Source organism: Mustela erminea, chromosome 6 (assembly GCF_009829155.1).
Source record: "Mustela erminea isolate mMusErm1 chromosome 6, mMusErm1.Pri, whole genome shotgun sequence".
In the NCBI taxonomy this organism is placed as follows: Eukaryota; Metazoa; Chordata; class Mammalia; order Carnivora; family Mustelidae; genus Mustela; species Mustela erminea.
The window spans coordinates 90,747,369-90,819,457 of record NC_045619.1 but is presented as its reverse complement, the minus strand read 5'-3'; the positions used below and the strand labels follow the sequence as shown (position 1 = coordinate 90,819,457).

At 35.6% G+C, this 72,089-nt stretch overlaps 4 protein-coding genes and 1 pseudogene across 4 annotated transcripts; 1 reads left to right on the top strand and 4 right to left on the bottom strand.

Annotated features, from left to right (window-relative positions):
- Positions 1 to 9,085: 9,085 nt before the first annotated feature.
- LOC116592463 (olfactory receptor 6C74-like) lies at positions 9,086 to 10,024 on the bottom strand. Its single transcript, XM_032345656.1, has one exon. The coding sequence runs from the start codon at positions 10,022 to 10,024 to the stop codon at positions 9,086 to 9,088; it is 939 nt and encodes a 312-aa protein (XP_032201547.1).
- Positions 10,025 to 28,235: 18,211 nt separating this feature from the next.
- On the bottom strand, positions 28,236 to 29,174 carry LOC116592462 (olfactory receptor 6C74). Its single transcript, XM_032345655.1, has one exon. It carries the CDS (start codon positions 29,172 to 29,174, stop codon positions 28,236 to 28,238), a length of 939 nt encoding a protein of 312 aa, XP_032201546.1.
- A 22,771-nt stretch (positions 29,175 to 51,945) lies between these two features.
- LOC116592461 lies at positions 51,946 to 52,867 on the top strand (annotated as a pseudogene).
- Positions 52,868 to 62,359: 9,492 nt separating this feature from the next.
- Positions 62,360 to 63,298, bottom strand: LOC116592460 (olfactory receptor 2AP1-like). The gene has a single exon (XM_032345654.1). It carries the CDS (start codon positions 63,296 to 63,298, stop codon positions 62,360 to 62,362), a length of 939 nt encoding a protein of 312 aa, XP_032201545.1.
- Positions 63,299 to 64,758: 1,460 nt separating this feature from the next.
- Positions 64,759 to 65,576, bottom strand: LOC116593575 (tetraspanin-3-like). Its single transcript, XM_032347866.1, is given in 2 exon segments — positions 64,759 to 65,555; positions 65,558 to 65,576. Coding segments are annotated over 2 exon segments (816 nt in total).
- Between the last annotated feature and the right edge of the window lie 6,513 nt (positions 65,577 to 72,089).

Sequence of the window (72,089 nt, the reverse complement as noted above, 5' to 3'; positions counted from 1 at the left end):
TTCTATAGAAATGTTCTAGTCTGTTAAAAGGCTATTGGTATTACAGGGTGCCTGGGCGGCTCAGTGGGTTAAAGCCTCTGCCTTTGGCTCAGGTCATAATCTCAAAGTCCTGGGATGGAGCCCCACATTGGGCTCTCTGCTCAGCAGGGAGCCTGCTTACCCTTCTCTCTCTGCCTGCCTCTCTGCCTACTTGTAGTCTCTGTCAAATAAAAAAAAAAGCTATTGGTATTCTGATAAGGATTGCATTTTCATAGAGATTGAATCTATAGATTCCTGCATAAGCATTTCTTAAACACCCAATAACAAGTTGTTAATTTTTTAGCTCTTCAATGATAGTATTAATTCCAGTTATTTTACAGACTGTGTGCTAAATATATGTAGATCTTCTCAGGTCTCTTTCTACTCTCTTATGTTCATGGTCTTGGTCATTTGAACCTCCCTCTGATATGTTTGTGAATTTTTTATTGTATACTCAAACCATATTCACAAATGTTAATGGCATGGATGATGGTTTATTCCTACAAGGAGGATTTTATTATTTCTGGCACAAAGTAAAAGCAGACATCCTTGACCAAAACAAGGAATGAGATTATTCTAATCTCTGTTCCATGCTTTTTGAGAAATGGTAAATTCATTGTGCTTATTCTTAGGTGTAAGATTTCAGTGGTATTGACCCAGTCTCCTCCACATTGGGAAATCATAAATGTCAAATATTTGTCTGCAGAGACTAGGAGACAGCAGGAATTTCTTCTTGGATTCTTCAGTTATCTGTGGCTTTTGTACTCATGGTCTCAGGCTGCTATTGCTTGCCACCTAGGATTTATCAAATGTGATCAGAGAAAAAAACACTACAAAATGTCAGGTTCAAACTATGGAAAGAGCCTAGATGTCCATCAACAGATGAATGGATAAAGAAGATGTGATAACACACACACACACACACACACACACACACAAACACACACACACACAGGAATATTAAGCTGCTATCAAAAATGAAATTTTGTCATTTGCAACAACCTGGATGGAACTAGAGGCTATTATGCTAAGTGAAATAAGTCAATCAGAGAAAGGCAATTATCATATGATCTCACTGATATGAGGAATTTGAGAAACAAGACAAGATCATGGGGGGAGGGAGGGAAAAATAAAACAAGATGAAATAGGAGGGAGACAAATCATAAGAGTCTCTTAATCTCAGAAAACAAACTGAGGGTTGCTGGAGGGGATGGAGGTGGGAGTGATGGGGTGGTTGGGAGATGAACATTGGGGAGGGTATGTGCTATGGTGAGTGCTGTGAAATGTGTAAGACTGATGAGTCACAGACCTGTACCCCTGAAACAAATAATACATTATATGTTAATTTTTAAAAAAGCCAGCCTCATTAATCTTCAATTCCCTTCTATACAGGACTTTTTCTATCCAACATAAGCCCTGATTGGCATTGACAGATGTGGATTCCAATTTATTTCTCTCCAGCCTCATGTGAGAGAAGAGAGCAAATGTTTGCCATTTTTTGCTGGGAAATTTACCGTTCATGATATATTTACCATTCATTATATAAGAAAGAGCAAGGAGCTAATAGAAAAATTATAGAATGTATGGCATCCTCTCAGTCAATATAATTTTCTCAAAGACCACAGCTTCCCAAATCCTGGGTATTTTTGCTTTCTAATGACACAAATTGTTTTCTGTTCTTTTTTTTTTTTATGTTTTAGGGGTGGGTTCTTTTTCAATAAACTCATTTGAGAAAATTTTACCCAGTCGCTGCTAATGTAAATGTATTTTATTATTAGTATATTATTTAAAAATGTATTTATTTGTTTTTAATTTTTGTTACAGAATTATTTTGATATGCAATGTTATGTTAGTCTCAGGTGTACAATGTAGTATTTTGTCAGTTTTATATATTAGTCAAAGCTTACCATGATTATGTGTTGTCACCATCTGTCATCATACAATGTCATTACAATATAATTGACTATGTTCCGTATGCTGTACTTTTCATTTCTGTGACTTATTTATCAGTAGAAATTTGAACTTTTTTTTTCATTTTTAAAAAAAATTTTTCAATTTATTTATTTTCAGAAAAACAGTATCCATTATTTTTTCACCACACCCAGTGCTCCATGCAATCCGTGCCCTCTATAATACCCACAACCTGGTACCCCAACCTCCCACACCCCCGCCACTTCAAACCCCTCAGATTGTTTTTCAGAGTCCATAGTCTCTCATGATTCACCTCCCCTTCCAATTTACCCCAACTCCCTTCTCCTCTCTAACACCCCTTGACCTCCATGCTATTTGTTATGCTCCACAAATAAGTGAAACCATATGATAATTGACTCTCTCTGCTTGACTTATTTCACTCAGCATAATCTTCCAGTCCCATCCATGTTGCTACAAAAGTTGGGTATTCGTCCTTTCTGATGGAGGCATAATACTCCATAGTGTATATGGACCACATCTTCCTTATCCATTCGTCCATTGAAGGGCATCTTGGTTCTTTCCATAGTTTGGCGACCGTGGCCATTGCTGCTATAAACACTGGGGTACAGATGGCCCTACTTTTCACGACATCTGTATCTTTGGGGTAAATACCCAGGAGTGCAATTGCAGGGTCATAGGGAAGTTCTATTTTTAATTTCTTGAACTTTTTAATAATAACCTCATCTATTTTGCCCCGCACCCAAACCTCCCATACTACTGTCAAAAACAAAAACAAAAACAAAAACAAACCCAAAAACCATATTAAAAAAAAGAACATATCTTGGTGCAGGACTATTAATTAAAGTTCTGAATTTGTTTGTACTTCAATAGTTTTCTCTCTTATTTCCTTGTCTCATTATAGGCTCTAATCTAGGATACTATATTGCATCCTCTCACTACATCTTGGGATATTTCTGTCTTATCTTGCTGTTCATGTTCTTGTTGGTTTGAATGAGTACTTGCCATGCAATTTCAAAAGTGTTTCTCAATTTGGATTTGTCTCTCTCTTTTTCAAAGTAGATGAGGGTTCTGTATTTAGAAGAAGAATATAAGAGTGATAAAGCACTTTCTCATCACATCGTATGTGGGGTACATGATATCAACATTCCTTACAACTGTTAATATTTTCCTTAACAACCTGTATAAGGTTTTGCAGTTTGAAATAAAAATAGTTCTATTTTTCCTGTCTTCCTGGGAGCACATCAGTAAAATGGCCCACATCTCTGAAAGTAAGAAGGTTAAACTTCACTTCCTGGAAAAATCAGTATGTCTATATATTTTTAGAATTCCTCTATAAGGAGGAACTCTTCCTTCTCCTACATTTATTTATGTCAGTATGGACTCATGTCCATAAGTTTTAAATTTAGCCTTCTGAATTCTAGTCTAATAGTATATTAAGAGTATTCTTGGGGTGCCTCAGTCAGTTACGCATCTTTGGCTCATGTCATGAACCCATGGTCCTGGGATCAAGTTCCCTTCTGGGCTCCTTGCTCAGCATGGATCCTGCTTCTCCCTTTCCCTGCCATTCTCCCTGCTTGCACGCTCTCTCTCTCTCTTACAAATAAAGGATAAATAAAATCTTCAAAAAGAAGAGTATTATTTTCAAATATTCCAATAATTTAAAAACTTTTTTCCCATTTGTGCCATGGTTTGGAACATATATTTCAAAATATTCTGTGCACTGAAAAAAAATTTATAACACTTAAAGCAAATTATGAACCTATATTCTTAGTACATCCCTCTTTTCCCTTATACATTTTACTATACATTTCATTTTACTATTAATACCCAAGATATTACTACCATCATTGCTTCAGTCACTCATATTTTAGAGTAGTTCAGGTGAGAACACAGATTGTATTTTGTCTTCTTTTATTCTATTTTGGAAGCTCTTTTTTCTTCGAGAGATTTCAAGTTTTTAACTTCTATCATTTTGTTTTTGCTAGAAGAAAGTCCTTTAACAATCTTGTGAGAGGGAAGTCTGGGTAGCTCAGTGGGTTAAATATCTAATTTCAGCTCAGGTCATGATGCCAGGGTCTTGGGATGGAGTCCCATGTTGGACTCCTTGCTGAGCAGGGAGCCTGCTTCTCCTACCAGCAGCTTCCCCTGCTTTGTGCTTTTTTCTCTCTCTCTCTGACAAATTAATAAATAAAATATTAAAGAAAAATATTTCTTGTGAGATAGGTATATTGGCAGGTATATTCTTGTGAGATAGGTATATTCTCTCAGTTTTACTTTATCTGTGAAAGTTTTTATTTCACTTCCATTTCTGTTTGTACTTTAGATTGTCACCCAATCATCTTTCTGTTGGCATTGCTTCTGATGAGATCAGGCCTAATTTTTGTTTTAGTTTATATGTAAGTGATATACTTTTCCCCTCATTGCCTAAGATTATCTTTTGCCTTAGTTTTTCATCAGTTTAGAAATATATACACCTGGTTTGGGGTTTCTTTCTTGCTTGTGTTTTCTGAGCATCTTCAATCTATATTTTGGCATTTGTCAACAACTGGAACATTTGTAGCTGTTCTACACACACACACACACACACACACACACACAATTTGGAATTAGGTGTGATGCATCATTAGGGAAAGTGAGTAGAGTGCAAAGACAATGAAGAGAAGGGGCTCAGATGGAATTTGGAGAACTGGGGCTCCTGCTATTTAGGAATCAATCACAGGAGAAACCAGCAGAAGAAAAAAAATGAGGAAGGATTACCACCATGGTCAGAGAAGTCCACAAAATAATGTTTCATTTAACCAGGGCAAAAAAAAAATTATATTAAATAGAAAGCAGTGATCAACTGTGCCAAATATTGTTGAAATGTATTAAAATTACAAAACAAGACAAAAACAAAAACAAAAACAAAAACAAAACAAAACAAAACAAAAGATGGCTCCTGACTCTGGAAAGGTAGAGTTTGAAACAGTAAATTGATGGGTGGGTTACAGACCAGTGAGAAGTTTGAGGAGAAAACATGAAGTAAAAAAGTAGTGATGTCAGCAATAGCTAACTGTAGGCAAAGATTTATGCTTTCTAAGTTCAGATTGGAAAACAAGCAATGAGACATTTATTAAGAAAAGAATCTTTCAAGTATCCTGATCACAATGGAAAACTTAATTTAGCTTTCATTAAATAGTATCATAAAAGAAACATAAAAATAATAAGTAAATAAAATTTTAAAAGATGACATCTGTAACTAAAAATTTCACATTATAACTAACCAATGAAAAGAAATGAGTAGAAATTTGTTAGACAATCTGAATATTGTAATTATGCTACTTTTGGGGGAAAGAAACCTCAAGGATGAGAAATGTATTCTAAAATTTAGGAAATGAAATTTGAGATTTTCAGAAAAAGACGAGTCTATCTAACACTATTTTTTATGGGACAATTATCTGTACCCTTTCATACATTAATGTTCAGACAACTTAACCTTATATTACTTTTCAACTGAATAAAAATATTGGTGTTGTATTTATAATAGGAGATATGCAAAAAAAATTTATTCAGAGGATAAGGGATTCAACTGACTAAAATGTGAGATAGTTTCCTGAGACAAAGCATGGTAGCTTCCATAATTTTCTTTTGAGTTTCATATAAAGATCTCTTAATCATAGGGTTTTATTTAAATTTAGGAAGATTAATTTGATGAAAGAACAAAAACAAGACTGTGAGCATAAGAAGATGGAGAAATTCATACCTACTAGAATTTATTTTGGAAAAATTAAAACAGCTAATTTTATGAGCAAATCTACTAACAAATTAGAGTGATCTTTGTAAGATAGATGCCATTGAGGGTGCTAGGTGGCTCAGTCATTAAGTGCCTACCTTAGGTTCAGGTTATGATCCCAGTTAGGATGGAGTCCCACACAGGGCTCCCTGCTGGGTGGGGAGTCTACTTCTTCCTCTCCCTCTGCCTGCTGCTCCGCTGCTTCTGCTCTATCTCTGACTGTCAAATAAATAAATAAAATCATTTTATAAAAGATGCTATTGAATTACTAAAAAAATAATGTCTTGAGGATGAAGAGGCCCAGAAAATTGAATTATTTAGTCTTCTTTGAAAAAATAGGTAATGGTCTAAGAAAGATGATATTTTTAAAAAAAGATTTTACTTATTCATTTGACAGAGAGAGAGAGAGAGAAAGAGAACAATCATGGGGAGTGGCAGACAGAGGGAGAGGGAGAAACAGGTTCCCTGCTGAGCAGGGAGCTGGATGCAGGGCTTGATGAGGGGCTCAATGGGGGATTTGATGGGGAGTTTGTTGGGGGGCTTGATTCCAGGACTCCAGGATCATGACCTAAGCCAAAGGCAGATGCTTAACCAAATGAGCCACCCAGGCTCCCCAGAAAGGTGATATTTTAATTGAATACTTAGAGGGATCAGAACAGTTTACACATTTTGAGACAAGAAAATATTAGAAAGCACAAGAATGTGCGAATTCAATGAAAGTATAATGGCAAACAGAATGAAAGTGATACTACTAATACTCTTATAGTTATCACTCAGAACACTAATTTTGTGAAGAAAATAAATGCCAGACATCTATCAGACAGGTCCATAATATCTGGAGAATAAGCTAAAGATAAAAATTTAATATATAACAAGATCTTCAGTTGAAGTAATGAAAACTAACCTTCCTGAGTTTAAATTTTCACTAATCATTTTATCTGTGTACCTTCCAAAATGATCTTAGTCACTCTCAGCTTTCTTTTGGTACTATACATAATACTAATAATAATTATATTACAATATTTTTTCCATAATTATGTGATTTATATAGAACACCTAGCAGTGCATGCACTTAGTGGGTTGTCAACGAAATATAAATCTTATTTTTATATCATATTTGTTGTCCGGCCTACATCACTAGAGCAGCAAAACTGGAGTCATTTTTGGTAAAGCATATCAGCATTTTAGGTGGATGTTCTCTCAAGAAGTTAGCTGTGCCTGTATTTAAAATGCTGTATTACTTGTTAAAAACCAATTTAACAAGAACAGAAGCAAAAACAAAGCAAAATCCAGCAATAGTAAACTCTTTGGGCAATCAGGATTTGGAGGCCAAATGTTGCAGTTCTAGAGACATGGTATAAGGTGGTATTTCATAGACAAACGACAGAGAAGACAGTTGGTGCTACTGTCATCTGTCTGGGCTTGGGAATAAGTAGGAATGGAAAAGTCTTAGTTTAGAAATGCTAGACCCTTATTAAGATTTAGAGAATCTGTGATAAATAACTTGTAAGTGACAGATATCTTAAAATATGTAAAAGAAGCTTTTTCAGAATAGCTCCAAAAATAAACTAGTGGCTAAATTGAACAGAAGGTTTTTTTTTTTTCTTCTTTTTTTTTAATTCAAATTCAATTAGCTGACATGTAGTATGTCACTAGTTTCAGAGGTAGTCTTCAATAATTCATCAGTTGCATATAACACCCCGTGCTCTTCACATCATACGACCTCCTTAATGCCCATCATCCAATGATCCCATCCCAAGACAGTATATTTTAAGCAAATTCATTGTATTTGGCACATTAATAGGATCAAAATAATCAGAATATTGAGATGGCCTTAGTTTAGGTTGTTCTTGTACAGCGGACCCTTGTACAATACAGATTTGACATGTACTGTTCCACTTACATGTAAATTTTTTTGATAAATACATACAGTACTGTAAGCATATTTTTTATGATTTTCTTAATAACATTTTCTTTTCTCTAGCTTATTTTATTATTATAATAATACAAGATATAACATATATAATATATAAAATATGTGTTAATAAACTGGTTATGTTACCAGTAAGTCTTATTCTATCAGTAAGTCTTGACTACTTGTCAACAGTAGTCTATCAACAGTAAACTTTTTAGAGAGTAAGAAGTTATATGCAAATTTTATTTTGCAAGGAGCATTGCACAATCACTATGCTCTTCAGGGTCAACTGTATTAGACTGTCTTAATATGGATATACATATATGTATATGTATATGTACACAGATATGTACATGCACACATACATACATACATATACGCACATACATATATACATACTATGTGTGTATATGCATGTGTATATAAACACACACATATATATAATTACAACATTCTTGAAATCTTATTTGTGACCCAAATATCTTTTAAGATGCAGTTCATTCTACAAGCTTTATATAAACATATAATTGTTCCAGTTGATTATATATGTAGTCTTCCTCCTGCTTATATTTGATTCAGCTCCTTGAGATAACATTATTCAAACATTTCTTTCTAAATAACTAGTTCCTATAGAATGCACTTTAGCAAAAACAATCGCATTTTTTTTAAAGACTTTATTTATTTATTTGACAGACAGAGATCACAAGTAGGCAGAGAGGCAGGCCGAGAGAGAGAGGGGGAAGCAAGCTCCCTGCTGAGCAGAAAGCCCAATGTGGGGCTCGATCCCAGAACCCTGGGATCATGACCCGAGCCGAAGGCAGAGGCTTTAACCCACTGAGCCTCCCAGGTGCCCAAACAATCACATTTTTAATAGACAATTTCAAAGATGAGTACCACCACTGATGACTAATCTCTGTTAAAATTTTATTATAATTACTTTAAACATAATTATTGCAAACAAACTATTTTAAAAATATAAATGAATATAATTTTAAGTAAATTAAATACTCATTTAATTTACTTATTTAAATGAGTAAATAAACTCATTGTGTTTAAGAAAATAAGCCTGATCAAAAATAAAGATAGTAATAACCTTTGAATTGCGTGTTACAGTAAGCATAATTCAAATTAAACAACATTTTGTAGTCTTGAGTAACTAAGAATTAAAGACAAAAGAGATAGACTGAAAAATGCGGCTGGATTTCTTTTCTATATCTAGATGAAAAGGAAGTGAGATGAGAAAAAAAGATATATCTAATGAAGAATATAGGAATATTAACTTCTGGGGAGCAAAAGCTTTTGTGAATAAAACTTGAAAGAGATTAAGATGAGTATCATAGGGATAAAGGGGGGAAAAAGAGGAAACTATGTACTGAAAGCTACTAATGAATACACTGGTATTATATGAGACTTCTTCATTTTTTGCAGTATGTTACGGAACAGGATACTCATTTGTTTGGAAAAGAAACAGTTTTGTGTACCACATTCATGAAGGCTTTCTTCACCTGCTGGTTCCGCAAAGTGTAGATGAAAGGATTCAAAAGTGGAGCCACGGAAGTATTGAGCACTGCAATTCCCTTGGAAAAAGATGTTCTTTGTTTGACTGATGGTTTGACATACATGAAGATGCAGCTGCCATAAGAAAGGGATATCACAATCATGTGAGAAGAACATGTTGAAAAAGCTTTTTTCCTCTGATTAGCAGAAGGGATTTTTAGAATTGTTGAGGCAATACAGGTATATGATATTATCACCATCACCAATGTGACTATGAGTGTCACCAAAGCAGAGATGTATCCCATTGTCTCTAAGAGCTGTGTGTCTGAGCAGGAGATCTGCAGCAGGGGTGTAGTATCACAGTAGAAATGGTCAACAATGTTGGAGGCACAGAAGTCAAGATTTATGCCTAAGAGGAGAGGTGGAAAGATGACAAAAAACCCAGCAAGCCAACAACAGAAGACAAGTTGAATGCAGATCTTACTGTTCATGACGGTTGTGTAATGCAGGGGCTTACAGATGGCAACATAGCGGTCATAGGACATAGCAGCCAGCAAGTAAAATTCAGATGCACCAAGAAGGAAGGCAAAAAACACTTGAGTTGCACAACAATTAAAGGAAATGGTTTTGTCTCCAGTTGCCATAGTAACCAACAATTTAGGGATGCATGTAGTAGTATATGAAATTTCTAGGAAGGAAAAATTCCTAAGGAAAAAATACATGGGGGTCTTGAGGTAAGTATCCACCAGGGTGAGTGTGATGATGGTCAGATTGCCAGTGACACTCAGCAAGTAGGTGAGAAGCAAAAAGACAAATAACACAACTTTCAACTGTGGGTCATCAGTCAAACCTGCCAGAATGAACACTGTCACTTGTGTGTGGTTTCCCATTACTGTCCTCTACTTTTCCAGTTCTAAATAGGAAACACAAACAGAAAAACACTGACAATCCCAGTGGAAAAATAAGAGTGATTTAATTGTCTAAAATAAAGTTAGCAAGCAAATTTCAGATAGTGTAACAAAATGTTCATTCAGGCTTTGAAGAGGCTATGCCAGGAGAAACAATAGTTTGCATTTCCAGAGCATCTGGACAGATAATTTCAACTTTAATGCAGTTCTACTAGAGAATTACATATGTGATGATAGCAATTGTTGACTATTTTTATATAAGAGGAAATATTAGAGGGAAATTAGAGTGAGTTTTAAGCATGGAAAAATGCTTCTTCTCTCTTGATTTTTTCAAAGAGTTGAGATGGATCCCATTTCCTGCTTATTTAAGAGATTTTCATTCTAGAATTAAAGTGATTATTGTCATTAAAAGTACATCAGAAAGTGGTTTTCATAAAGTACACACACCCCTGATCATGTCAATAAACAGGCTTACTATAGCTTTACCATTTTACTCAGCTAATCAGATTCAAGTACCTGATTCTTCTGTCATTCCTTTCATGGCTAATGAAATACAATTTCAGAGAAGTGAATGTGAAATATCATGAATCATTTTATTTTCTGTCCTTAGTAGTATTTCCATCCCATCAATCTCTGTTATAATCCCTACTCTTCCCATGTTGTATTCTCAAACAAAATCAGTAGAAATAGTCTGGTAATTTTGGTGTGTGTAATAATAAAAAAAAAGTGCAGTTTTCCTCTAAAAGTTATGATTCTGAAAAATGAAAAAAATAAAAATGAGAGTAATGGATATATAAGTAGATAGAAATATATAAATATGGTTTCAGGAAATTACATGAGCAAGTAGAAAGATAAAGACAAAGCTTTATGGAAACCTAGAGATGCTATGGTTTTTAGAAATAGGATAGTGAAAGATGCCTGAATCAAAAACGCAGCAGGCCCTTGATTTTGGCTCAGGTCATGATTTCAGGATCCCAGATTAAGTCCCACTCCACGTTCAGGATAGAGTTTGCTTCTTTTACTCTCCCTCTGCCCTTTCCCCTGCTCTTTGTCTCTTTTTCTTTCTCAAACATATAAATAAACCTAAAAAAAAAAAGAAATAGAAGAGTGAGTTTATGGAAAAAATTAAAAGAAGTAAATTAACAAGTAAAAAGTAAAAGAAAATTAAAACAAATTAGTAATAATCTTAAAATTAGTGATATGCAAATTAATAAGGATTAGTAAATTACAATGATAAGAAAATGTTATCATATAATTTCTCCCCATCTGCTTCTATGCTTTACACTTACCATTTTATTCTTTGTCTAAAATACAGACTGAAAACTTGAACAGTTTGAAGTCAACAGGGACTAAAAGAGATTAGAGTATTGGGTAAGTTTCAAACACAGTGAATCACAAAGTAGGGTTTTGACAAAATTTTAGAAGACATGTATTTCCTTATTATAAGAATATTCAAATATTTGGCTAACAAGTAATTAAATAAATATTAACTAGAGATAAACTATGGTTATCACAACACATGGCATATATTAAGTGTGACAATCAGATTGTTCTGGTTTGCACAGCTATCAAATTGGAGATCAGGATTAAATTTGAAAGAGGACGGATTGCATGGAGCACGGGGTGTGGTGCAAAAATAATGAATACTGTTATGCTGGAAATAAAAATAAATAAATAAATAAATAAATAAAATTTAAAAAAAAAAAAAAAGAAAGAGGATTTTTTCCTAAGTTGTCCTCTGAAAAGTACAATTTCTACCAACAATTATAGGGCAACTTATAGTGCTTTTTTAAAAAAAATTAACGAGTCTAAGGAAGATTTCTTTCGTCAGTATGTTCATTAAAACACATAAAATAATTAAGGTTTAATAATGGGACTCAGATAGAAGATATTTTCTGTTTTGAGAATTTTTATATAATTATTTCCAATCTCTAAAACATACATTATTTCAAAGACATATAAATAAAAATAACCAAGAACAAATAAAATTTGTTTCCAGTTGTACCTAGAAGCATTTATAGGAGAATTCTCAGATAAAAAATAAGATCTGTTGTCAGTCATATTAATAATTGACTGAATAGAAGAAAGGACTGCTGTTTTTCCTCCACATTCCTTTTACATTCACATAATTGTAAAGCGATGAATTATAAATTTTTCTTCATTTACACAAATTACTCCAAAGGCAGCAACTGTAGGAATGCTTACTTCTAAAACACCTAAAGCACAGTTTTACTATATCAGGTTATTTCTTTGACTGACTTCAACAGATACACACACCAACCATCCCACCAACAGGCATTGTAAGAAAGTTAACAAGGTCACATTACAAAACTGTTAGAAGTCAGACCTACATTAGATATCGTGAATATTAATGAAATTTTTAAAAAGTAATATTTTTTAATACTTAATTTTCATTGTATTCTTTTTCTCATAATTTTTCTTAAGTCACAATATAAAGATTAGAAAAAGTAGGGTTAATACCATAATGGTAAAAATAAGAGAAAATGGGTTAAAGCACATCTAATGGAAATATGGCCTTTAAACTTTAGATATACCAATTCTTTTCATCTGTTTCAGTTTTAAGTCAGTTTGTCAAAACACTTAAAAATTAAACACTTTTGGGGGGAAGATATTAAACAGACTTTTTCCAGACAAAGTATCTCTGCTTTAACTCTTTTATCATCAGGCTGAACAAACCACCACACTGACATTCCATTCCTCTCTGAAAGAATCTCCCTTTATGCCACGATCTATGATTATTTTTGTTATCTATTCATAACTACTTTGTAAATGACCTTAGGGCTTTTTTCCAGATTTGTAGACTGGTATATTAAATTTCCCCATTACTATAATTTACTTATTTATGTATTGATGCTTTTCTTAGTATTATTCGCAGTGCTATATAAAATTCACTTGATCCCATTGAGTATTTATGCTTTCTGGGCCTTGAAGGAAAATATCTAAAGATTATGAGGAGTTCCCAGAAGATATGAGATCTAAGAACATCATTCCCAAAGGATTACAAGTTTACACATTGTATATGAGTTCTCCCCAGGCACTGAATAATTAAAAAAATAAATTATATATATTTTTTCAAGACTACTTTCAATTATGTCTCCAAAGCTTTCAGTATAAATGTCCCTAATCTGTGTTTGCCCTTCCACACAGATGTGTTTTGATATCACAAATATGTAGATAAGAAATTGTAAGTTTTAAAATAAAAGATTATTTTAGTCATAATATTAAGTGACAGTATTAGTTGAAGAATTAGCCAGTCATAGAAAAAATAGGTAAAATTTTATGTCCTATATTCTGTTTTGTTTCTATTCTGAATTTAGACTTTCATCCAAAAGTTTTTGCAAAATGATCTAGTAGATTTTAAACTGATATTTCATAAAATCCAAGCATTCTTCACTTCCTCTGTATGGAATGGAATATTTATCTATGACTATAGCTAGCCTTCCCTGCAAATTTTTGTGACTGTGTGAATAAATTAGAAGCAAAGGTTATAAGTGAAGATGTGCCATTTACATGGGTTATCCTTTGATGAGAGGTTTTCCCTTCTTATCCTCTTCACTCCCTCTCATTGTTGTGATACCAGCACATGGGAAAACAAGCCATTTGGAGCCATGAATATGAGCAACCATATTAGGAATACACTGGCTGTTCAACAAGAGGGAGTACACCCAGGTTCCTGACACCACTGTATTATCTTAGGAACACAGTGACTTCATGGAGGAGTTTCAACATACCAGACTGAACATTTAAATAAGATAAAAGTAGAGCTATTTAAAGTGCTATGATATTTGTCTTTCCTATACTCTACCAAATCTGTGATATTAATCAAAACCTGATATTTTACCTAGAGTCTAACAGGTGATCCATCATCATTTCATAGATACTGACAGAGATATAGCTTATTGGATCAGTGACAGAAAACTTTATTATTTATTACATAGCAAGAAGCAGGAATTTCATGTTCTCATCAGTTCCCTTTCTCTTCAGGGAAGGGCCCTAACGGTATTGTGTTACACAGTGCACCTACATCTAAAGCCGAGGAACCCCTAAATTAGTAAATTCTCAGTCTTTTAAAGAGAAAAAACCTGCTTAATTTTGCCCTACTAAGAGGTAGTTTCTTTTTTTTTATTATTATTATGTTCAGTTAGCAGTCAAAACTACAATGAGATACCACCTTCCACCAGTTAGAACGGCAAAAATTAACAGAACAAATGTTGATAAGGGGGGCGCCTGGGTGGCTCAGTGGGTTAAGCCGCTGCCTTTGGCTCAGGTCATGATCTCAGGGTCCAGGGATCGAGTCCCGCATCGGGCTCTCTGCTCAGCAGGGAGCCTGCTTCCCTCTCTCTCTCTGCCTGCCTCTCCATCTACTTGTGATTTCTCTCTGTCAAATAAATACATAAAATCATTTAAAAAAAATGTTGCTAAGGATGGAGAAATAGGAGCCCTCTTACACTGGTTAGTGGCAATGAAAACTGATACAGCCACTCTGGAAAACAGTAAGAAAATTCCTCAAAAAAGTTAAAAATAGAGCTATACTATGACCGAGCAATTGTACTACTAGGTATTTATCCCAAAGATACAGATATAGTAAAAATAAGGAACACATACACCTGAATGTTCATGGCAGCGATGTCTGCAATAGCTAAAATGTGGTAGGATCCCAGATGCCCTTCAACAGATGAATGGATAAAGAAGATGTGTTCACACATGGTCCTCTCAATTAATGCAGAAAAAGCATTTGACAAAATCCAGCATCCGTTCCTGATTAAAATACTTCAAAGTATAGGGATAGAGGGAACATTCCTGAACCTCATCAAATCTATCTATGAAAGACCCACAGCAAATATCCTCAATGGGAAAAAGCTTGCAGCCTTCCCGTTGAGATCAGGAACAAGACAAGGATGCCCACTCTCACCACTCTTGTTCAACATAGTATTAGAAGTCCTAGCAACAGCAATCAGACAACAAAGAGAAATAAAAGGTATCCAAATTGGTAATGAAGAAGTCAAACTCTCTCTCTTCGCAGATGACATGATTTTATATGGAAAACCAAAAAGACTCCCCTCCCAAACTACTAGAACTCATACAACAATTCTGCAATGTGGCAGGATACAAAGTCAATGTGCAGAAATCAGTGGCTTTCTTATACACTAACAATGAAAATACAGAAAGGGAAATTAGAGAATCGATTCTATTTACTATAGCACCAAGAACCATAAGATACAACCTAACCAAACAATAAGAAACAAGAACCATAAGGTACAACCTAACCAAACAATCAACCTAACCAAAGACGTAAAGGATCTGTACTGGAGGAACTACAGAACACTCATGAAAGAAATTGAAGAAGACACAAAAAGATGGAAGACCATTCCATGCTCTTGGATCAGAAGAATAAACATTGTTAAAATGTCTATACTGCCTAGAGAAATCTATACTTTTAATGCCATTCCGATCAAAATTCCACCAGTATTCTAAAGAGCTGGAGCAAATAATCCAGAAATTTGTATGGAATCAGAAGAGACCCTGAATCGCTAAGGAAATGTTGGGGGCATCACTTTACCTGATTTCAAGCTTTACTACAAAGCTATGATCACCAAGACAGCATAAAAACAGACACATAGACCAGTGGAACAGAGTAAAGAGCCCAGATATGGACCCTCAACTCTATGGTCAATTAATCTTAGACAAAACAGGAAAAAATATCCAGTGGAAAAAAGACAGTCTCTTCAATAAATCGTGCTGGGAAAACTGGACAGCTATAAGTAGAAGAATGAAACTCGATCATTCTCTTACACCGTACACAAAGATAAACTGAAAAATGGATATAAGACCTCAACGTGAGACAGGAATCCATCAGAATCCTAGAGGAGAACATAGGCAGTAACCTCTTTGATATCAGCCACAGCAACTTCTTTCAAGATATGTCTCCAAAGGCAAAGGAAACAAAAGTGAAAATAATCTTTTGGTACTTCATCAAAATCAAAAGCTTCTGCACAGCAAAGGAAACAGTCAACAAAACAAAGAGGCAACCCACGGAATGGGAGAAGATATTTGCAAATGACAGTACAGACAAAATGTTGATATCCAGGATCTATAATGAACTCCTCAAACTCAACACACATGAAACAGATAATCATATCAAAAAATGGGCAGAAGATATGAACAGACACTTCTCCAATCAAGACATACAAATGGCTATCAGACACATGAAAAAATGTTCATCATCACTAGCCCTCAGGGAGTTTCAAATTAAAACCACTTTGAGATATCACCTTACACCTGTTAGAATGGCCAAAATTAACAAAACAGGAAACAACATGTGTTGGAGAGAATGTGGAGAAAGGGGAACCCTCTTGCACTATTGGTGGGAATGCAAGTTGGTGCAGCCTCTTTGGAGAACAGTGTGGAGATTCCTCAAGAAATTCAAAATAGAACTTCCCTATGACCCTGCAATTGCACTACTGGGTATTTATCCCAAAGATACAGATGTCGTGAAAAGAAGGGCCATCTGTACCCCAATGTTTATAGCAGCAATGGCCACGGTCGCCAAACTGTGGAAAGAACCAAGATGCCCTTCAGCGGACGAATGGATAAGGAAGATGTGGTCCATATACACTATGGAGTATTATGCCTCCATCAGAAAGGATGAATACCCAACTTTTGTAGCAACATGGGCGGGACTGTAAAAAATTATGCTGAGTGAAATAAATCAAGCAGAGAGAGTCAATTATCATATGGTTTCACTTATTTGTGGAGCATAACAAATAGCATGGAGGACAAGGGTTGTTAGAGGGGAGAAGGGAGTTGGGGTAAATTGGAAGGGGAGGTGAATCATGAGAGACTATGGACTCTGAAAAACAATCTGAGGAGTTGAAATGACAGGGGGGTGGGAGGTTGGGGTTCCAGGTGTTGGGTATTATAGAGGGCACGGATTGCATGGAGCACTGGGTGTGGTGAAAAAATAATGACTACTGTTTTTTCTGAAAATAAATAAATTAATAAAAAAAAAGATGTGTTCATATATACAATGGAATACTACTCAGCTATCAGAAAGCATGAATACCCACTATTTATATTGACATGGATGGAACTAGCAGGGATTATACTAAGTGAAATAAGTCAAGCAAAGAAAGACAATTATCATATGGTTTCACTCATATGTGGAACTTAAGGAATAGCACGGAGGACCACAGAGGAAGGGAAGGAAAACTGAATGGGAATACAGTATTTTTAATATACTTCTAAGGGGAAAAATCTGACAAATCTGTTATAAAATGCTGCAAATTCACATAAGTGTGTTCCTCTCTTGTCTATCTGATTAATCTGCAGGTCTCTTTTATCACTCCCAAGATGCCAGTCACAGTTTTCTCCAAAGGGATTCAAGTCAATGACAAGCTTTTACACAAGTAAAAACTCAAGAGTGCCTGAGCTTTCCTAGAAAAAGTTTACAATTTTGGAAGTTGGAAGCCAAATTAAACATGCATCATTCAGATTACAGGTTAGTAAGGCCTCTGACATAGCTTTCAGCTGGGTCCCAAAGCTTCCAATTCAATAATGTGTTTTTGGAGGGACTGCTTAAGTATATTTAATCCAGTCTGTCTTGTTCAAGCCATTAGCCACATGACATTTGTCTGTTCCACTATATGACTTAAAATAGGGGTGAGGAAGGCACTTGGAAGTGTTTTGTCTGACTAAAATAAAAACAAAAACACAAGAAAGAACACATATTGGTGAGGATGTGGAGAAAAATGTACCCTTGTACACTGTTGGTGGGAATACAAACCAGGGCAGCCACAGTGGAAAACACTATGGAGATTCCTCAAAAAAATTAAAAATAGAACCACCATATGACCCAGTAATTCCACAACTGGGTACTTACCCAAAGAATTTAAAAATACTAATTTGGAAGGATATTTGTTTACTGCAGGACTTTTTACAAATAGCCAAATTGTGGAAGCAACACAACCCGAGTATCCACTGATAGATGAGTGGATAAAGAAGATATAATTATCTATTATCTATCTATTGATCATCTATCTATCTATCTATCTAATCTATCTTCAATTGAATATGCATATACAATAGAATATTACTTAGTCATAAAAAAGAATGGAATCTTGTCATTTGCAAAAGGACAGATCTAGAGGATATAATGCTAAGTGAAATAAATCAGTCAGAGAAAGACAAATACCATATTATTTCACTCATATGTGGAATTTAAGAAACAAAGAAAAAGAGACAAACCAAAAGGAGGCTCTTAACTATAAAGAATAAATGGATGGTTATCAGAGGGGAGGTGAGTGGAGGGATGGGTGAAATAGGTGAAGGGGACTAAGAGTACACCTATTGTGTTGAACAATGAAGAATGTATTCAATTAATGAATCACTTATATTGTACATCTAAAATGAATATTGCACTGTATGCTAAATTAAAAAAAAAATATTTGAAAAGAAGTATTTTGCCCAAGGGTGAAGGTAGGTGGGTGCAGTGACTAGGAAGAGCTAGAGTGGTCCCCTATTATCTCTTTTATCCTCACAAAACCCTGGTAGAGGATGGCTTACCTAAAAGTCAAGCAAATTTAAAGTTCTTGTGCTTAAGTATTTGTCTTTTGGAGAAAGGCTTCAGGGACAGTTCTTAGTGACAAAGATCATTAATAGTCTCCTGAAGTCTAAAGTGTCTTCTTGCCTGGTAACAGGTTTTCTCTCTCTCTCCACTTTCACAAAATCTGAGGAGTCCATTCCAGAGCTATAATTTCATCTTGTTTCCAGTTATACCCTACTAACACTCAGACCTTTCATCTAGAGGAATCTGGTATATAAGGGACAAGGACAATTTTATAAAACTTATCCAGAATTAAGCTAGAATCTACTAGAACCCTTGTGTTCATGTTACCACCTGAATGTGTACCAACCAAACTGATTTGAGTTTGTTAAAGCAATAATAAAACCATGTATTTGGTGATATTATTACATTTATTAAATTGTACCCTTAAGCTCCTGTAACTGTGACAGTTTCTTAAGACATTTCTTATTTTGATAATCTAGACAATTTTGAGAAGTTCTTGTCAGGCATTTTCGAGAAACTCTCTTTATTGGAATTTGTCAGGATTGTCTGTTCTGGATACCTTCAGGTGACAGAGCAAGGGAATACCTACCCAGATCTATATACACAATTGCGGATTTGCAAATGTATCCTTTTGTATCTATGTTAAGCTACTAATGAATTCATACTAATATCTTCAACTTTAACCCAATATCTCATGATTTATTCTACCTTTGTCCTCTTGGTCATATGTATCACTCCAACAGTGAAAGAATGGCTCCTACCATCTGCCAATGACTTAATTTTTAAATTGCAATAAAAATGTATAGTTGGAATGAAATTTATCAACTAGAGTAGACTTATGACTTGAGTCTTACTAATTCACTCATTTCCACACGTAGTTTAGTTCCTCTCTTTCCTTCAGTGAGTTTGTATCATACATTCTTAATCCTGTTAAATCCTTCTGCATTCCATTTTAAGATCCTGGATTTATTTATTTATTTTTTTTAAATGTGAACACATTAGAGTTATTCTTTGTGTTGTAAGGCTCTACTTGTTTTGATAACTGTAGTGTGATACCTGTCTTTATAGTGTCATATTAAATCGCTTTACTACCTTTAAAAAAATCAACTGTGCTTCTGCTGTAATCTTCCAGCTCCAAAGTTCTGGCAATCACTGATCTGTTTACTTTCTCTATAAATTTGCCTCTTCCAGAATTGCATATAAGTTCAATCACACACTATATAACCTTTTAAGGCTGCCAAATTTCACTTAATAGTAGCTACTTTCAATCCTACCTCCTGACCCTCAGGCTAATTAAAATGTAGAAGTGTCATAACTCTTCACTTACCACCCATGCAAGAGTATCTACAATTGGATGAGGAATATTGCATATTCCTAATCTTGCCCATGGAAGGCCCCTGTACTCTTTCAGAGAACTATATCTCTTCTAGCAATTTTTCTTCTTCAACCAAACTGTCAAGAACTGAGAAGGATATAATAGATCAGCCAGCTACAGTTTCATAGATTCTGGCAAAAAGCACGAGACTGCTGAGTCAGAGACAATAGACACTTAATTACTACCCACAGCATGGCCAGTGGCATAAACCTCATGCTTGCCACAGTTCCTCTTGCCTCCACATCCCCACAAGGGGTGAAGCAGAGAGGACTCACATGGATGCTGCACACACAATAGGTCTGTGTAACAACTGAGAAACCCTGAGCTTAGAAAAATCCCAATATTTTAAACACGGTGCCAGCAAACCTTCCCAGTCTTGCTCAGTGCAGGACATTATCTTAATTCTAATCAGGAAAAAAACCTGCTGTCTTGCCTTGAAGAATAAATGATCTCTCTCTCCATTGCTGAATGATATAAAAACAACTGTAAAAGTAATGTAGAGCAAGAACTAATACAAGATATGTCGAAAGTCTATGGAAAATTGGCACTCAACAGTCATGATTGCACAGCTGCAAGAAATGTACTCTAAAGGAGAATTTTTTTTTTAATTAGTTATCTGAACTTGAAGTGTTTGAAAACAGTAAGAAGATAAAATAAGATATCAGGAATCCTTGGCATCAGGGATTGATGAGTTACTTAGATTATCACTTAGAATGAAGCTTGTATGCTGAGTGAATAAGTCAAGCAGAGAAAGTCAATTATCACATGGTTTCACTTACCTGTGGAGCATAAGGAATAACATGGAGGACATTAGGAGAAGGAAAGGAAAAGTGAATTGGGGTAAATAAGAGGGGGAGATGAATCATGAGAAACTATGGAAACAAACTGAGGGTTTGGAAGGGAGGGGTTTGGTGGGAGAGGTCAGCCTGGTGGTGGGTATTAAGGAGGGCACATATTGCAAGGAGCACTGGGTGTGGTGTATAAGCAATGAATCTTGGAACACTGAAAAAATTTTAAAAAACTTTAAAATTAAAAAAACAAAAAAACAACAAAAACTTGTATTGGGGCACCTGGGTGGCTCAATCAGTTAAGTGACTGCCTTTGGCTCAGGTCATGATCCCAGGCTCCTGGGATTGAGCCTTGCACTGGGGTCCCTGCTCAGCTGGGAGTCTGCTTCTCCCTCTCTCTTTTACCCTCCCCCTGCTTATGCTCACTCTCTCTCTTTCTCTCAAATAAATAAATTCTTTTAAAAAAAAAAGAAAGATGCTTGCATGAAAGAATAACCTTTTTCAAAGTAAATAGAGATGATACAGAGCAATATGATAAACATGTGAAATATATGTATTATCCTGAATATCTATGGTGGCTACAACTAATAAGGCTTTATGACACATTTGAAAGTTGTTAAGAGAATAAATCTTAAAAGGTCTCATCGCAAGAAAAAAATGTAACTGTGTATGGTGACAGATGGTAACTAGACTTATTGTGGTGATGATTTTGCTGTGTATATAACCATAAGTGACTCTTTTTTTATTTTATTTTATTTATTTATTTGACAGAGAGATCACAGGTAGGCAGAGAGACAGGCAGAGAGAGGGCAGGGAGCAGGCTCCCTGCTGAGCAGAGAGCCTGATGCGGGGCTCTATCCCAGGACCCTGAGATCATGACCTGAGCTGAAGGCAGAGGCTTAACCCTCTGAACCACCCAGCCGCCCCCCATAAGTGACTCTTAATCTCACAAAACAAACTGAGGGTTTCTGGGGGGAGGGGGGTTGGGGGAAGAAGGATGGGGTTATGGACACTGGGGAGGGTATGTGCTATGGTGAGTGCTGTGAAGTGTGTAATCCTGGTGATTCACATACCTGTACCCGGGGGATAAAAATATATGTTTATAAAAAATAAAAATTTTAATAAAAAAATTGTATCTAAATATGAAATCATTATGTTTTATACCTAAAACCAATAGTGTTATATGTCAATAACACCTCAATTGAAAAAAAGATCAGAGCCTGCATTTGTTTTCAGTAAAAAAAGGCTATAAGGGATAATAAATTTCTTGAGGGAAACTGAAGAGAAACCATGGGAACTCCATGGTTTGCTGAGTATAAGTCGACCTAAGAATTTAAAACCACAAACTTGTCATTTTCTTTCTCTCTCTATAGTTAGATATAACCTTATTGCCTTGTAATATGATCGTGAATATATTTCACATGCTTATAGGCTAACATTCAAACCTCAAAAGAGAAAACTTACATAAGAAAAAGTATTATAGTAATTGTTCTAGTCCATTTGGACTACTATAACAAAATATCAGAAGACTCTGTGTCATACATACAAAGAAATGTATCTCACACGGTTCTGGAGCATGGAAAACTGAGATCATAGTGATAGTGTGGGCAGATAAAGGCCTTCTTCCAGTTTGGTGTTTTCTCACTGTATGCTTACATGGTGGAAGGAGGAGGACAGAATTCTCTGAGGTCCTTTCTATAAGAGCACTAATCCTATTGGTATGCTTCATCCCATTATCTAACCACCTCCCAAAGTCCTGTCTCCTAATACCATCACCTTTGGGAGTTAGAATTTCAAAATATGAATTTTGGGGTATATATTAAGACTATAGCATGGGGCGTCTGGGTGGCTCAGTGGGTTGAAGCCTCTGCCTTCAGCTCAGGTCATGATCCCAGGGTCCTGGGATCAAGCCCCACATAGGGCTCTCTGCTCAGCAGGGAGCCTGCTTCCCCCCCTCTCTCTGCCTGCTTCTCTGCTTACTTGTGATCTCTGTCTGTCAAATAAATAAAATATTAAAAAAAACACCATAGCAATAATCACCAACTTACATTGACAAAAGCCTGGGGGAATATATGTGAGAATAGATTCTAAGGGTGATATACCAGAAAGAAAGTAAATATAATTCTATATCAGAGTGAATTTATTGATATATTTTTAATGATTTTGGGTTTGTTGGTTTGTTTGTTTTTGGCTCTAAATTAGGCTTTTACTTTCAGAAAGCTAGTTTGCCAGCATATCATAGATCAAGGTGAAGACTGAGTAGTGATTGTGGATTTAATGGAAGAGTTCAAACTTCTGATGATGGCTATAATTTTTTGTTCAATTAGATAACTACTTGAATTTGTGAATGACTTATCCTGATTAAGGCTGAAATATTAGAGAAATAAGTCCAAAGATCTAGAATGACAACAATATGGAACATTTTTTAATGCACAGGAGGGTATTAACAACATTGAAAGGTATTGTAATTGCTGGTCTGAAGTGAAAGTGGGAGATAATTTCATTACAGTGAGCCTCCCCATTTCACCAGAAATTATGGGACCATGGGAAGGCAGAGGTCATGTAATAACAATTAGCTGACATTGGCAAGATGGGTATGGTTACTTATTAGTTGGTACGGTTAGGCTGGATATCAAAATTGTGTGATATGGGGACGCCTGGGTGGCTCAGTTGGTTAAGCAGCTGCCTTCGGCTCAGGTCATGATCCCAGGGTCCTGGGACCGAGTCCCACATCGGGCTCCTTGCTCGGCAGGGAGCCTGCTTTTCCCTCTGCCTCTGCCTGCCTCTCTCTCTGCCTGTGCTCGCTCACTCTCTCTCCCTCTGTCTCTGACAAATAAATAAAAATCTTAAAAAAGAAATTGTGTGATATGCTTTAGTTTGAAAAAAACATCATGCTGCTCTAAGTCTAAAATAAATAGACAATCCATTAAGTTCCTATTTGACCTATATAATTGAAAGAACTATAGTTTGGGTGAAAGGAAGGATGATAAAGCCATCTAATGGTGTTAGACTCCTTATCCAAATAAACACTTTAGTGAGTTCATAGAGCCAGAACCCATGGAGGAAGTTATCCTTGGGGAAGAGTCATACATTGATATTAATATCTTAATCTCCTTCCAGTTTTCCTGAAAGGATATAAATCCTTTTGTCAGGAGAACTATCTACTGAAAAGGGTAAAATCTGGAACTTTCTTGGATTGTTTCACCTCATCTCTGAGCTAATCTTAATTATAATGATGATAGAATGTCAGGGTACACACTTATTAGAGTGGAGAATAATAGGGGTGGAGCAAGTTTTATTGATAAGTGGCAGTCATGTGTTAGTCTCATTTACATTGATTCTACTGCATGTGAAAAATCATCCTGATATATTGTTAAAACAGATATACTCATGACCATGTATAAAGCCATGGAGTTCACCTTCATAAACAAATAATAAATCAAAGCATCTTTCCCTGGCAAAACTGCGGTACTCGGTACTACCATCAAATACTTTAAAAACTGATGCAGGAATGGTGATCCATTCCACATACCCATTTAATTCAAACATTTGCCTGCCCTACCCCAGGCAAATTTTAGAGGGTTAGGTGGTCACACCAAATGCAACTGTGTTTTACATTACAGCCATTTCTTAGACATGAACAGACACTTCTCCAATGAAGACATACAAATGGCTATCAAACACATGAAAAAATGCCCATCATCACTAGCCATCAGGGAGATTCAAATTAAAACCACATCGAGATACCACCTTTACACCAGTTAGAATGGCCAAAATTAGCAAGACAGGAAACAACGTGTGTTGGAGAGGATGTGGAGAAAGGGGAACACTCTTACACTGTTGGTGGGAATGCAAGTTGGTGCAGCCTCTTTGGAGAACAGTGTGGAGATTCCTTAAGAAATTAAAAATAGAGCTTCCCTACGACCCTGCAATTGCACTACTGGGTATTTACCCCAAAGATACAGATGTAGTGAAAAGAAGGGCCATCTGTACCCCAATGTTTATAGCAGCAATGGCCACGGTTATCAAACTGTGGAAAGAACCAAGATGCCCTTCAACGGACGAATGAATAAGGAAGATGTAGTCCATATACACTATGGAGTATTATGCCTCCATCAGAAAGGATGAATACCCAACTTCTGTATCAACATGGATGGGACTGGAAGAGATGATGCTGAGTGAAATAAGTCAAGCAGAGAGAGTCAGTTATCATATGGCTTCACTTACTTGTGGAGCATAGCACACATAAGATAGCACACAGAGGACATGTGGAGATGGAGAGGAAAGGGAGTTGAGGGAAATTGGAAGGGGAGATGAACCATGAGAGGCTATGGACTCTGAAAACCAATCTGAGGGTTTTGAAGGGGTGAGGAGTGGGAAATTGGGGAAGCCAGGTAGTGGGTAATATAAGGGCACATTGCATGGAGCACTGGGTGCATAAATAATGAATTCTGTTACGCTGAAAAGAAATTAAAAAAAAAACAATATTGGCACTAAATACTGAGTTATTTAACTTTAGATGTGTTTTTGGATTAATAGAACATAACAGATAGCTTGCATCACCTTGAAATAGTAAAACATATAAGAAAGCAGACCTCATCCTTGCTTTAGGGGCATCTCTGGCCTTTTGTTATTATTTAGACCATGGGTAAGCAAACCAAAATCTACAGTACAAGCCCACAGGCTGTTTTTGTACAGTCTTCCATCCAACAATGGTTTTTACATTTGAAAGTTCAGAAGAGGAAGGAGGAGGAGGTTGAAGGAGTAGGGAGGATAGGAGAATGAAGGAAGCATATAATGGTATGTTAAGATATATTTTAAAAAATGTATCAGGGACTCAGAACTTCTCAGGCGAAGTATTTTTTAAAATATACATTAGGAGAAATATAAGATTTTATTTACAAGTAGACATATTCCAGTTTTCTCTTTTATATGATAACAAATATCCATCAATCGTATATGCTTTCATGAAGATATTTCTCTACCATTCTGTTCCAAAATACAGAGTATTTTATTTACTTTTTTAATTTAAATTCAATCAGCCAATATATGTACATCATAGGTTTCTGATGTAGTGTTCAATGACTGCATATAACACCCAGTGCTCATCACATCATGTGCCATCCTTAATGCATGGTATCTTAACAGTATGTGAAAAAGTAACTAGTTTTCAAAAGAGAGTTAAAATAAGCAAAAGAAATTTAGAAATTGATTGTTCGAAATTATTTCCATAGTTATTTTTAATGAAGATTATATAAGCTCAATAATTACAAAAATGCTCATCCACCCATTTGGAAAACTTAGAATTATTATAATCTCTATTCAAATATTCCAAATAAGAACTTTCTGTGCACTTTAAAAGTATTTATATAAAAATAAAAGTTTAAACAAAGAGGCAACCCACGGAATGGGAGAAGATATTTGCAAATGACAGTACAGACAAAAGGTTGATATCCAGGATCTATAAAGAACTCTTCAAACTCAACACACACAAAACAGACAATCATATCATAAAATGGGCAGAAGATATGGACAGACACTTCTCCAATGAAGACATACAAATGGCTATCAGACACATGAAAAAAATGTTCATCATCACTAGCCCTCAGGGAGGTTCAAATTAAAACCACTTTGAGATATCACCTTACACCAGTTAGAATGGCCAAAATTAACAAGACAGGAAACAACATGTGTTGGAGAGGATGTGGAGAAAGGGGAACCCTCTTCCACTGTTGGTGGGAATGCAAGTTGGTGCAGCCTCTTTGGAGAACAGTGTGAAGATTCCTCAAGAAATTAAAAATAGTACTTACCTATGACCGTGCAATTGCACTACTGGGTATTTACCCCAAAGATACAGATGTAGTGAAAAGAAGGACCATCTGTACCCCAATGTTCATAGCAGCAATGGCCACAGTCGCCAAACTGTGGAAAGAACCAAGATGCCCTTCAACAGACAAATGGATAAGGAAGATGTGGTCCATATACACTATGGAGTATTATGCCTCCATCAGAAAGGATGAATACCCAACTTTTATAGCAACATGGACGGAAGTGGAAGAGATTATGCCAAGTGAAATAAGTCAAGCAGAGAGTCAATTATCTTATGGTTTCACTTATTTGTGGAGCATAACAAATAGTACGGAGGACATGGGGAGTTAGGAGAAGGGAGTTGGGGGAAATTGGAAGGGGAGGTGAACCATGAGAGACAATGGACTCTGAAAAACAATCTGAGGGTTTTGAAGGGGCAGGGGGTGGGAGGTCGGGGTACCAGGTGGTGGGTATTATAGAGGGCACGGATTGCATGGAGCACTGGGTGTGGTGCAAAAATAATGAATACTGTTATGCTGAAAATAAAAAATAAATAAGAAAAAATGAAAAAAAATAAAATTAGGCAGCAGATTAACATTAAAGCAGACAGAATTGTAGTAATTCAATATCAAAAACAAATTCAAATAGGACAGAAGAATATTGTCACTTTTACTCCTTTTGATGTGAGCAACATGCATTGTTAAGCATTAGTTTTGAACTATGAAGACCCTTCTAAGTACCAAGTTCAGAGAGGCTTAGGATAGACTTTCATATAACTTATCACATAATAAACTGATATTTACAAATATAATAATATATGTTTTATGAAATTGCATCTTATAGTGGTACCATTAACATTAAAATTAATTTATATCATACAGTAGTGTTATAAAATACATTGATTATTTTGCCTAATGTCCTTGCTTAATTTCTAATTTTCTATTAATATGTTTAAATATTCTGTACTATAGTGAATATATGTTTTATAAACAAATGTACATATACTGTGAAATTGGTTTTGTTTGTGTTTTTTTTTTTACTGGTACAGTATATATGATAAAGAATAATAATAATAAGCAAAATAAATTTACAAATTAATTATCTGAAATGACTGCCATCACCTCGATTTACAGAAACAGAAAAATTCTATATTATTTAAGTATATAGTAGTTAGTGATTCAGTATCTCTAAGAGTTATAGATCAATTCCCATTTTTTATTTTGCCTTGAGTCAGTGACAATTTGAGGGTTTCTAGAAATATGTGTTTTTTAGCTAAGTTTTACAAATTTAGGTGGTACATTAACTCTATATAGAATATGTGTAAAATTGAATCTCTGAATGCCAGAACAGTGGAAAAAAACATGGAAAAATTAAAGTCTAATTTTGTCTTCCTTTTAGAGAACTTTTAGAAGAAATAGATAAAAGTGCCAAATAAAAAGGCACATTATTTTGGCCTAAATAAGGAACAGATAAAGAAAGAGAATTAGGCTTTGGAGATTAGTCAGGCCACCATGAAAATTATAGCAAGAAAAATAGTTGCTATTATTTCAAATATAAACATTGAAGAGTTCTATGAAGCACTTTATCCTTCTTGCTTTATTTTACTCATAACCTCAGGAAAATCACTAAAATGATTCACTTCACTGAGAAAATCTCAATCTTTTTGATCATGTGCTTAAAAGCATCTTGCACTTGTTTGTTTCTCAGTGTATAAATGAAGGGATTCAACATAGGGGTAACAGAGGTACTGAGAAGGGCTATCCCTTTATTTAAAGATACTCTGTCTTTTGCAGAGGGTTTCACATACATGAAAATGCAGCTGCCATATGAAATGGACACAACTACCATGTGAGAAGAACATGTAGAAAAGGCTTTCTTCCTCTGTTGAGAAGAAGGTATCTTCAGTATAGTCCTGATGATGTTTGCGTAGGAGAGAATCACTAGTATCAGTGTAACCAGGAGGGTCAAAATGGCTGAGAGAAATGCCATTAAATCTATTACATCTGTGTCTGTGCAAGAGAGCTGTAATATAGGAGAAAAATCACAGAAGAAATGATCTATAGCGTTGTCTGCACAGAAATCTAGCTGGAGACCCACAAGGAGTGGTGGAACAATTACTATAAAACCAGCCAACCATGAAGCAAGGACCAACAAGTTGCAGACTCTGTCACTCATGATGGTGGTGTAATGCAGGGGTTTGCAGATGGCCACATAGCGGTCATAAGACATGGCAGCTAGAAGAAAAAATTCAATTGCACCCAAGACAATAGTAAAAAACAGCTGTGTTGCACAACTATTGTAAGAAATGGACTTATCACCTGTTGCCATACTGGCAAGAAATCTGGGGATGCAGACAGTTGTGAATGAGATTTCTAAAAATGAGAAACTTCGGAGGAAGAAATACATGGGTGTCTTTAGATGAGAGTCCAGTAGGGTGAGGGTGATTATGGTTAGATTCCCACTGACACTCAACATGTAGGTGAAAAGAAGGAGAAGAAAAATGATCACTTGTAATTGTGGATTATCAGTCAGTCCAAGAAGAATAAAAGTTGTTACTGTGCTGTGGTTTTTCATTGCTGACTTCAAAATAAATAAATAAATAAATAATAAATAAATAAAAAAATAAGAAAAAATGAGAAATAAAGGTTATAATCTTACATGAGATACCTATTTGCTTGAGATTGTCCATACATGTGTTGTTCCCATCACCCAACCTCCTTCAGTGTTACACTAGTCAGCAGTAACAGCCTCTAAAACCTTGCTCATATAATTTGTACTCAAAATTTCACTGAGTGCAACTCTAGTATTTCATTTCTGAAGTGTCATAAATTCAGGCATTCCAAAAGAATAATATATGGTATATGAAAGTCATAAAAAAGAAACAAAGAAAAATCCAGAAAAATTGTCATAATATTTTAATTTGTGTCATCTGTAGTTGCAATTTTTTTTCCAATCTATTTAGTTCAGATTAAGTTATTTTACACCATCAGGTAACTCATTCCTCTTTGCTAAACTTATCTCTTTCTCTGTTTATTACTCCTTATGATAGTATTCTGTAAATTAGATTTCAGCTGAGGACTTCCTGCCTTTTAGAAATCATAAACTTGACCTAAATACCTGAGTGGGGATTCAGTACTTTCACCAAACTTCTGTAAACTCCAAGATTGAAATTGTCATGACCACTTTAGGTCTGTTTTCCTCTTTTTCCTGAAGACTTGAGTGCACTTTTTTCTCACTCACCCTGGTTATTCTCGTTTCTCTGATATGGACCCAAGTAGATAGGAAGTATATCCTCAAGCATGATGACTGTGTTGTTTATGTAGCATTCTTTATTTACTTTTGCAGTAACAGAGGAGGGTTCTAGAAAACAAGCTATTTAAAAAGATGTTATCTACTCATGCCTGGTAGTTTGTTTTAGTGTCATTGCTCTGCATGGTTCCCCCTGTTACCATGGTAGCCTCTTCTCTCTTACTCATGTCCTTCTCCTTCTCTTCTCTTATCCTCTTGTTTTATGGTTAGCACCTTAAAATTCAGAATTTTATTAGCCTTTTCATTTTTTTCTTACTTTCCATCTTTTTCCAGACCATGCCTACATCCTCATGTTTATCATCTCAAAAGGGTATCACCAAATTTTTCTGAAGCATGACCAAATTTTCCTTAAGAAGAATGTCATGTTATACGTTATTTTAAACTTTTATATGTATTTTAAAGCTATTACATTTCACACAGTCCAGTTCAGGTATTAAAAAATGTAGAGATATTTCCAATGGTTATAATAATTACAATATGACTAAGGTTTTTTTCTTCTTTTACTTCATTCCTTTCTTATATTTTTTCCTTTCTTTTCCCAGACTCCCCATGTATAATTTTTCTAAAAATGTCTACGTTCTGGTTATTTAAGCACAATTTATACTCAGTGATTAAATTTTTGAAATCCAAGTTTGGTCTACTTTGCTTTTTTAAGGTTGGTCTATTTTTTAAGGTCCAAAGCATAAGAAAATGTCAGTCAACAAAGGATGAATTATATAGAGTACCAAATTATAAAGTTAGAAGTGAATTCATACATGCATACTCCCAAGCTAAATTTAAATTACAAAAATGCCAAAAAAAAAAAAACCCACATACAAAAACTAAAAAAACTATTGTAAACTACTTGACATCATTATCTTCTTTTAACTGCAAATAAAATACTTGGTGAGTGGCAATAAAATAGTCACTGTTTCTGACCATTTTTATAAGCCCAGGGACTTCTGTAACTACTTCCACAATTTATCAGTAAGGGAGAGGAGATTCCTTTGGGATATGAAACTGGATATTTTATGAAATGTTTAAATTCTATTGAATTCAATAAAAGAAAACTTCTCAAGTTTAGTACTAATTCATTTTTCCAATGTCATATTTTGCAATATTCATAATGATCCTGTATACCAAAAACATATGTAATTATAATTATTTGAGGAAAACAACATATTCATTTAATAAACTACATTTCTGGGATTCTTTTGAATGTTATGAAGGATATCCATTCAAAGCTTGATTCCAACAAAATGCAGGTTCAAAGATTCCTTATTAGGACAAGTCAACTGAGTTGTTAAAAAAAAATTGTTTTAACTTCATGGCATATATTTCAATGGCTTACAAATGAATCAATATTTTTGTCCAAGTTCATGCAATTAATATGACTAAAATTTTAAAAAAAAATTCTCCAACCTTACTGGCTTTAGTAGCAATTTCATTCCCAACTGTCTTCTTTTGATTTGAGTCCCAGAACAGAGGAAATTTCTGAATGTTGCATATCCATCATATTTGTATATTACTTTAAACTACTTTTAACTTGCATTCTTATCCAAAGTACATTAACCCCAACATCTCACACTCAACTGTGTGAGCTCAAAGATTTTATCAGGACAAGAAATTTATCTAGTTTCATTTCTTCTTTAAAGAGCCATATCTCTAATTTATATTAAATTTAGAGAACATTTTCTGTATTAGAAATAAAATAAATATATTTCTTAAAACAAAAACTTAGAATAGAGTGGTAAAAAAAGATTTCAGTCTCCTTGTTTACTTTGAGATGTTTCTAGCCTACATGAGGAGCACAATTGCTTCTTTTGTAGTTTTAGGATTTAATAATTTTGTGTACTCTGCCATTGATCTCAAGAGGATTAAACAACAAAACAATTTTTAAAAGACAGAAACATTTCCCAGGATACCATTGTACAGTTATGCTAAAAATACATGAATTATTTATTAAGTGAAGAAAACTCTATAAACCATAAACTCAAATGTAAAAACAAGACAAAATCTTTGTGGCAGCTATATGCTTTTTTTTTTTTTCTGAATCTTTAAAAATTTTTTTATAAACATATAATGTATTATTAGCCCCAGGGGTACAGGTCTGTGAATCGCCAGGTTTATACACTTCACAGCACTCATCATAACACATACCTTCCCCAATGTCCATAACCCCACCACCCTCTCCCGATCCCCCGACCCCCAGCAACCTTCAGTTTGTTTTGTGAGATTAAGAGATTCTTATGGTTTGTCTCCCTCCCGCCCATCTTGTTTCATTTATTCTTTTCCTACCCCCAAGTCCCCCACATTACATCTCGACTTCCTCATATCAGGGAGATCATATGATAGTAGTCTTTCTCCACTTGACTTATTTCGCTAAGCATGATACCCTGTAGTTCCATCCACGTTGTCGCAAATGGCAAGATTTCATTTCTTTTGATGGCTGCATAGTATTCCATTGTGTATATATACCACTTCTTCTTTATCCATTCATTTGTTGATGGACATCTAGGTTCTTTCCAAAGTTTGGCTATTGTGGACATTGCTGCTATAAACATTCGTGCCCCTTCGGATCACTACGTTTGTATCTTTAGGGTAAATACCCAGTAGTGCAATTGCTGGGTCATAGGGCAGTTCTATTTTCAACATTTTGAGGAACTTCAATGATGTTTTCCAGAGTGGTTGCACCAGCTTGCATTCCAAACAACAGTGTAGGAGGGTTCCCCTTTCTCCACATCCTCGCCAGCATCTGTCATTTCCTGACTTGTTAATTTTAGCCATTCTGACTGGTGTGAGGTGATATCTCATTGTGGTTTTGATTTGTATTTTCCTGATGCCAAGTGATATGGAGCACTTTTTCATGTGTCTGTTGGCCTTCTGGATGTCTCCTTTGCAGAAATGTCTGTTCATGTCCTCTGCCCATTTCTTGATTGGATTATTTGTTCTTTGGGTGTTGAGTTTGCTAAGTTCTTTATAAATTTTGGACACTAGTCCTTCATCTGATAGGTCTTTTGCAAATATCTTCTGCCATTCTGTCAGTTGTCTTTTGGTTTTGTTAACTGTTTCCTTTGCTGTGCAAAAGCTTTTGATCTTGATTAAATCCCAATAGTTCATTTTTGCCCTTGCTTCCCTTGCCTTTGGCAATATTCCTAGGAAGATGTTGCTGTGGCTGAGGTTGAAGAGGTTGCTGCCTGTGTTCTCCTCAAGGACTTTGATGGATTCCTTTATCACATTGAGGTCCTTCATCCATTTTGAGTCTATTTTTGTGTGTGGAGTAAGGAAATGGTCTAATTTCATTTTTCTGCATGTGGTTGTCCAATTTTCCCAACACCATTTATTGAAGAGGCTGTCTTTTTTCCATTGGACATTCTTTCCTGCTGTGTCGAAGATTAGTTGACCATAGAGTTGAGGGTCTATTTCTGGGCTCTCTATTCTGTTCCATTGATCTATGTGATTGTTTTTGTGCCAGTACCATGCTGTCTTGATGATGACGGCTTTGTAATAGAGCTTGAAGTCCGGAATTGTGATGCCACCAACTTTGGCTTTCTTTGTCAATATTCCTTTGGCTATTCAAGGTCTTTTCTGGTTCCATATAAATTTTAGGATTATTTGTTCTATTTCTTTGAAAAAGATGGATGGTACTTTGATAGGAATTGCATTAAATGTGAAGATTTCTTTAGGTAGCATAGATATTTTCACAATATTTATTCTTCCAATCCAGGAGCATGGAGCATTTTTCCATTTCTTTGTGTCTTCCTCAATTTCTTTCATGAGTACTTTATAGTTTTCTGAGTATAGATTCTGTGCCTTTTGGTTAGGTTTATTCCTAGGTATCTTATGATTTTGGGTGCAATTGTAAATGGGATAGACTCTTTAATTCCTCTTTCTTCTGTCTTGTTGGTGTAGAGAAATGCAACTGATTTCTGTGCATTGATTTTATATCCTGACACTTTACTGAATTCCTTTATAAGTTCTAGCAGTTTTGGAGTGGAGTCCTTTGGGTTTTCCACATATAGCATCATATCATCTGTGAAGAGTGATAGCTGACTTCTTCTTTGCCGATTTGGATGCCTTTAATTTCCTTTTGTTGTCTGATTGCTGAGGCTAGGACTTCTAGTACTATGTTGAATAGCAGTGGTGATAATGGACATCCCTGCCATGTTCCTGACCTTAGGAAAGCGGAAAAGCTTTCAGTTTTTCTCCATTGAGAATGATATTTGTGGTGGGTTTTTCATAAATGGCTTTGATAATACTGAGGTATGTGCTCTCTATCCCTACACTTTGAAGAGTTTTGATCAGGAAGGGATGCTGTACTTTGTCAAATGCTTTTTCAGCATCTACTGAGAGTATCATATTGTTCTTGTTCTTTCTTTTATTGATGTGCTGTATCACATTGATTGATTTGTGGATGTTGAACCAACCTTGCAGCCCTGGAATAAATCCCACTTGGTCCTGGTGAATAATCCTTTTAATGTACTGTTGAATCCTATTGGCTAGTATTTTGGTGAGAATATTCACATCTGTGTTCATCAAGGATATTGGTCTATAGCTCTCTTTTTTGATGAGATCCTTGTCTGGTTTTGGGATCAAAGTGATGCTGCCTCATAAAATGAGGAAGTTTTCCTTCCATTTCTATTTTTTGCAACAGCTTCAGGAGAATACGAATTAGTTCTTCTTTAAATGTTTGGTAGAATTCCCCTGGGAAGCCGTCTGGCCCTGGGCTTTTGTTTGTTTGGAGATTTTTTTTTTTTTTTTTGGAGATTTTTAATGACTGTTTCAATCTCCTTACTGATTATGGGTCTGTTCAAGCATTCTGTTTCTTCTGGTCAGTTGTGGTAATTTATATGTCTCTAGGAATGCATCCATTTCTTCCAGATTGTCAAATTTGTTGGCGGAGAGTTGCTCATAGTATGTTCTTATAATAGTTTGTATTTCTTTGGTGTTAGTTGTGATCTCTCCTCTTCCATTCATGATTTTATTTATTTTGGTCCTTTCTCTTTTCTTTTTGATAAGTCGGGCCAGGGGTTTATCAATTTTATTAATTCTTTCAAAGAACCAGCTCCTAGTTTTGTTGATTTGTTCTATTGTTTTTTTGGTTTCTATTTCATTGATTTCTTCTCTGATCTTTATGATTTCTCTTCTCCTGCTGGGTTTAGGGTTTCTTTCTTGTTCTTTCTCTAGCTCCTTTAGGTGTAGGGTTAGGTTGTGTATCTGAGACTTTTCTTGTTTCTTCAGAGAGGCTTGTACCACTATATATTATCCTCTCAGGACTGCCTTTGTTGTGTCCCACAGATTTTGAACCATTGTATTTTCATTATCATTTGTTTCCATGATTTTATTCAATTCTTCTTTAATTTCCCGGTTGACCCATTCATTCTTTAGAAGGATGCTGTTTAGTCTCCATGTATTTGGGTTCTTTCCAAACTTCCTCTTGTGGTTGAGTTCTAGCTTCAGAGCATTGTGGTCTGAAAATATGCAGGGAATGATCCCAATCTTTTGATACCAGTTGAGTCCTGATTAAGGACCGAGGATGTGATCTATTCTGGACAATGTTCCACGTGCACTAGAGAAGAATGTGTATTCTGTTGCTTTGGGATGAAATGTTCTGAATATATCTGTGATGTCCATCTGGTCTAGTGTGTCATTTAAAGCCTTTATTTCCTTGTTGATCTTTTGCTTGGATGATCTGTCCTTTTCAGTGAGGGGAGTGTTAAAGTCCCCTACTCTTACTGTATTATTGTTGATGTGTTTCTTTGATTTTGTTATTAATTGGTTTATATAGTTGGCTGCTCCCACGTTAGGGGCATAGATATTTAAAATTGTTAGATCTTCTTGTTGGACAGACCCTTTGAGTATGATATAGTGTCCTTCCTCATCTCTTATTATAGTCTTTGGCTTAAAATCTAATTGATCTGATATAAGGATTGCCACTCCTGCTTTCTTCTGATGTCCATTAGCATAGTAAATTCTTTTCCACCACCTCACTTTAAATCTGTAGGTGTCTTTGGGCTTAAAATGAGTTTCTTGCATGCAACATATAGATGGGTTTTGTTTTTTTTATCCATTCTGATACCCTGTGTCTTTTGATTGGGGCATTTAGCCCATTAACATTCAGGGTAACTATTGAGAGGTATGAATTTAGTGCCATTGTATTGCCTGTAAGGTGACTGTTACTGTATATTGTCTCTGTTCCTTTCTGATCTACTTTTAAGCTCTCTCTTTGCTTAGAGGACCCCTTTTAATATTTCCTGTAGAGCTGGTTTGGTGTTTGCAAATTCTTTCAGTTTTTGTTTGTCCTGGAAGCTTTTAATCTCTCCTCCTATTTTCAACGATAGCCTAGCTGGATATAAAATTCTTGGCTGCATGTTTTTCTCATTTAGTTCTCTGAATATATCATGCCAGCTCTTTCTGATCTGCCAGGTCTCTGTGGATAAGTCTGCTGCCAATCTAACATTTTTATCATTGTATGTTACAGACTTCTTTTCCCAGGCTGCTTTCAGGATTTTCTCTTTGTGACTAAGACTTGTAAATTTTACTATTAGGTGACAGGGTGTGGGCCTATTCTTATTGATTTTGAGGGACGTCCTCTGCACCTCCTGAATTTTGATGCTTGTTCCCTTTGCCATATTGGGGAAATTCTCCCCAATAATTCTCTCCCGTATACCTTCTGCTCCCCTCTCTCTTTCATTTTCTTCTGGAAACCAAATTATTCTAATGTTGTTTCATCTTATGGTGTCACTTATCTCTCAAATTCTCCCCTCGTGGTGTAATAGCTCTTTGTCCTTTTTTTCTCAACTTCTTAGTCTCTGTCATTTGGTCTTCTATATTGCTAATTCTTTCTTCTCCCTCATTTATCCTAGCAGTGAGAGCCTCCATTTTTGATTGCACCTCCTTAATAGTTTTTTTTTTATTTCAACTTGGTTAGATTTTTGTTCTTTTATTTCTTGAGAAAGGGCTTTTATATCTCCCGAGAGGGTTTCTCGAATATCTTCCATGCCTTTTTCGAGCCGGCTAGAACCTTGAGAATTGTCATTCTAAACTCTAGATATGACATATTACCAATGTCTGTATTGATTAGGTCCCTAGCCTTTGGTACTGCCTCTTGGTTATTTTATTTATTTATTTTTTTTGTGGTGAATTTTTCTGCCTTGTCATTTTGTCCAGATAAGAGTATATGAAGGAGCAAGTAATATACTAAAAGGGTGGCAACAAGCCCAGGAAAATATGCTTTAACTAAATCAGAAGATATCCCAAATCGTGAGGGGGGAGAAAGGGGATAAAAAGAGGTTCAGAAAGAACGAAAGAGAGTGGCAGTTTTAAAGACTTAATTAGTTTTAAGATTTGGAAGCCAAGATATTTATTTCATCATTGACAAAGTAAACATTAAGTGTGTGACATTACCATGGCGGATCAAACTCATAATGATCTAGATTGAAGGGAAATGAGTTTCTCAAGACAGATAATAAAAATCTAATGTTTACACCTGCTATCTAAGTGTCTACATCCAATCAGCAGAAAATTTGGTTGATTCTACACAAAATTTAATTTCAATTCATTTTACCTATTTTTATCTCTATTGCTAAGTACTTGAACTAATACTGTCTTCTATAACAGATAAACTTTAAAATTACTGCAATTTTACATATTATATATTTAAAGATATTTCAATGAAGTAAAAATATATGTACAGAATATACAATTATCATATTATATAATTTGGTTACTTTTCACAAACTCAACATACCTACATAAGCAGCGCTCAGATAAAGAAACAGAATGTTACCAGTACTAGAGAATCCTCCCCTTTTTTTCTTCTGGGCATTAAAGCCACGGCTCTTAGTCACTGTTCTTATTTCCAATGCATCAGATCATTTTTTCTTTTGCCACATTTAACACAATTTAAATTTATTTCCTGAAAATTTCAATCAAAGTGCAGCACAGATGGTAGAAATTTTGTATATTTGAAGCTGCAAAGTGCTATTCTACTCTATGCCATCATTCAGAGATTGATTTTTAAGGCTCTGTTCTCTTCAATATATATCTACAGTCAGCTAGCAGATGGAGGAAGAGAGATTGGTGAATCACCTGGGAGATTTTTATTGCTAATTCTGGAGGTCATTATCATAATTTTCACTAAGTTTCCGTTCATAAGAACCCAGTTATATAGACAAGCCAAAATGCAAAATCTCTAGGATGTCTAGTCTCAACTTGTGTCCATCAAGAAATGCTTCATGAATTAGACACAGTGTCTGCTACAGGTGCTAACAATCTAATCCAGTCTACTATTGTCTTCCACCTGGTATAAATAGTAGCCCATAATAGCCTTCAAAATAATCTTTTCTTCCCTCACTAATCCAATCTATTTTCTGTAGAGAAGAAAAAAAGTATGTTCTCTAAAATTTAACTCAGGTTATGCTACTTTACTGAAATTATGTCCTAAGACCTATTGAATTGCAGACAATGAGTGGCCAGGAAGAATCCTTGGCATAGCTACTCACCACCCATCTTCATCCTCTTCCACTCTTACCTTCTTTGCTGTTTTCGGTTGTAACACTGACTCTCTTTTAATTCCTCAAGCTCTTTTTCACCTCTATCCCTACCTCTGCTCTCACTCTACCTCCAAATTCCAGGCCTCTAATTAAATGTCATTTTCAAAAAGACCATATATGAGGAGGTTCTTCTTTAGAGTCTTTATTTCAGTATTTTATTCTTTACAACACTGTCAATATTAATTTTTACATATCATTCTTCTCTCTCTCACTTTCCCTTTTATCTTTATGTTCTCCTAGATAATCCTCATTTCAGAGAAGGGAGTTGTCTGCTATCTTATTTCATCCCTATATGCTTAGGATCTGGGGGTATCTGGGGTATCCCTCAAACTAACTAGAAATTGAATGTGTTGAATAATGTAAAAATTGAATTTTTTGTATATGAGATTGATTCATGGTTATCCTGAAATTATGTGCATGATGAAATAAGAAATAGATGATGTCATTAAGTAAGTTGTAGGATAATAAGAGAAAGCCTAGGAAATGACCATGGAGGAAATTTGGAGAAGAGAGGGAATAATGATGCTAATTTTTTAAATATTAAATTCAGGGTGTCATCTATATATAGTTCTTCCCAATCAGAACTATCTGATATAGTTCTTCCCAATTTTTAGGTAAAATAATCTACACTGAAAACTAACAATTCAAACTTACCCAACTCTGGAAAATTTGAAAATAACTTGAAGATAAAATATTTTAGAATGAGAAAAATATCTGTTAAAAGGTAATGAGTTCATAGCAACAGTGGCCACAGTCGCCAAACTGTGGAAAGAACCAAGATGCCCTTCAATGGACAAATGGATAAGGAAGATATGGTCCATATACACTATGGAGTATCATGCCTCCATCAGAAAGGACGAATACCAACTTTTGTATCAACATGGACGGGAGTGGAAGAGATTATGCTGAGTGAAATAAATCAAGTAGAGAGAGTCAATTATCATATGGCTTCACTTACTTGTGGAGCATAAGATAGCACACAGAGGACATGGGGAGATGGAGAGGAGAAGGGAGTTGAGGGAAATTGGAGGGGGAGATGAACCATGAGAGACTATGGACTCTGAAAAACAATCTGAGGTTTTGAAGGGGTGGGAGGTGAGAGGTTGGGGGACCCTGGTGGTGGGTATTATGGAGGGCAGGTATTTCATTGGAGCACTGGGTGTGGTTCATAAACAATGAATTCTGTTACCCTGAGAAGAAATTAAACAAAAAAAAAATATTTTTCATAAAAAAAGGCAACAAGTTATCAAGCTATGAAAAGGCATGGGGGAAATCGTAAATGTATATTACTAAGTGAAAGAAGACAGTTTGAAAAGGTACATACTATATGATTCCAACTATATGATATTCTGGGATGGGCAAAATTATGGAAATAGTAAAAAGACCATGGCTGCCATGGGTTGGGGTAAAGGGTTAGGGATGAATAGATGCAGACAGGATTTGTAGGGCAATGAAAATTCTCTTGTGATACCTTAATTATGGATACATCTCATGCATTTGTCCAAACCCAAAGAGTGTACACACCAGGAGAGAACTGTAATTTAAACTATGGACTCTGGGTGATTATGATGAGCCAGTGTAAGTTCATGAGTTGTAACGAATGGATCACTCTGGTGGGGATTGTTGATACTGGAGGAGACTATGCACGTGTGGGTGAAAATGTTAGGGGAAATCCCTACACTTCTCTCTTGATTTTCCTGTGAACCTAAACCTGCTCTAAAATAATAATAGTAATAGTAAAAGTCTTAACTAAAAGAAAGAAATATGAGAGAAAAAAATCTAAATTTCATATCACAAAGCATAAATAATAATATAATAATAAAAATAATAAAATGATCTCCAATCCCTCTTTAGTTCCTAGCCTTGTCTTAAAGAAAGCAATTACCTCCAAAACTGCTTATTATGACCCTAAGGAATTGTGTGTGTACCAAATGACCTCATTATTGTGTTATTTTTACTCAGAATGTTAATTCAGTAAATTTATTATTTTTTATTAAAGGTATATATATTTGGGATGCCCGGGTGGCTCAGTCAGTTAAATGTCTACCTTCAGCTCAGGTCATGATCCCAGGGTCCTGGGATGGAGTCCATCCCAGGTTCTTGCTCAGAGGGGAGCCTGCTTCCCCCTCAGCTTGCCTCTCTCTTTCTCTCCCTCTCTCTGGCAAATAGATAAATAAAATTTTTTAAAAAAAGATATACACATTTGAAATTCAAAAGTCAAGAAACTTAGAATTCTATTAATGAAAATTAGTAGCCCCCTGCCCTCAGGAGGATTTCATGCACCTTAACTCGTAGTCTCCACAGCCCTCAGCTATTAACAGGTTTGTATCCTCTATTTTTTTTTAATTAATTTTTTATTTTTTATAAACATATATTTTTATCCCCAGGGGTACAGGTCTGTGAATCACCAGGTTTACACACTTCACAGCACTCACCAAAGCACATACCCTCCCCAATGTCCATAATCCCACCCCCTTCTCCCAAACCCCCTCCCCCCAGCAACCCTCAGTTTGTTTTGTGAGATTAAGAGTCACTTATGGTTTGTCTCCCTCCCAATCCCATCTTGTTTCATTTATTCTTCTCCTACCCACTTAAGCCCCCATGTTGCATCACCACGTCCTCATATCAGGGAGATCATATGGTAGTTGTCTTTCTCTGCTTGACTTATTTCGCTAAGCATGATATGCTCTAGTTCCATCCATGTTGTCGCAAATGGCAAGATTTCATTTCTTTTGATGGCTGCATAGTATTCCATTGTGTATATATACCACATCTCCTCTATTTTATACATAACTACTTCTTAGTATTTTGAGTTAGAAATTATTTAAATATTTACTGGCTTAAATATGGAAGGTGGGCACTTGAAATTCGTACATTTCCCATCCTTCGTCCCCACATCCCTTTAAATACTTAATATAATTTTGAACATAATTTTACTGTAATGACCAGTTGGATTGTTATACTATACTAATTTACATTATTTTGACAATGTAAAATTTTCTTCCATCTGAGCCAAATCTTGGCCTATATTTTGTTTCTTTATTTAACAATGTTCTGTTTCTACGGGCTTCATTTTCTCACTAAAATAATTACATGGCAGATGGTAACTACACTTATTGTGGTAAGCATTCGGTAATGCAACTCAGTGTCAAATTACTATGTTGGGCACCTAAAACCAATATAATATTGTACATCAACTATACCCCAATTATTAAAAAAACGCATAACTGTTTTTGTACTGTTCAGTGTTCTCTGTTCAGGTAGCTTCCTGAAGTGCAGCCATACCCTCAGTAGACTCAAATACATTTAGCAAACTCTACCTTTATTTATTTCTTTTTTTATCAGTTCTAAGAGTCTCTGAACTCTTTTTCCTTCCAGCATCATCAGAACTCATTGCTTTCAAGGCCTAATCCACAACTATTGTATGGAGATGCTTGTTTCCAATATGGCAACATAGAGATTCATTTTTACCTTTCTCCTACTCCCAAGTGTGGATAGAGTGTGAGGATATTTAAGTTTCTTCACATTGCAGTGCCCTCTTTTAAGAAAACAACCCCCAAATTATGAATGCACACTTATAAATACAGGATTAGGAACAAATATGAGATTGATTTAGGATGAAAACAGTGATAACCAGTCCCACATTTAATTAAGCTATTAAAATCATAAAGTCCAGAAAATAACACAATTTGCATTATATGATATAGTTCTGTAATACCCTTTTTCTGTAACATATTTATTGTATTTTTATGATATTTACATAGAATTTTTTAATTGATTATCTTAAAGTGTACAGCTTAGGGCCATTTAGTCCATCCATACTGTTTTGCAGCCACCACCCATAGTAAGTTCCAAACATTGCTCACCCAAAAGAAAGCTCTGTAGCCATTTAGCAGTCATTTCCCATTCCTTCTTTCACAATCCCCTGGCAAATACTAATCTGTTTTCTTTCTCTGTGGATATCCAGTTTTGGATATTTCACATAAGTGGAATCATACCATCTGTGACCTCTATGTCTGGCTTCTTTCACTTAAGATCATGATGTCGAGGTATATCCACATTGAAGCATGTATTAATACTTCACTTTTTTCTCTTTGGATAACATCCCATTATACATATATATCACATTTTCTTCATTCATTCATCTGTCAATGGACATTTCAGTTGTTTCTACTTTTTTTACTACTGTGAATAGGGCTGCTTTGAACAATAGCATACTTACAAGCATTTGTGAGCAAGTTATTTGGGTCAATACCTAGGAAAGGTGTTATTGAATCATATGACAATTTTATGTTTAAATTTTTTTAACGGAACTCCCGAACTTTCCACTTTTTCCTCATTTTATATTCCCACTAACAATGCACTGGGCTTCCAACTTCTTCATATTCACATCTTTTTTTTTTTTTTTTTAATAATGGCCATCCAGCAGTTCCCCAACCCCCACCCCAGTGACCATAATTGAAATATAATTCACCATAGTTTTCACATGCATTTTTTGTAATGACTAATGATGTGTAGCATCATTGCATGTTCTTGTTGGCCAATGGAGAAATGTTTGCTCAAATACTTTGCATATTTTAAAATTGGATTACTTTTTGTGTTTTTATTGTGGCTGACTTGTAATAGTCCTTTATATAGTCTGGATACTAGAACCTTATCAGATAAGTGATCTGAAAATATTTCTTCTGGGTTTTTTTAATACTTCCATGGCAATGTCTTCTGATGCACAAAAACTTTTAATTAATTAAATAGTTTAAAATATTTTATTTATTTATTTGAGAGAGGATGAAAGCAAAAGAAATCACAGAGGGAGATGGAGAGAAAAGCAGATTTACCATTGAGGGGAGAGCCTGATGGGGGAGCTCAATCTCAGGACCCTGAGATCATGACCTGAGCCGAAGGCAGACACTTAACCCAGGCACCTCAAACTTTTAATTTAGATAGAGTCCAATTTAATTTTTTCTTTTTTTGGTCATTTCTTTGGTGTCATGTAGAAGAATTCACCGCTAAATACAAATCAGCAAGATAGATTCCAACATTTTCTGCTACAAATTTTATAGTTTTGGTTCTTACATCTAAGTCATTGATATATTAATTTGTGATAGTATGACCCAGGGCTCTAATATTCTTAGCATGTGGCCATCTAGTCATTCCAGCTCCATTTATATAAAAGACTATTCTCTCCATTGAATAGTCTTATAACCTACTCAAAAATTAATTGGCCTTAGATGTATGAGATTATTCTGGACTTACCTATTCTATTTGATTTCTCTATAAAGATCTAAAAGTTCTTTCCAATTCAACTATTATTTATTTATTTATTTATTTATTTATTTATTATTTTTGTCTGACTGTTCTGTCTAGAACTTCCAGCACAATGTTGAATAGCAGTTGGAAAAAGTGGACATCCTTGTCATGTTCCTGATGTTTGGGGGAAAGTTTTCAGTCTTTCAGGCTTGAATGGGACATTAGCTGTAGGGCTCTCATGAATGCTTTTCAGCAGTTTGAGGAAGTTCCTTTCTACTCTGCATTTACTGTATTTTTCTTTTGAAAGGATTTCAAATCTTGTCAAAGCTTGGCTTTTCCTGCATCAATTGTAATAATCATGAGTTTTTTTCCCTTTATTTCATCTTCCATCATCTTCCATCATTGACATATTATGTAAATTGATTTTTTTTTTTTAATGTTGGATCACCTTACATTCTACCCCACTTTATCATGGTATCTTACCTTTAAATACAACCAAATTTGCTTTCTTAATATTTTGCTGAGGATTTTTGCATTGATATTCATAAGGGATAGAGATCTGTATTTTTTGATGTTTTTATCTGGTTTTAATATCAGAGTAATGCTGTCCTCATACAATCAAAATGGAAACGTATTAAAATCTCCAGTATTTGTAAGGGTTTGGAACGGATTAGTGTTAACTCTTTAAAGCTTTGGGAAAATTCATCTGGTCTTAGATAGTCTTTACATAGAGGTTTTGAATTACTGTTTCAATTTCTTCAATCACTGTAGGTCTATTAGACCTAAGTGGTAATTTGTGGGTTTTCATGAATTACTATGTTTCAGTTATGCTATCTAATTTGTTGATGCACAATGGCTCATAGTATCTTCTTATACTCCTCTCTATTTCTACAAGGTCAATAGTCATGAACCAACTTTGATTACTGATTTTAGCAATTTGAGCCTTCTCTCTTTTTTACTTGGTCAATCTAGCTAAAGGTTTGTCAGCTTTGATGACCTTTTGAAAAAAAACAACTTTGGGATTTACTGATTTTCTCTATTTTTCCCTTTCCTATATGTCATTTATCTCCACTCTAATATTTATTATTTACTTCTTTCTGATGGCTTTGGGTTGCTTTACTCTTTTTTTCTTAAATCTGTAAGTTTGGACTTAGATTACTGATACAAGATCTATCCTTTTTGTTAAAGCAGATGTTTAAAGTTATAAATTTCCCTCTGAACACTGCTCTTACTGTATTTTGTAAGTTTTGATAGCTTGTATGTCCGTTTTTATTTGTCCCCAAGTGTTTTCTAATCTTCTTTGTGATTTATTCTTGGACCCATTAGTTGTTTATGGGCGTGTTTTTAATATCCACAAGTTTTTTCATACATACCAGAATTTTGGTCTGAAACTACTGAAAGTCAAAATGAAGAAGTAAACAACAAATGCCTTATATTATCTAACTATGCTTACGTTATCCAATTTGGTAGCCATTAAAAGTGGACATATGTTTAGTCCAAACTGAGATGTGTAATGAATATAAATATATATCATATTTCAAAGGCAGTACAAAAAAAGTAAAAGATCTCACTAATTTTTAATATGTATTAGATGCTGAAATGACAATTCTTGGATGTATTAAATATATTATTAAAATTAATTTCACTTGTTTTCTTTCACTTTTTTAAAAATAAGGTTATTAGAAAATTTGAAATTGCAAATGGGGCTTACATTTGTGTTTTGCATTATATTTCTATTGGACAGTGCTGATTTTTTTTGTTTTTTAAGTTTAAATTATATACATGTATATATTAGACCTTTTAATATTGTCCCTAGGTCACAGAGGCTCTGTTCATTAAATATATATATATATAATTTACATTTTCTGTTTTTTAAATTGAGTGGTCTCTATTAATCTTTGAGTTCACTCTTTTGTATCATAATCACCCTTCTGCTGTTCAGCCCATCCATTGAACTTCTACTTTAGATAGAATTTTTGTTACTAATTTTAAAATAATTCTTTTAATATACATATATTTATATTTCTTTGTGAATAGTTCTTAATTTATTTCAGGCTCATTGAAAAAAAATTAGTCTCTGATATTTACCCCATATTTAAAATTTTTGATATTTCTAATTCCTCCCTGAAATTCCAGTTTTCCAGCTTGATTCAGTTTTCTTCAGCTGAAGAATTTCCTGCAACATTTCTTGTAGTGCAGATATGTTACTGAAAAAAGCTCATGGTTTTATTTTATCTGAAAATGTCTTTATTTCCCTTTCATGTTGAAGGATAGTTTACTGTATATAAGTCTAAATTGACAATTTTTTTTCTCTCAGCACTCTAAAGATTCCTTCCTGGTTTCTGGCCTCCCTAGCTTATGAAAAGAAGTCAGAAATTGTTCAAGCCATTGTCCTCCAACATTCACGGTATATAATGCATTAATCCTCTCTAGCCACACTTTTTTCTCACTGTCTTTGTTGTTTAACAGTTTGATTATAATGGGCGTAGGCATTTTATCATGCTTGGAGCTCACTTGGTTTCTTGATTTTATAAATTTATGTCACTTTTCAAAGTTATGGACTTTGGAAACATTGATTCTTCTGAATGATCATGTGTCTAAGTTGGCAAAATGGAAGGCATTCTGTAAATTCTGTAACCCTGACTGTCAATCTTGTCCAATAAAGTTTCCCCTTAAACCTGTCTGTTGATTAAAGCAAGAAAGGGAGCAATAATAAAGAAGGGGAAAGGAAGGTAGGAAAGGATATGATGGAAATAAAGAAGAAGAAAATAGGGAATGAAGAAAGAAGGTGGTCAGAGATAATCTAATTTGGGCCTCAGAATACTGCCAATTATTAAAGATAGAAACATACTAATAGCAATGGACTTGTAATTAATTTTAATAAATGGTAATTAATAGACAGTTGGTTCTACTCAGAAAAAGTTACTTTAGTGGAAAATCCAGTTGAATGTACTTATTCATTTATTCCTTCTTCAACATTCTTATTTTCTTGATGAAGGACAGATTTCTGACCTATATCATTTGTGTTTTCCCTAAGAACTTTGTTCAACATTTCTTATGGGACAAGTCTGTTGGCAATGAATTCTGCTTTTATTTCTGTCTTAGTCTATCTAGACTGCTGCCACAAAATACCATAACTTGGTGCCTTGAACAACAGACATTTGTTTCTCAGTTTTAGAAGCTAGAAAGGCTAAGATCTGGGTGCCAGCAGATTTGGTGTCTAGTAAGAGCTGGCTTCACAGGTTTCATAGACTTGTCTCCAGGTCCTCACATGGCAGAAGTGGGTAGGGGAGCTGTCAGGACATCCAGGAGTAATCAATACATTTCAAGCACATAATAAATAGGTATTTTAGGAAAGAACAAATGAACTAATAAATTAATGAAGATAAAGGGTGTGTCCAGTATGTTAATATAGTATATTTTGTACAGAATCTCCTAAGAACATAGTTGAAGGAGATAGAAAGGAGTCTATATTTTTTTTTAAAGATTTTATTGATTTGTCAGAGAGAGAGAGAGAGAGCACAGACAGACAGAATGGCAGGCAGAGGCAGAGGGAGAAGCAGGCTCCCTGCTGAGCAAGGAGCCCGATGTGGGACTCGATCCCAGGACGCTGGGATCATGACCTGAGCCGAAGGCAGCTGCTTAACCAACTGAGCCACCCAGGTGTCCCAGGAGTCTATATTTTGTATCTCTTATACAGTAAACAAACCAAAGATCCTCAGGGAAATATTGCCTTTGGAGCTGAATTCCTTGGAGAGATATGCACACAGTTTAGGGCATTCCCTGGAAATAAACCATAATCATCTCATAGGATAACAGTTGTTTAATTTTAGTGCTTGTTGTATTAACGTAAAAACATTGACTATGAAGAATAAAAGAGATACTTTGGTGTTTAAATTGTTGATTTGAGCTAGAAATAGCTAATCATGAAATGTCCACAAGTATTAAAACTTATTTTAAGAATTACATATTTCAGTGTGCTGCCTGAGAAGAAGAAAAAAAAAAGTAAGCCTAAGTGCTTTATCCTGCAATAGGAATATAAAAACCGTGAACATCAACAAACAAAATCCTTTGCCCGTATAATTGTTTTTACACCCTAAGAATAACAGTTTCTGGGGCGCCTGGGTGGCTCAGTGGGTTAAGGCCTCTGCCTTTGGCTCAGGTCATGATCCCAGGGTTCTGGGATCCAGCCCCACATCTGGCTGTCTGCTCAGCAGGGAGCCTGCTTCATCCTCTCTCTCTCTGCCTGCCTCTCTGCCTACTTGTGATCTGTCTGTCAAATGAATAAATTAAAAAAAAAAAAGAATAACAGTTTCTGGGCACTTGGGTGGGTCAGTGGGTTAACCCTCTGTCTTCCACTCAGGTCTTAGGGTTTTGGGATTGAGCCCCACATCAGGTTCTCTGTTCAACAGGGAGCCTGCCTCCCCCCTCTGTTTGCCTGCCTCTCTGCCTACTTGTGTTCTCTCTCTCTGTCAAATGAAAAAATAAATAAATATTAAAAAAAAAACAGTTTGTAAGTTTTTGTGCTTTGCAGACTGATTTATAATCCATATACTGAAAATAAACATCTCTAAAACTCTGAGTAATTTATTTATATTAATAGATTTAAGTTATTCTGATTTTATCTTAATTATAGAGGATCTTAAATTAACTTATTAAATGACATCATTTTTGAATAAAAATGTGTTCATGATTTTGAAGGTAGGGAAAATTTTCTTGCAGCTTTTAACATAAGTAAATAAATAAATAAAAGTAATAAGCTTGTTAAACATATTATAATACACTTTCCAGTGTATATCTATGGAATTGGGAAGCAGGAGAAAAACTAGATTTGATTTGATAAAATTTTTACTTGTGGGGGTGATATATCTGTTTTTGACTCAAATTACTATAGCCATTATAGTACAATTAGTTGGTTCAGGAATTGGCCCTTAAGTTTGGGAGAATGTGTTTAAGTACTAAGAAGATATCATTACACTCTTGTACTAATAGCCAGAATCTCTAGGACCATAAGTATTTTGTGGAGAAAACTGTATTGTATTCTCTCTGATAAATATTTAGTAATTCATGAGTTTTCATTCATGTGTACCTTTTTACCACTGTTTATCCTACCTAAAATACCTTACTCTACTTCCTAATCTATCTCCAGTGCTTAGCTTTGAATCCATCTTTTTCTTTTTCTTTTAAGCATCCATTCTTAATCTCTCCCCATAGTAAGAATGAGTCTTATTTACTATTAAGTTTATGGCACATAGTATATTGCTATATTCATGCACAAATTCTGTCTCCTGAATATATTGGTAAACTGCAATAGTCAGGGACATTGACTTATACTTCTTTGATTCCTCAGTATATAATAATGCATTCTCCATGGACCTATAAACATTGTTTACTATGAAGTCTGTTATATATAAGACTATGAAGTCTATTATATATAAGTAATATATTACTTAGAAATAAGATCTTAGGGGCACCTGGGTGGCTCAGTGGGTTAAGGCCTCTGCCTTTGGCTCAGGTCACAGTCCTGGGGTCCTGGGATTGAGCCCCGCATTGGACTCTCTGCTTGACGGGGAGCCTGCTTCCTCCTCTCTCTCTCTCTCTCTCTCTGCCTACTTGTAATCTCTGTCAAATAAATAAATAAAATCTTAAAACAAATAAAGAAGGTCTTAAAAAAAAGTGATGCAGGGGTTTCCTAAAAAAACCTTTTTTTAAGGATTCAAGTAATTTGCTTATTGTATAAAAATCAGAAAACAGAAGCAAAATTTTAACAGTCAATTTGTAATCCCACCATTTAGAAATATGTTTAACATTTTAGTTTTAATAATACTCTTACAGGTGCTGTTTCTGTACAAATGTATGTAACATAAATAAGAAAACTGCAATTTTTAAATTTTAAATTTTTTTTAACAAAGTCACACTATACAAAGCTTTTTTTTTTTTTTTAATTCCCCCACCCAACATTGTGGTTTTTAATCACAATGGCAGTTGAGACTCATGAGGATGACAGTCTAGTGGCTCAATGTTTTTTTTTATACCATTTGGGGCCATATATCATACCCTTTGTAGCTTTGTTACAACACTTCAGAAGTCTCCATCTTTGTCAAATTTCCATCTTGTATGTGGTATTACATAAATTTTATCCATTTCATACGTGGGAAAATATTTACTATGTTTACTATGTAAACAATGTTTATAGGCCCATGGAGGATGCAAACTTGTGCAGCCACTCTGGAAAACAGTATGGAGGTGCCTCAAAAAGTTAAGAATAGAACTACCCCAACCCAGCAACTGCACTACTATGTATTTATCCAAAGGATACAAACATAGTGACTCAAATGGGCACGTGCACCCCAATGTTTATAGCAGTAACTATGGAAAGAACCCAAATGTCCATCAATGGATGAACTGATAAAGAAGATATGAGATACACACACACACACCCCAGAATATTACTCAGCCAACCATCAAAAAGAATGAAATTTTGCCATTTGCAATTATGTGGATGGAACTAGACGGTATGATGTTAAGCAAAATAAGTCAAAGACAAATACCATATGATTTCATGCATACATGGAATTTAAGAAACAAAATAGGTGAACATAGAGGAAAGGAAGAAAAAATAAAATAAGATAAAAATAGAGAGGGAGGCAAAAGACACTAACTATAGGAAGCAAACTGTTGTTGGAGGCAAGGTGGGCAGGGGAATGGGGTAACTAGGTGATGAACATTAAGGAGGGCAATTGATATAATGAACACTGGGTGTAACATGTAAGTGATCATCACTAAATTCTCATGAAACTAAAAAAAATTGTTTAATAAGTGTTTCATATTCATAATGAAATCCATAAAAAAGCATAACTGATAATGAAGTCATCAAACAAGAAATTTGCCCCCAAGGGATGAAATGCTTATACCCAAGAGTTTTCATGACATTTAGTCTAATGAAAGCTTATATAATTTTCAACCACAAAATCAACTCAGGGACAAATCAATAGGCAGGGACATTAAATTGCCTTGGCTTTTGAATTGGCCTGGCTTTTGGCTTATCATATTATTTGGGGTCAGTCAGCATTACCTGCAAGTGTCTGAACACTTGCCAAGTGACTGATCATCACAGTAAAATTTGCTAGAGGTTTTTTTCTGTTTTCCTCTTACAGGTTTGCTGTAACCCATTTCTACACATCAAGTAAAAAGCCAAGAGCTAAATTTCTATTTCAACCATTGCCGCTTCCAGTCGGCGACGAGAGAAGAATTAGGCACAAACAAGTCAGCTGCAAAAGACTGGGAGCAGGGGACAACAGTCAAAAAGGACTGCTGCCTTGAGCAACTCTACAGTCTCATTTTTATTGGATAGAAAACAATAGCCAACAGAAAGATTGATGAAGGTCAAACGTTAATCCCGTCTTGCAGACTAGCAAGAAGGAGGATAAAGTTTATAGTTAACCAAGCACATTCAAAGGACTCATCTAACTAACAATGAGCACTTCTGGGAAGAGAAAGGAGCAATAACAAAAAAGGGAAGCAGGCGGTTTTCGTTCCACCCTGAGCTGACCAGGCGTTCCCAGGTGCTCGGCTTCCCTGAAGCAGACGGCATTCCGCCCTGGGCAGGCCAGGCGATCCCGGCTGCCTGGCTTCTGTGAAGGGGCAGCATTCCGCCCTGAGCGAGCCGGGCATCCCCAGCTGCCCAGCTTCACGGTCGTACATCATCCTTCTCCCCAAAGACCTGTTGTCAGTATCAGTATTTTTTAAGGCCATGTCTAAATGTGCTTGTCAACTAGTAAAATCCTCCAGGGGTTACAGTTTAAGTAACAAATTGTTCGGAGGGGCAGCAGCAAACCATCTTAAACATTCATACATCATTTTGTTTCTCGGTTGCGCACATGGTCAGTTCCTTGAGGCAATGATACTTATATAGTCATCGGGCTGAGTACAAGTACGATGACATTTTAGTCCTTACATACTGAGCAAAGAGGAAATAATTTTTTTCACATGCCTGTTCATTTCTTTACCTCATTACCATAAATGTAAGCCACGCTATAAAGATTATTTATAAGATGGGTTTTTATTTCATCAGATTTGTAGAAAATATTTGTCTTTCTTCAAAAGCAATGTAACAGCTTTTGTTAGTTTATCTTACATTACCAATATCAATTACTAATATTTTGACAATGTTATCTTCATATTTTATCTTTGGTACCTGTACATATTTTTTTCTCAATATTTTTACCAGAGCAAAAGTATATCAGAAGGTCAAGATGGAAAACTGTACAACTGTGACAGTATTTATCTCTTCAGGATTGACACAGAACTCCAAACTGAAGAATGTGTATTTATCTTCCTGCTCCTCACCTACTTGTTAAACATCTCAGGAAACTTAGTTATCATTACTCTCACTTTGCTGGATTCTCGTCTCAAGACCGCTATGTATTTCTTTCTTTGAAATTTTTCTTTCTTAGAAATTTCTTATACTACCATCTGCATCCCCAAATTGCTTGTGAGCATGGCAACCGGTGACAAAACGATTTCCTATAATTGTTGTGCAATTCAGTTATTTTTTGGTGCATCTGAATTTTATCTCCTGGCTGTCATGTCCTGTAATCATTATGTTGCCATCTATAAACTCATGCATTATATGACCATTATGAACAGCAAAATCTGTATCCAGTTAGTCCTTAGCTCTTGGATCACTGGTTTCCTTATCATCTTTCCAGGACTCATTTTAGGCTTAAGCCTGGACTTCTGTGACTCCAATATCATTGATCATTTCTGCTCTGACACTGCTCCCCTCTTGCAAATCCCTGCACTGATACGCATGTCTTGGAAATGATGAGATCTGTCTTAACTTTGGTGACTCTGCTGGTCATTTCGGCATTAGTGATTCTATCATACACATGCATTGCCTTGACAATTTTAAAAATTCCTTCTGCCCACCAGAGAAAAAAGGCTTTCTCCACATGTTCTTCTCACATGATTGTCATCTCCCTCTCATATGGCAGCTGCATCTTCACGTACATTAAACCCTCAGTCAAACAGAGGATATCCTTAATGAAGGGAGTGGCAATTCTCAATACTTCTATTGCTCCGCTTTTAAACCCCTTCATTTATACTCTAAGGAACCAGCAGGTAAAGCAAGCATTTAAGAACTTGCTACAAAGATTTCGGTTTTTATTCAAATAGAATCATAATGAGATCTATATAAGGAAAGTTAATGAGGAAAATTGCAAAAGAAGTGCTTAGACTGGGTCCCAATTTTGCCATTGCACCATTCAATATATAGTCATATCTGTCCTTTCACTTCTTTCTGAAATGTCATGATGTTTATATTAGCTCTTGTTTCTCAATAACACCTTGCCCTTCACAATACTAAAACTATTTTTCTGTTCCATTGTAAGAGTTCTCAAATTTGACCCCTTTATCTTCTTCCATTTAAATGTAGCAAGTATTTGAATGATTATTTTAATCAACTTTATGTATTAGTTCATGGAGACTTAATTATTTCCATATCTGTGTAGTATATTTTGATTTTATATTTGATTTTTTTAAAATCTTGATAAGTTCAAAACAATCTTATGATGTCTTCTTTGGGGTTTTACCTTTGCTTGTCTTTTTATGTCCTGATACACATTCTCTATTGTTTTTAAATAAAGGTATTTAAAAGTGGAAAGTTGCAATTAAAATATCACTGTCATTCTTTGTCTTGATATTTAAAAAAACCACTATGCTAGTATAATAAAAATTATATAGTGTTATTTTTATTTTGTACTTTATGCTGTAAAAGTAAATAAGTAAATGTTGACTCATGTGTGTCCCAAATCACATAACTTTTTAAAAAAGATTTATTTATCTATTTGAGAAAGAGAGAGGGAGAGAGCATGAGTAGGGGTAGAGGCTGAGAGAGAGAAGCAGACTCCACACTGAGAACAGAGCCTGATGCAGGGTTGATCTCACAACCCTAAGATCGTGACCAAGAGTCAGAGACTTAACAGACTGAGCCACCCAGGTGTCCCATCACATAACATTGATTAAGAATAAAATGCAGCAAAGTTTAGGGAAGATGGTGGGAGAGTAGGGGACCTTGTTTCTTCTGGTCTCTTGAATTTAGCATGATACCTATCAAGTGATTCTGAACACACATGCATTTAACCTGAGATGTAAGAAGATTTATCTGGATCTCTACAAGCAGAAAAATGACTATTTTTTGAAAAGTAAGAGGTGTAGAACTTTGAATCTTTGAGGGAAATATCAGAAGATAAATGGAGTAGGGAGGGAGCCTCCATAAGCCAGCCACTGGAAAGTGATCTAACACCAGAGCACAAAACCAGGACCCTTAGAAATCTGCTGCAGTGACAGATATTCCTCTCTGAAAAAGGTACAGAGGATGAATAGGGTAGAATTCTAGGTGGATCATTGTGGTCTCAGGATTCTAGGAAACTCAGAAATTAGGTGGAGAGCCTGAACTGATAGATCACCCAAACAGTGGAGCAGGGGGACTAGTTATGGTCAGTGAGCCCAGAGGTGTTTAGTCATCCTAAAACTTAAGCCAGGTCAGTAGGGAGATGACTCTCTGCCTGAACACCACAAAAAGGTCTAGAAGGTGTGGGGTGTTTAACATCCCAGGGGAGATACAAAACAGCGTGCACCCATGACAGGGCAATAGCTCTCGGGGCACTTTGACCTCTGAAAGTAAAATGGGGCTGCACCTAGCCTTGACCTGATTGCTGAGGAAGAGGGCGCACATATGAGCCCATAGCTCCTAGTAATTGCAAAGTCACAAAGTGCAGAGGTTCCACAGATCCCCCCAGGAGAGTTACAGCAGGCACGAATAGTGAGAGTCTGTGGAGTTTGGTACAGACAGAAGTGGAGATAGTTTAGCCTGGAGGATTTATTGAAGAAGGGGGACTATAAACTTGTGGCTCTGAGCCAGAGATTCTCACAAAACCATATTTGCTCTGACCCACTAAAGACAAGTGGAAAAACACTAGGGAAAAAAGCCAAATAGATAACCAGCTTACATTAAGCCCACCCCCCTAACAAGGGGTGGGGCAACTACACCCAGGCAAAGATGCCTGAGAATCTGAGCTGCAGTTTCCCTCCCCAGAAGACAGATTGGAAGAACAAGTGAATCATAAGCTTATTTCCACAAGACTGTAAAACTTCAGAGCCAGGGGAAAATAATATAGAGAGCTCCAGATACTCTCTCACGACTGGTTTATACTTCAGGCTAAAATTTTACATTTCTTTTTGTTTCTTTTCTTTTCTTTTCTTTTTTACTATGTTCCTGTATCAAGAATAGTCATTTCCCAACTTAAGTTTTTAAGTCATTTTTAACCTTAATTTTGGTCATGTGTACATTTTATAGATTTATGCCCCATACTAGCCCATTTTTCACTCTATTCAATTTTATCTTGAGATATATATAAATATATAGATATATAGATACTCTTCTTTTTAAGGATTTAGATTTATTTTTTTATTTTTTTATTTTTTTAAATTACTTTTCAGTGTACTAGAATTCATTGTTTATGCACCACACCCAGTGCTCCATGCAATATGTGCCCTCCACAATACCCACCACCAGGCTGACCCATCTTCCCACCCCCCACCCCTTCAAAACCCTCAGATTGTTTTTCAGAGTCCATAGTCTCTCATGGTCCATTTCCCCCTCCAATTTCCTTCATCTCCCTTCTCCTCTCCATCTCCCCATGTCTTCCATGTTATTTGTTATGCTCCACAAATAAGTGAAACCATATGATAATTGACTCTCTCTGCTTGACTTATTTCACTTGGCATAATCTCTTCCAGTCCCATCCATGTTGATATAAAAATTGGGTATTCATCCTTTCTGATGGAAGCATAATACTCCATAGGGTTATGGACCACATCTTCCTTCTCCATTCATCCATCGAAGGACATCTTGGTTATTTCCACAGTTTGGCAACCGTGGCCATTGCTGTTATGAACATTGGGGTACAGATAGCTCTTCTTTTCAATACATCTGTATCTTTGGGGTAAATACCCAGTAGTGCAATTGCAGGGTCATAGGGAATCTCTATTTTTAATTTCTTGAGGAATCTCCACACTGTTCTCCAAAGTGGCTGCACCAACTTGCATTCCCACCAACAGTGTAAGAGGGTTCCTCTTTCTCCACATCCTCACCAACACATGTTGTTTCCACTCTTGTTAATTTTGGCCATTCTAACTGGTGTATAGGGGGTATCTCAATGTGGTTTTAATTTGAATCTCCCTGATGGCTAGTGATGATGAATATTGTTTCATGTGTTTGATAGCCATTTGTATGTCTTCATTGGAAAAGTGTCTGTTCATGTCTTCTGCCCATTTTTGGACATGATTATCTATTTTGTGTGGGTTGAGTTTGAGAAGTTCTTTACAGATGCTGGATATCAGCCTTTTGTCTGTACTGTCATTTGCAAATATCTTCTCCCATTCCATGGGTTGCCTCTTTGTTCTGTTGACTGTTTCCTTTGCTGTGCAGAAGCTTTTGATTTTGATGAAGTCCCAAAAGTTCATTTTTGCTTTTGTTTCCTTTGCCTTTGGAGACATATCTTGAAAGAAGTTGCTGTGGCTAATTTCGAAGAGGTTACTGCCTATGTTCTCCTCTAGGATTCTAATGGATTCCTGTCTCATGTTGAGGTCTTTTATCCATTTTGAGTTTATCTTTCTGTATGGTAGAAGAGAATCGTCGCGTTTCATACTTCTACGTATAGCTATCCAATTGATATAGGTATTCTTATTTCTTTGCAAGTTTTAGATGTAGTGTCTTCTAACACACAGAACAAAAATCAAGCAGGAACAGGTAGATCACCCTGCTTTGTCCACCCTGAGAAATTATAATCTCTCCCCACCACACACACTTTTTTTTTTTTTTAAATTTAGTTATCTGACAGAAATCACAAGTAGGCAGAGAGGCAGGCAGAGACAGAGAGTAGAGAGCCTGATTTGGGGCTTGATCTCAGGACCCTGGGATCATGACCTGCACCAAAGGCAGAGGCTTAACCCACTGAGCCACCCAGGTGCTCCTACACACACTTTTTTTATTTATTTGGATCGTCTTGGCTTTGTTTGCATATCTGTGGTAGCTTATCATCACCTCAGATTTTTTCTAAGGTGCATTTTACTTGTGTCATGGTTGATATTTTGGATTCTGTTCATTTGCTCAACCACCCCTTGGCAGAATGACTAGGAGGAGGAACCCTCAACAAAGAAAAGAACCAGAGACATTGTCCTCTGCCATAGAACTAATTGATATGGATATAAACAAGGTGTGAGATAGAACTTAGGATAGCAATCATGAAGTCAATAGCTAGACTTGAAAAAAGCATTAGTGACAATATAGAATCTCTATAGGCAGAAATGAGATTTAATCAGGCCAAACTTAAAAATGCCATGAATGAGATGCACTCTAAACTGGATACTCTAACAGGGTAATTGAGGAAGAAGATCAAATCAATGATCTATAAGATAAGCTGATGGGGAAAAACTGAGCACTTTTCCCCTAAGGTCAGGAAGATGACAAGGATGCCCTCTCTCGCCACCTTTGTTCAACATAGTACTGGAAGTCCTAGCCTCAGCAATTAAACAATGGAATGAAATAAAAGGCATTCAAATTAGCAAAGAAGAAGTGAAACTCTCTCTCTTCACAGATGACATGACACTTTATGTGGAAAACCCAAAGGACTCCACCCCCAAATACTAGAACTCATACAGCAATTCAGCAACGTGGCAGGATACAAAACAACGCACAGAAGTCAGTTGCTTTTCCATATACTAACAATGTAACTGTAGAAAGAGAAATTAGGGAATCAATTCCATCTATAATAGCAACAGAAACCATAGGATACCAAGGAATAAATCTAACCAAAGAGGTAAAGGATCTGTATTCTAGAAACTACAAAACACTTATGAAAGAAACTGAGGATGACACAAAAGGGTGGGTAACTATTCCATGCTCATGGATTGGAAGAATAAACATTGTTAAAAAGTCTCTGCTGCCCAGAGCAATCTACATTTTCAGTGCAATCCCTGATATCAAAATACCATTGATGTTTTTAACAGAGCTGGAACAAATAATCCTAAAATTTGTATGGAACCAGAAAAGACCCTGAATTGCCAGGGGAATGTTGAAAAAGAAAACCAAAGCTGGGGGCATCACAATGCCTGACTTCAAACTATATTACAAAGCTGGGATCCTCAAGGCAGCATGATTGGCACAGTAACAGACACATGGATCAATGGAACACAATAGAGAACCCAGACATCAACCCTCAACTCTATGTTCAACTAATCTTCAACAAATCAGGAAAGAATATCCAATGGAAAGAAGACAGTCTCTTCAATAAATTGTGTTGGGAAAATAGGACAGCCATATTCAGAATAGTAAAATTGGACCATTCTCTTACACCATACTGAAGATAAACTCCAAAAGGATGAAATACCTCTATGTGAGACAGCAATCCATCAATATCCTAGAGGAGAAGACTTTGACATTGGCCACCACAACTTCTTTCAAGACACATCTCTAAAGACAAGGGAAACAAAAGCAAAAATGGACTTTTGGGATCTCATCAAGATAAAAAGCTCGGCACAGCAAAGGAAACAGTCAACAAAACTAAGAGGCAAGCCATGGAATGGGAGAAGGTATTTGCAAATGGCATTACAGATAAAGGGCTGGTATCCAAGATATATAAAGAACTTCTCAAACCCAACATCCAAAAAACAAATAATCCAATCAAGAAATGGGCAGAAGACATCAAGAGACACTTCTCCAAAGGAGACATACAAATGGCTAACAGACACATGAAAAAAGGTTCAACATCACCAGCCATCCAGGAGATACTAATCAAAATCACAAAAAGACACCACCTCACACCAGTTAGAATGGCAAAAATTAACAAGACAGGAAACAACAGTTATTGGCCAGGGTGTAGAGAAAGGGGAACCCTGTTACACTGCTGGTGGGAATGTAAGCTGGTACAGCTACTCTGGAAAACAGTATGGAGGTTCCTCAAAAATACAGCTACCCTTCGACCCAGCAATTACACTACAAGGTATTACTGAAGAAATACAGATGTAGTGAAAAGAAGGGGTATATATACCCCAATGTTCATAGAAGAAATATACACAATAGTCAGATAGAAGATGTGGCCCATATATAAAATGGAATATTGCTCAACCATCAGAAAAGATGGACACCTACCATTTATACTGACATGGATGGAACTGGAGGGGATTAAGTGAAATAAGTCCAGCAGAGAAAGACAACTATATTGTTTCACTCATATGTGGAACATAGGATATAGCATGGAAGACATTAGGGGAAGGGAGGGAAACCTGAATGGAATGAAAGCAGTGAGAAAGACAAGCCATGAGAGACTCTGGACTACAGGAAACAAAGTGAGGGTTACAAGGGAGACGGGTAGGAGGATGGGGTAACCAGGTGATGGGTATTTAGGAGGGCATGTGTTGTGATGAACACTGGGTGTTATATGCAACTAATGAATGGTTGAACACATCAAAAACTAATGATGTATGAAATGTTGGCTAACTGAACATAATAATAATAAAAAATAAAGATATTGCCAGAGCTAAGCATGTACAAATAGAAAGAGAAATTTATTATGATTATTATGATCATTATTATTTACTCTCTAAATAAATAATAGAAATACAGAAAAAAAAAGAATAAAATGCAACCTGGAGAGATCACATTTGATGCTTTACAAGCTGCTGCTTATTCATTTTGGAGCTAACTGTGTTCCTTAGATTTTACATCTATAATATGGTAATTACTATTTTTTAATTTTGAGATATTTTTAGGCAAATTTGAAAGTATAAAATAAGCATAAGTATATTCCAGATTTTTAAAAAAAAACATGAAAACTTGTAAATTATTCTGATTTTATCTTGTAAAAAAAAATACATTTCAAAGAGGTATAGGAAGTTAGACCCATCACATGGCTAAGATAGAATTCAAATTCACTTTTGCTTGATTCCAGAGGCTATGTGTATCCACTACCAACACTCTCCAATCAGTTGTTAATAAAGAGTGGTTTATGTGCATACCAAAATGGTGAGGGCTTCAGTTTTGGGGTTGAGCATAGAGATTGAATAAATAAGAGACTTTCAAGCTGATTCCATTAGCTGGTATTGTAGTTTATCACTGCGCCTTGTCATTTTATATATTTGACATGACACTTAAAAATCTGGAAAGCTCCATACTTGAAAGATGCTTCTTATAGTTTTTCCATATGGTCTACTTTGGAATCAAATTGTCTTGAAATAGATAATTGATTTTATATGCACAAAATAATCTCCCTCTCTCTCTTGCTGTCTCTTCTGGCTTTCTCTCTCTCTCAGTCTCTCTTTCTATCTCTCTCTCTCTCTCTTTCACACACACACATACACACATATCTTTCTCTATATATTTCAATAATTTTCTATTCTTTTCCTTTTTTTCCCCCTTGGGTAAAATGATTTCCATAAATCGTATGTGAGTCCATAAACCACAATTAGCCAATTACTCCATTCTCCAAATACCCCAAATAATCTCTCTAGTGACCCACTGTAACAGGAAACAAACTGGGAAGGGAAATCCTAGAAGAATAACTCAGCCTGGCCAAGTTGAAACATTAAAAGCCTCTAGAGATATATTGCAGAATGCTTAAAGAAACTTTTGAAGTTCACTATTTTGATTTTTGTAATCGTTTCAGAGGTGTGTACATGTATCAAATCTCAAGTTGTAAACTTTATTGGATGCACTTTATTTTGCATAAATTAAGTTGCATAAAATTGTAAAAATAAATAAAGAAAAAAAGACAAAGAAAAACAAAGCAGCAAGAAAACCTGTAACCCAGCCTGAACTCAACTCAGATTCTAATTAATTTAAGAGACTCAATTATTAGTCCCTATTATTCCTTTGGATGTCATGATTCCTCTATCTGATTAACTTTTTTTTCCTATCTTCTGCAGATTTTCATCTACTTCAGCATAATATTCCTAGATTTTTGGTTGGTTGGTGTGTTGATTTACGTTTGTATTTTAATTAAATCAAGGATTAATGGAATTTTTTTTTATATTAATTTTTTATTTTTTATAAACAAATATTTTTATCCCCAGGGGTACAGGTCTTTATCTGTTTTAAAAATAATTACCTCTGGCAAATAATGTTCAGCTACATATTATTGTTTGATCTTCTTTTGAAATTGAACAACCAAAATAATGTGACTTAATGTTTTGGGGAACTATGATTGATGTACTACTTATGATGTAGAAAACAAATAATCAAGGGAATTAATGAGTCAGTTACCCGTCAATCTAAAAAACTAAAAAAGTATCAAACTTACTCACTTGTTAACATCAGCTATGTGCCTGGCATTTAGATGTTTTTTCCGATGAAATTATGGCAAGGTATATATGACTTAACAAGTTCTACATTTTCAATCATCTTTCTCCTCCATGGTTTCCCAGGGTTCTCTTTTAGTATCTGCAACTTAGTAGATTTTGCATTACTAGATGGATGAGTAAAGACTTCAAGAGTGCAAACTTAACTATATGCTTTAATGAAAGTTTGTTAATATCTCTAGGACTCAATTTTCTTCATCTATACATTGAAGAGATTAAAGTAGAAACATCTGTAGCTTCTTTATTTTTTTTGGCTTCTTTAAATTTTAAAATTACCCATACTATGAGTCTAGCCCATACTTCCTGAAAAATTAATATAGACAGGAAATGTTCAGAAAATATCAGCTTGTGATGGATATTCTGCCTGAGGATATTAGATTATGAAAATTTAAAATTTAGTATGAAATTTAGATAGAATATGATTTAAGCTTGCAAAACTATTAACACCGTAGATACCATTAATATAGCTTTATTCCATATGCTTCTAAAAGAGAACCAGAACAATGACTAGGCACAACACTAAATTTGTATGAATTTGCTATAACGGTATAGTGCTAATTAACCTAAATTATACTCATTCCTTTACCTCTTGCTTAGATTCACTCGAGTTAAAGTGTGTATAAATCATTATTAATCATTTTCCTATCAGTTAGAAAGCAAACATATATTGATTTTCCCTTCTTCAGAATTTTCTTTATCTCAAACATTGAGTAGCCTAAGTTCTCAGTAACTGATTATTGTGGAAACACTAAATTTAAATCTGAATAATATAACTTGAAAATTAACTTTGTGTTAATTCACTAATATATTATTTAAACTGTTATTAGCAAACTAAAGTAGATTTCCCATGAGTATTTCTTTGATTAGTCAATTACCAAATACAGAGATTGAACACTGTAGGGCAGTGGATAAGATAAGAAAAGCTCTGTTGTAAAAAACACACTATTACAAGTCATATTCACAATTCTCCCAAATCTTTTCTTTAAAAGTAAGGTATGAATAAAGAAAAGTAGCACAAAAGTGTTAGAGGACACACACACACACATATACATATTTAGAGGCCTGTCAAATTTTAAGAAATAAAGTGATGACACAACAGGTTTCATTAAATAAATAGTTTTACTGTTTTGGTGCTCAGTGAACAGTATTGATAATCTATAACAACAAACACTTTAATGTTATAATAATGTACATCGACAGTCTTTCAAACCTTTATTTATTATTTATTATTGTTATGAACCTCAGTTAGTTTCACCTTCTTGAAAACACTGTTATCTTGCTGACCATATCTTTGAAGGCTATTTTCACTTGCTTGTTCCTCAGGGTATAGATGAAAGGGTTCAACAGAGGAGCAACTGAGGTATTTAAGACAGCCACTCCCTTATTAAAAGTTTCTGCATCCTCAACAGAAGGATTTATGTACATAAAGATACAACTTCCATAAGAAAGTGAGACCACAATCATATGAGAGAAACACGTAGAAAAAGCTTTTTTTCTTTGTTGAACAGAGGGCATTCTGAGAATTGTCCTGATTATGTACATGTAGGAAAGAATCACTAATACCAAGGTGAAGAGGAGGGTGATTCCACCAGAGATAAACTCTATCATTTCTATGAAATGGGTGTCTGAACAAGACAGATGCAACAGCACAGTATAGTCACAGCAATAATGATTGATGACGTTGGATGCACAGAAAGGCAGCTGGAGAGTCATTACATGTGGCACAATGACAACCAAAAAACCAGAGAACCAGGAACACAGGACAAGTTGAATGCAGAGTCTCCTGCTCATTATAGTTGTATAATGTAGGGGTTTACAAATGGCAACGTAGCGATCATAGGACATGGCAGCTAAAAGATAAAATTCAGTTGCTCCCAGAAGAATGGCAAAAAAGTACTGAGTGAAACAACCAGCAAAGGAGATAGTCTTATCTCCAGTTCCAATATTGACTAGCATTTTGGGGACAAAGACAGAGGTAAAAGATATTTCCAAAACAGAAAAATTCCGGAGGAAGAAATACATAGGAGTCTGGAGTCGATAATCCAGCAGGGTCAGAATGATGATCGTCAAGTTTCCCATGATGCTTAATACGTAAGTTAGCAGCAGAAAAAGGAAAAGCACAGCTTGAAGTTCAGCATCATTTGTCAGTCCAAGGAGAATGAATTCTACCACTGATGTCTGGTTTCTCATCACTAACTTCAGACAAATTAAGACAGAAATTAATAATGACATGAAGTGATTAACACATTTCCTTATTTTAATAAGGAAATTATTAATTTGTTATAATTAACAAAGGCCTTGCTTCTTAGGAACATTTTCAGTTGCTCTCACCATTTTTTTCATTAATTTATCTTTTCCTTCCTAATCTTTCTATTTTGTTTTTCTTCTAAGTTATTATGAGTACGTGTGTATATTCTGTATATGTGTATATATATTATGTGTCATATGCATATAGACAAATCTAAAACAAATTTTGGAGGGTAGATTTTATTTGATTAAATAGATTTCTTAAATCAGACTTTTAACTCTCAATTTATTTATTTATTTTTTAAAATTTATTTGTTTTCAGAAAAACAGTATTCATTATTTTTCACCACAGCCAGTGCTCCATGCAATCTGTGCCCTCTATAATACCCACCACCTGGTACCCCAACCTCCTACACCCCCGCCACTTCAAACCCCTCAGATTGTTTTTCAGAGTTCATAGTCTCTCATGATTTACCTCCCCTTCCAATTTACCCCAACTCCCTTCTCCTCTCTAACACCCCTTGTCCTCCATGATATTTGTTATGCTCCACAAGTAAGTGAAACCATATGATAATTGACTCTCTCTGCTTGACTTATTTCACTCAGCATAATCTCTTCCAGTCCCATCCATGTTGATACAAAAGTTGGGTATTCATCCTTTCTGATGGAGGCATAATACTCTCATAGTGTATATGGACCACATCTTCCTTATCCATTCGTCCGTTGAAGGGCATCTTGGTTCTTTCCATATTAACTCTCAATTTATTAGCAAATAAAGTAAATATAAATTAAGGTATGAACTACAGAATTAAAATTGAACTTGGTTGTTTTCTTCTTTTTGTTTTTTTAATTTTTTTTTCCTTTCAATTTTTTCAATTAGAATAAATATTCTGTGCACCTACAGAGGGTCTAAACTTAGAATGATTTCTCTCTTTTTTTATGATTCTAAAATCTATCTTAGCAATTTTGTGCGGTTGCTATCTTATTGCACTACAGTATATGTTATTTAAAAGGACACTGACAAGGGGCACCATCCGGTGTTAACTTTAACCGCAGCTTCCTTTTCCTCCCCGCAAAGACCTTTGGCCAAGACTTCTCCATCGTGAAGACTGAAAGGGTTGGGTGATACCCTGGCAGCAGCGCCATTATTCCATGGAGGTAGCGGAAGGAGCTTAGGCTCCCTTCGATTCTCCCACACTATTCAAACTGCAAATGGTTCTGAAATTAGAACATGTACTGCTATACTAAAAAACTTAGGGACATGGAGAGTCAGCTAGAATAGAGGAAAGGAAAGTCCTAGGTGGGTAGGGAAGTAGGGTGGCCCATTGAAGAGCCAAGCTGCTTTGTCCAATACCTGTGTGCTTTAATTAAACAAACTCAGGCTGCCAACAGAGTATACCTGCTCAATTCATCTTCCAAATCAGAACAGGACTTACAAGCTCAGGCTTGCGTTTTCTACTACGCACAGTAGATGAGCTTTTGTTGGTGAGGAGAAGCTCACAAGCAGGATCTCTACTCCTGCACAATATGATGCAGGCACACAACATGCCCAGCAGCTGAATAGCTGCAAATGCCAGGGCTGCCCAGATAATAGGCATCATGACTTCTGGTAACCTCTTCACAACTAGATCCCCACATCCCTTAGCATAGAGGTCAGAGGGGTGGGCCAGACTGTCATTACAGCTGCTGGGGGCCTCTCCACTGCAGCTAAGAGGGACACTCTGGTTTTTGGTCTCTTTGAACCAGTCTGTTTTCCCAGCCTGACTAGTTGTGAATTCCACAACAGTGAAGCTGTCTCTGTACCTAATCAAGAGCCTGGCTAGCAGCATCAGGTTCGGTTCATTGTAGGTCTTACACACTTTCTGAATGCTGCGATCAACCTCACTTTCCACCTTTGCTCTGTAAGCATATCCCAAAACCACCACAGCAACTTCTGTGACAAAAAGCAAGCATAGGATGATGACAAACATGGCAAGTCCACAGTGGCTTTCTCGGATTGTGGCACAGCAGCCAGTTAGGTCCATAATGGAGAGCAGGGCTCTTACAGCTATGGTCACTACCATGGGCAAGAGAGTATACACATTTTCAAAGAAATGGTCACAGTCATCATAAGTGGTAAAGATATAGGCTCCCACATAGCATAAAATGCCACCTGCCCCCCAGAAGATAAGGTTGAGAAACACCAGCAGAGTCTTGGAGGAGTGATGCTGCACTGGCCCATGATGCTGCGGCTGCCGGGGCCCTGCTCTGCCAGAGGGCTGTGCTCACCTAGTGAGGTGGCAATGGCTGGCCCAGGCACCTCCCTGCACCCAGTACCCTCCTTGCAGTAGCAGAACCCTGGCTCCAGGCCTGATGATTTTTCTCTTAATTCTTCTTCTTCATCTTTTTTTTTTTTTTTAAAGATTTTATTTATTTATTTGAGAGTGACAGAGTGAGCAAGTGAGAGAAAGAAAGTAGGCGCAAGAGGAGAGGGAGAAGCAGACTCTCTGCTAAGCAGGGAGCCTGAGGCAGGACTCCATCCCCAGACCCTGAGATCACCATCTAATCCAAAGGGAAACGCTTAACCAACTCAGCCACCCAGGCACCCCTTTTCCTTAATTCTTAATGAAGTGTTAGGAAATCACTGGCAAGGCTATGTGCTGTGGTGAGTGTGGTGAATTGTGTAAGACAGATGAAACACAGACCTGTACCCCTGAAACATTATATGTTAATTAAAAAAATCTAAAAGACAAAAAAAGTGTTAGGAATTCATATTACTTATAGTTCTTTGATCATGGAAAGGGCTCAATAAATGCTATCACCATTTAATGTAGATATGTGGATTAGTCAGTACTTGGCAAAACATTAAATCAAAATAATCTCACTGATTGTGCTTTTTTGCTATATGCAAGAACTGCCCATCCGCAAATTACAGTTCCTTAAATGTCAGCTCAAGCTCAGCTCTTCATACAATTGTATCTAACAATCACAATCAACCATAATTGATTCTCCTCTTCTTTATTATAGTTTACCACAACATAACACTTGGTCATAAAGTCAAATTATTTTCTAGTTATATCAAGTATATACACTTTATCTGTCCAGCTTCAACATAAATAAATTACCCATAAGAATAAGGTACATCTTTTATACAGAGTCCAGAAAATTGTACATATTTGGTAAAAATTTTAACGTAAAATACTTTTTGACTTTTTTTAGAGGCATAGACCTAGTTTATTAAAGACTATAGTTTTTATGTAAATGAAAGTTCCAATTAAGCTTATCCATACAGCTCTTCAGAATATTCCCTTAATACTTTTCATCATCAGACACAAAGAAATACTACTAAGAATGCTTTTTCTACTCAAAAAATAAAATTCTTTTGGGGCGCCTGGGTGGCTCAGTTGGTTAAGCAACTGCCTTCGGCTCAGGTCACGGTCCCAGAGTCCCGGGATCGAGTCCCGCATCAGGCTCCCAACTCCATAGGGAGTCTGCTTCTCTCTCTGACCTTCTCGCCTCTCATGCTCTCTCTCACTGTCTCTCTCTCAAATAAATAAATAAAATCTTTAAAAAAATAAAATAAAATTCTTTTCATTTTAACTACTATTTTACTATATATGCTGACATATTTTCATATCATACTATGTAATAAATTAGTAATAGTCATGCATAATATATTCTTATCAAGGTGAAAGCTCCCAAAGTAATAAGTTAATAATAGCCACACTTCATATATTCTTATCAAGGTGAAAACTCCAGAAGTATTTAATACAAAAAAAGAGCAGTTTTGCCAACTTAGGAAGACATTGATTGTCTAGAATTATATCCAGAAAATTTCTGGGTTCCTAACATAACTTCAATCAATTTGTGCTTTTGTAGATAATTTTTCCTTTTGTTAAATACCTCTATATAAATATATTTTAAAAGCAAAATATGCTATGCACTTATCAGTGTTATTAAAAATTCTATTTTGTTATTGACAATTAGATTAATGTATTAAGAATGTAAATTTAAGTATTAGCTGAAATAATGGCTAGCTATGTCTGAAAGTATTATCTTGACTACTTCATATTGAGTACAGATAAATAAATGTAGGGCATAAAAAATTATGCACAAATTATGAGCTTTACCATATTTTATATGCAGAAAAATATTAGGGCACACCTTTCCACTATGACCAAACAGCTCACTAAATTGAAATATTGACAAAAGTTGAAATAAATTTGGGTATTTGAATCATTAATAATGATATTCTATTTCTACATGAAAATAGATAGTGTCAGATAATTTGGAGATACTGTTGTTAATCTTCCGTGTGAGATCCTAGCTATTAAGACTGAAAATTATAACTTAGAAAGTATTCAAGCAATTGCATTCACTAAAGACCATTAAAACCCTGAAATTTCCATTGTTTAAACAATCATTTTTTTTGATAAAATGAAGACTTTGTAAATGATTCCCACATAATAGAAATACTTTATTGATTAAACAAGTCCAAAAATGAGATAAAAAATATTTATGTATTAGTAAGTGACATCATCTTCTACTAAATAAAAGATGAACAAAATGAGAACTTTTATGTAAGAAGAAAAATTTATAACAACTAAATTTCTTTCAGCAAAATAAAAAATGATAACCTTTTATAATAAAGATAAGTGCTATTCCCAGAAAAATAATATATATACTATATGTGATCAAATAATAAATGATCAAATAATAAATACTTGACCCAAACAGGATATATTTACTCAAAAGATTTACTGCTAGGAAACTGTTTCTTTTCTTAAAAAAAATTAAAAAAATTAAAAAAAATTTTTAAAAAATGGTTTATTTGTACCTAAAACGGTTTGGAAAACCTTTCCCAACTTCCCAACTTTCCCTGGTTATCAATACCTTCTCCTAAAGTAAAATCATCTCTACAATGAATTGTATATAACTTTCATATTTACCCTCTGCCTCCTTCTGTGGTGGACCTCTTTGCTAGTTTAAGAAGCATTTAGGAGGAAAGTTGAATTTGTTGTCATTGAATCCATGACAGTTGGGAATGGGCATCATGGAAAAACAGAAGAAAATGTGATTTGTTTTACTTTATGTTCTATTCTGTGAGTGTGGTGTAACATTTTCTGCCTGAAAATAGGTACATATGCTAAACTTTATATTGTGAAATTTTTACCTGTATTTGTTTAGATCAATCAACATTTTATTTAAAAATAATATGTACACAGTTGTGTCAACAAGCAAACATGAAAGGTAACAGACAAAACAATAAAGAGATTATATACATCTGTAGTTCAGTGCAGCCATTACCAGCTCTCTCCTACCTCAAACACGTGAATTGGTTCTTCCTTAGTTTCAAATGAGCTCCTTCCATGGCTAAATCAGAGAATATAAAGGCTTAGGACCCACTGGGAAATGGTCCTTGGGTCATCAGCATTAGTCTGCTTCAAAATACTCAGGAATGCCTGGCTTTCTGTCCCAACAAACATAAATCAAACTAGCAGGTTATAAAGAAGAAACAAATGGGCGCCTGGCTGGCTCAGTGGGTTAAAGCCTCTGCCTTTGGCTCAGGTCATGATCCCAGGACCCTGGGATTGAGCCCCACATTGGGCTCTTTGCTCAGCGGGGAGCCTGCTTCCCCCTCTCTCTGCCTGCATCCCTGCCTACTTGTGACCTCTCTCTCTGTCAAATAAATAAATAAAATCTTAAAAAAAGAAGAAGAAGAAGAAACCAAGAGCATATAAGCAGATTGAAATCCCCCGCCAAGCCTTTCTTGTCATTCCATTGCTCTTAGAATTTATCTACCACTATTTTTCTTACTCATTTTGGTTTGTGTGAATGGATCTTTTGCTATTTCTTTGTCACCTATGCCCACGCAAAGTCAACTCAAAGCCCACTCAAAGTCAACTCAAAGACATTGCAATGGCTGTTCTTTCTCTAAACATCACATGACTACCTCTTTCATGTCACTGAGATCTCAGAATTGGGCATTTCTCAAAGGAAGTTTCCCTGATCATACTATCAAGATAACCACTACTTAATCACTGTCTAACACTTAACTGGCTTGATATTTTATGCATAATAGATTTTTGTTGTTGTTCACAACCACCCTTAGATTTTGTTATTTCTTTATTTGCTATGTGTTTATTGTCTAGCATTCTCACTAAACTGTAAGCTCCACTAAATGAAGGACTTTATGTACTAGCTTCTCTGTATGCCTGTGCAAGTTTTTGGCAACTACCAGTTTCTTTATGATACTTTAGGATATATATAATCCCTACAAGAAGGACACACAGCATGATATCTTTGCTGAATAAATATTTGTTGAGGATTTATTTAAGCCAAATTAGATGTCTAAATTAGATACTCTGTTTTATTGAGGTATAGTTGATTTATAATAAATTTTACATGTTTAAAATATATAGTTTGGTAAGTTTCAAGATATGCCGTAACCTATGAAAACTTCACCACTATCAAGAAAATAAATATACCCACAAATCTTAAAATTTTCTTATACCCCTATTAATCCTTGCCTTGCAACTGACCTCATACTCTCACATAGTAGATAAGTTCACTGGGAAAGGATTAATTAGCTTTGAAACTGTGTGGGTGTTTTCCAAAAGAAGAAGGAATAAAGGGCCTATTTTTTAACCAACTGCCACTCTAATTTCTCCAGTTAAGCATTATAAACAAAAAGCTATTCAGATATTCTGTTTCCTTTGTATATTTTCCACAAATACTCTACATAATAGCATTACCATTTTTTCTGTAGTTTTAAAGTACAGCATACAGCAAATGTTATTTATAACTATTTTTTTTTAAATAGCTATTCTTAATCACTTTTTTTTTGGTCATAAACCTCAGTGAGTAAATGCATGTTTTATTTTCTAAAAGGTGGTGTATAGGGACTATACTGAGAGTAGTGGTATCTGTGGACTAATGGGTTGGTTAGGAATATTTTCTAACTGCAGCTAGAGTTCCTGCTGAGATCAGTGTAGTGATAAGATCCAAAAAGTAAGTGGAAATCTAAGCCATGTAAAAAAGTCCAAGAAAGATGAAAAACAATATTGGAAGCTTGAGGATGAAGTTAATATTCAGAGAGACAGATGAAAGCAGGGAAATTTCCATATATCACATGGGTAACAAGAAAGCTAAGTAGGCTCTGTTACAATATGTGGTTAACATTTATGGGCTCTCTGCACCGTGCTTTACGGTGGGAACAATTTAGTTAGAGTCAAGACGAATGTGATCCTTAACCAGGAATTATCTGGAATTAGTCATGCATCTTTTATCACTTTGCCAGTTCTATATAACAAAGCTCCCCCAAATTTAGTGATTTACAACAGCAAGCATATATTATTATTTATGAGTCTATGGTACAGCTAGGCAGTTCTGCTGATATGGACATGGTTCTCCCACATCCTGGGGAATCAACTAGCTGTAAGCTCATCTAGAATGGCTTCAAGAGGGATGAATCAGTTCAGCTTCAATAGCTGTCTCTTCCAGCTGACTGACCTTTGCTTGTTCTCATGCGAATTGTGGAGTTCAAGAGGCAGAGAGAGAATGCATTCTTGGTTTCTTGATTCTTACACTCTGAACTGTCACAATATTCCTCTGTCGCATCTCTTTGCAAAAGCAAGTCACAGGACTAAGCTAAATTCAAAGAATGATAAAGAGACATTTTCCTGCTGAATGGATCTGTAGCATACCATTGCAAAGGACATGGCCATTTTCCTACCCATCCACCATACAGCTCATGAAGAATCACCTAATCACTAAAAAGCTATGGCAACCATGTTGCTGTCCTAGGGCTGCCATAACAAATTACCCCAAACCGGTGACTTAAAACCACAGAAATTCATTCTTTCACAGTTTAGGAGGCCAGAAGTCTGGTGGGTCTGAGGAAAAAAACCGTTGCATGCTTTTATTCTAGTTTCTGGTGCTGGCCAACAAGCTTTAGTACTCCTGGCTTGCAGCCACATCTCTCCCTCTTCAGCCTCCATTTTGACATGGAGGTCGGTCCTGTGGATCTGTAGATCTATGTGTCTCTGAATCTCATCATAAATAATGACCCTAGTCATTGGATTTATGGCCCACCCCAATCTAGTATAACCTTATCTTCACTGATTATACATGTAAATGCCTTGTTTTCATATAAAATCATATTCACACGTATCCATTACTTGGAGCTCAACTTATCTCTGGGAGGACACAATTCCATTCACAACAGTGATCATATATATCGTATGGAATATGCTGAAGAGAAATCAATACCTTGAGAATCATTAAAAACATAGCCTGTAAACTAAAAAACAGACAAATAAAAGCCCAATCTATAAACAAATGTATAAGAAAAAGAGAAAATGCCAGTTAACATGCAAACAGCTTCCTTTACTTTCTTCTGGACCTTTGCTGTCTGTGTTCCCTTGCTAAACACAAGGCATGCTTCTTTTTCAACTTAAAGTTAAGCTCCTTTTGCAAACTTGTGCATGAAAATTCCTACCCTATCTGCTAACCGCTTTGCCATTTATAATCCATACATTACTATTTATTGTTGTCATGTTTTGTTTCATATAATTTTAGAGTGTGTTCCTTTATGGATGACCAAAGTGAATCTCAGAGAGTTTCTATTTTGATCAGGATGAATAAGATAGTTAATGAAAGAACCAGAAATAGCACCCAGAGTTTTATTTTTATTTTCAGATTTTACTAATTTTGCTTTTTCCCATTTTATTGAGATAAAATTGACATATAGCAC

What these genes read in the sequence shown, in the direction of transcription:
- LOC116592463 (XM_032345656.1), bottom strand. Translation starts at nt 10,024, where the DNA reads ATGGGAAACCACACACAAGTGACAGTGTTCATTCTGGCAGGTTTGACT.
- LOC116592460 (XM_032345654.1), bottom strand. Translation starts at nt 63,298, where the DNA reads ATGAGAAACCAGACATCAGTGGTAGAATTCATTCTCCTTGGACTGACA.
- LOC116592462 (XM_032345655.1), bottom strand. Translation starts at nt 29,174, where the DNA reads ATGAAAAACCACAGCACAGTAACAACTTTTATTCTTCTTGGACTGACT.